Source organism: Haliotis cracherodii, unplaced genomic scaffold, assembly GCF_022045235.1.
Source record: "Haliotis cracherodii isolate W230 unplaced genomic scaffold, xgHalCrac1.p SCAF_25, whole genome shotgun sequence".
In the NCBI taxonomy this organism is placed as follows: Eukaryota; Metazoa; Mollusca; class Gastropoda; order Lepetellida; family Haliotidae; genus Haliotis; species Haliotis cracherodii.
Genome location: NW_027266281.1, coordinates 5,602,668 through 5,666,120, shown reverse-complemented (window position 1 = coordinate 5,666,120; position 63,453 = coordinate 5,602,668). Strand labels below are relative to the sequence as shown.

At 41.9% G+C, this 63,453-nt stretch overlaps 1 protein-coding gene and 1 non-coding gene across 3 annotated transcripts; both read left to right on the top strand.

The window, feature by feature from the left end:
• The first annotated feature begins 26,872 nt into the window (after positions 1–26,872).
• LOC139472797 (muscle M-line assembly protein unc-89-like) lies at positions 26,873–63,107 on the top strand. 2 transcript variants are annotated; one of them, XM_071255265.1, is made up of 16 exons: positions 26,873–27,173; positions 29,567–29,733; positions 31,098–31,239; positions 31,592–31,924; positions 36,669–36,995; positions 38,277–38,615; positions 43,061–43,369; positions 45,874–46,203; positions 48,431–48,754; positions 49,672–49,977; positions 51,144–51,419; positions 51,699–51,959; positions 52,778–53,098; positions 54,835–54,933; positions 55,689–55,704; positions 58,585–63,107. In XM_071255265.1, exons 1-16 carry the CDS (start codon positions 27,095–27,097, stop codon positions 60,833–60,835), a joined length of 5,880 nt encoding a protein of 1,959 aa, XP_071111366.1. In that variant the 5' UTR covers positions 26,873–27,094; the 3' UTR covers positions 60,836–63,107. The 2 variants fall into 2 exon arrangements, with proteins under 2 accessions (XP_071111366.1, XP_071111367.1); XM_071255266.1 differs by lacking the exon at positions 29,567–29,733 and having other exon boundaries at positions 27,061–27,173.
• Positions 41,247–41,379, top strand: LOC139472915 (U8 small nucleolar RNA). Its single transcript, XR_011653914.1, has one exon. It is a non-coding gene; the product is annotated as a U8 small nucleolar RNA (small nucleolar RNA).
• Positions 63,108–63,453: the final 346 nt, after the last annotated feature.

Sequence of the window (63,453 nt, the reverse complement as noted above, 5' to 3'; positions counted from 1 at the left end):
TTGGGAATGTAGCCGACATTATGACAAAGGAGGCATCTATGTCCGCCTCCCCCGTTTGGGAATGTAGCCGACATTATGACAAAGGAGGCATCTATGTCCACCTCCCCCGTTTGGGAATGTAGCCGACATTATGACAAAGGAGGCATCTATGTCCACCTCCCCCGTTTGGGAATGTAGCCGACATTATGACAAAGGAGGCATCTATGTCCGCCTCCCCCGTTTGGGAATGTAGCCGACATTATGACAAAGGTGGCATCTATGTCCGCCTCCCCCGTTTGGGAATGTAGCCGACATTATGACAAAGGTGGCATCTATGTCCACCTCCCCCGTTTGGGAATGTAGCCGACATTATGACAAAGGAGGCATCTATGTCCACCTCCCCCGTTTGGGAATGTAGCCGACATTATGACAAAGGTGGCATCTATGTCCACCTCCCCCGTTTGGGAATGTAGCCGACATTATGACAAAGGAGGCATCTATGTCCACCTCCCCCGTTTGGGAATGTAGCCGACATTATGACAAAGGAGGCATCTATGTCCGCCTCCCCCGTTTGGGAATGTAGCCGACATTATGACAAAGGTGGCATCTATGTCCGCCTCCCCCGTTTGGGAATGTAGCCGACATTATGACAAAGGAGGCATCTATGTCCACCTCCCCCGTTTGGGAATGTAGCCGACATTATGACAAAGGTGGCATCTATGTCCACCTCCCCCGTTTGGGAATGTAGCCGACATTATGACAAAGGAGGCATCTATGTCCGCCTCCCCCGTTTGGGAATGTAGCCGACATTATGACAAAGGAGGCATCTATGTCCGCCTCCCCCGTTTGGGAATGTAGCCGACATTATGACAAAGGAGGCATCTATGTCCGCCTCCCCCGTTTGGGAATGTAGCCGACATTATGACAAAGGAGGCATCTATGTCCGCCTCCCCCGTTTGGGAATGTAGCCGACATTATGACAAAGGAGGCATCTATGTCCGCCTCCCCCGTTTGGGAATGTAGCCGACATTATGACAAAGGAGGCATCTATGTCCGCCTCCCCCGTTTGGGAATGTAGCCGACATTATGACAAAGGAGGCATCTATGTCCACCTCCCCCGTTTGGGAATGTAGCCGACATTATGACAAAGGAGGCATCTATGTCCACCTCCCCCGTTTGGGAATGTAGCCGACATTATGACAAAGGAGGCATCTATGTCCGCCTCCCCCGTTTGGGAATGTAGCCGACATTATGACAAAGGAGGCATCTATGTCCGCCTCCCCCGTTTGGGAATGTAGCCGACATTATGACAAAGGAGGCATCTATGTCCACCTCCCCCGTTTGGGAATGTAGCCGACATTATGACAAAGGTGGCATCTATGTCCGCCTCCCCCGTTTGGGAATGTAGCCGACATTATGACAAAGGAGGCATCTATGTCCACCTCCCCCGTTTGGGAATGTAGCCGACATTATGACAAAGGAGGCATCTATGTCCGCCTCCCCCGTTTGGGAATGTAGCCGACATTATGACAAAGGAGGCATCTATGTCCACCTCCCCCGTTTGGGAATGTAGCCGACATTATGACAAAGGAGGCATCTATGTCCGCCTCCCCCGTTTGGGAATGTAGCCGACATTATGACAAAGGAGGCATCTATGTCCGCCTCCCCCGTTTGGGAATGTAGCCGACATTATGACAAAGGAGGCATCTATGTCCGCCTCCCCCGTTTGGGAATGTAGCCGACATTATGACAAAGGAGGCATCTATGTCCGCCTCCCCCGTTTGGGAATGTAGCCGACATTATGACAAAGGAGGCATCTATGTCCGCCTCCCCCGTTTGGGAATGTAGCCGACATTATGACAAAGGAGGCATCTATGTCCGCCTCCCCCGTTTGGGAATGTAGCCGACATTATGACAAAGGAGGCATCTATGTCCGCCTCCCCCGTTTGGGAATGTAGCCGACATTATGACAAAGGAGGCATCTATGTCCACCTCCCCCGTTTGGGAATGTAGCCGACATTATGACAAAGGAGGCATCTATGTCCGCCTCCCCCGTTTGGGAATGTAGCCGATATCATATGACCCAGGTGGCATCTATGTATTAACGCTAAGCAAATGATACAGTCATGGATGTGGAAGGCTAAATATTCAATTAAATAACTTTCATTCCATACATAATTATTGCGGTCACCTGTCCGATCCTATTTGACTTCTCAGTTGGACGTGTTGGCTCGATCAGTGACAGATGACGACAAAGACAGGGACCACATAACTGCCCGTATAATTGCTTTCTCAGCAATGAATAGTTGTGTGAAGGTCATCTTCTGGGGTCAACAGCTGCCATGACTCTGTCGAGTCAGGTTAGCGCTAAGCGATCCTTCACTGTAATACAGTAATTACTAATAGGACCCATCCAAGTTTCAGTCAAGTATTAACTCTCCTATCCCAGTCTCAGTCAAGTATTAACTCTCCTATCCCAGTCGCAGTCAAGTATTGACTCGCCTGTCCCGGTCTCAGTCAAGTATTAACTCTCCTGTCCCGGTCTCAGTTAAGTATTGGCTCTCCTGTCCCAGTCTCAATCAAGTATTGACTCTCCTATCCCAGTCTCAGTCAAGTATTGGCTCTCCTGTCTCAGTCTCAGTCAAGTATTGACTCTACTATCCTAGTCTCAGTGAAGTATTGACTCTCCTATCCCAGTCTCAGTCAAGTATTGACTCTCCTGTCTCAATCGTTTTAACTCTCCTGTCCCAGCCTCAGTCAAGTATTGACTCTCCTATCCCCGTCTCAGTCAAGTATTAACTCTCCTGTCCTAATCTCAGCCAAGTATTGACTCTCCTGAACTAGTCTCAATCAAGTATTGGCTCTCCAGCCCCAGTCTCAGTCAAATAATTGGCTCTCCTCTACCAGTCACAGTCAATTATTGAATCTCCGGTCCCAGTCTCAGTCAAGTATTGACTCGCCTGTCCCGGTCTCAGTCAAGTAATAACTCTCCTGTCCCGGTCTCAGTCAATTATTGACTCTCCTGTCCCAGTCTCAGTCAAGTATTGACTCTCCTGTCCCGGTCTCACTCAAGTATTGGCTCTCCTGTCTCAGTCTCAGTTAAGTATTGACTCTCTTGTCCCAGTTTCAATCAAGTATTGACTCTCCTATCCCGGTCTCAGTCAAGTATTGACTCTCCTGTCCCGGTCTCAGTCAATTATTGACTCTCCTGTCCCAGTCTCAGTCAAGTATTGACTCTCTTGTCCCGGTCTCAGTCAAGTATTGGCTCTCCTGTCCGAGTCTCAGTCAAGTATTGGCTCTCCTGTCTCAGTCTCAGTCAAGTATTTGCTCACCTGTCCCAGTCTCAATCAAGTATTGACTCTCCTATCCCAGTCTCAGTCAAGTATTGACTCTCCTGTCTCAGTCGTATCACGTATTAACACTCCTGTCCCAGCCTCAGTCAAGTATTGACTCTCCTATCCCAGTCTCAGTCAAGTATTAACTCTCCTGTCCCAATCTCAGCCAAGTATTGACTCTCCTGAACTAGTCTCAATCAAGTATTGGCTCTCCAGCCCCAGTCTCAGTCAAGTAATGGCTCTCCTCTACCAGTCACAGTCAATTATTGACTCTCCGGTCCCAGTCTCAGTCAAGTATTGACTCTCCTGCCCAGGTCTTAGTCAAGTATTGACTCTCCTGTCCCAGTCTCAGTCAAGTATTGACTCTCTTGTCCCAGTCTCAGTCAAGGAATTGGCTCTCTTGTCCCAGTCTCAGTTAAGTATTGGCTCTCCTGTCCCAGTCTCAGTCAAGTATTGACTCTCTTGTCCGAGTCTCAGTCAAGAAATTGGCTCTCTTGTCCCAGTCTGAGTCAAGGAATTGAATCGCCTGTCCCAGTCTCAGTCAAGTATTGACTCTCTTGTCCCAGTCTCAGTCAAGTATTGACTCTCCTGTCCCAGTCTCAGTTAAGTATTAATTCTCCTGTCCCAGTCTCAATCAAATATTGACTCTCTTGTCCCAGTCTCAGTCAAGGAATTGGCTCTCTTGTCCCAGTCTCAGTCAAGGAATTGGCTCTCCTGTCCCAGGCTCAGTCAAGTATTAATTCTCCTGTCCCAGTCTCAGTCAAGTATTGACTCTCCTGTCCCAGTCTCAGTTAAGTATTGGCTCTCCTGTCCCAGTCTCAGTCAAGTATTGACTCTCCTGTCCCAATCTCAGTTAAGTATTGGCTCTCCTGTCCCAGTCTCAGTCAAGTATTGGCTCTCATGTCCCAGTCTCAGTCAAGGAATTGGCTCTCTTGTCCCAGTCTCAGTCAAGAAATTGGCTCTCCTGTCCCAGTCTCAGTCAAGTATTGACTCTCCTATCCCAGTCTCAGTCAAGTATTGACTCTCTTGTCCCAGTCTCAGTCAAGTATTGACTCTCCTGTCCCAGTCTCAGTCAAGTATTAATTCTCCTGTCCTAGTCTCAATCAAGTATTGACTCTCCTCTCCCAGTCTGAGTCATGTATTGACTCTCCTGTCAAAGTCTCAGTCAAGTATTGACTCTCCTCTCCCAGTGTCAGTCAAGTATTGACTCTCCTGACCCAGTCTCAGTCAAGTATTGGCTCTCCTCTCCCAGTCTCATTCAAGTATTGATTCTCCTCTCCCAGTCTCATTCAAGTATTGACTCTCCTCTCCCCGTCTCAGTCAAGTATTGGCTCTCCTGTCCCAGTCTCATTCAAGTATTAACTCTCCTCTCCCAGTCTCAGTCAAGTATTGACTCTCCTGTCCCAGTCTCAGTCAAGGAATTGGCTCTCCTGTCCCAGTTTCAATCAAGTATTGGTGTTCATGTCACAGTCTCAGTCAAGTATTGACTCTCCTATCCCAGTCTCAGTCAAGTATTGGCTCTCTTGTCCCAGTCTCAGTCAAGTATTAATTCTCCTGTCCCAGTCTCAATCAAGTATTGACTCTCCTCTCCCGGTCTCAGTCAAGTATTGGCTCTCCTCTCCCAGTCTGAGTCATGTATTGACTCTCCTGTTAAAGTCTCAGTCAAGTATTGACTCTCCTGTCCCAGTCTCAGTCAAGTATTGACTCTCCTGACCCAGTCTCAGTCAAGTATTGACTCTCCCGTCCCAGCCTCAGTCAAGTATTGTCTCTCCTTTCCCAGCCTCAGTCAAGTATTGACTCTCCTGTCCCAGTCTCAAGCATTAACTCTCCTGTCCCAGTCTCAAGCATTAACTCTCCTGTCCCAGTCTCAGTCAAGTATTGACTCTCCTGACCCATGTCTCCCGTCAGACATGACGGGCACGTCAACATACCAGCATAAAATAACTGCGTCAAATTCGTGTGTGCTTGCGTGCGTGCGTGCGTGCGTGCGTGCGTGCGTGTGTGTGTGTGTGTGTGTGTGTGCGTGTGCGTGCGTGCGTGTGTGTGTGTGTGTGTGTGTGAATGTTAAACTTATGCGTGGTTAGATATATTGATGTACAATAAACTACGGTCATAACAATCACGCTTATAACGAACGGGCGGGTATAACGGACTGTATATAACGAACTGGCGGGTATAACGGACTGTATTTAACGAACTGGCGGGTATAACGGACTGTATATAACGAACTGGCGGGTATAACGGACTGTATATTTTGGTCCCATCCATTTGTTCTATATACGCTGTATATATGTTTATAACAAAGTGCGGTTATAACGAACTGAAAAAAGTTGTCCCTCTGACTTCGTTGTAACCCGAATTAACTGAAATAGCTAGGAAGGGGTGTGTGAGCCATGCGGATTCCGGGTAAGAATATATCCAATCTATGTGTATAATCATATTCCAATTGCGTGGAGAAGACGCCGCGATTCGTTGTGCACAGTTGCGCCAGAAACCTATGATTGTGGGTTCGAATCCCGGTTCGCCCAATTATGTTTCTAGGTTTGTCTGCACCATACCCGTGCTCGTGGGTTTCACCGAAGTTGTAAACGTCTGAGACCTGCATCGCTTCGGGCTTTCCTCCAACCTTAAGCTCACACGCCCGCGGTATTGTTTAAAGTGGCGTAAAACCCAAACCATTCACTCACTCATACTGTTATGCTGTTAAGTTTTTTTTTAAATTTTTCAGTCCATTCGCGAGATTAGAAATTAGTTAAATTATGTTGGATGTTCAATTACATGTAGAAACAGTCGTCAACTTATCATGGTAGACATTGGCGGATAGCTGCTCGTTCAATTATCTGTGTGCAATTATGTACGTCTAATCTGTTCATATGGCACAGGGCGGGGTTTCTACAGATGCGCTGTAATGTATATAGGGACGTGTATTCGTGGCTAAATCAGTTGTCTTCCACAGTGCCGAGAGTCCACACCATGGGTTTGACTGTAAGTATTGTGAATGTCACTTAAAATACTTGGAATTAATAGTAATTTCTTATACCCCGTTCACATGCACAACTTTTACTAACGTAAATAATTTTACACATGTGTAACTTTATATACGTGCGTATATGTAAATTTGCAATGCGTTCACATGAAAAGCATCTTGTGTGGGGGGGGCGGTCGGGTAGCCTAGTGGTTGAACGCGTTCGCTCGTCACGCCGAAGACCCGGGTTCGATTCCCGACATGGGTAAAATGTGTGAAGCCCATTTGTGATATTGCTGGAATATTGCTAAAAGCGGCGTAAAACCATACTCACTCACTCACTCACTCATCTTGTGTGAGGCACACATATCCGTCAGTCTGTTCACGCCTCTCAACACAAAACAGGTTGTTTTCCAATCAAAGTTGAATTAGAATAGAGCCACTTCAAAGAAACGCTTCGCGTGTTTGATTAAATTTGTACACATAGTTTTGACTCCTTGAAACCCAACGAAATCAACCCTGTATATATGCAAAAAAATTGGCAACTGCTGACAATTTGTTTGGTGTTGGCAAAAGAACAGATATTAATTAGATCATCCTTTTACGTTAACATATACGTTCACATTGCACCATATACACACAGTGCAAAATTTCCACCTGCTCCAGACATGATGCAAGTTTACTCCTGGTGTAAATATTCACACATGAGTAAACGCGTTCACATGACAAGTATGCTCACGTATATATTACTACACAAGTATGTACATATAAACACTGACATATGTTTGTTTGCTTGTTGTTTAACGCCGGACTCAGCAATATTCTAGCTATATGACGGTGGTCTGTAAGTACTCGAGGCTGGACCAGACAATACAGTGATTGATATCATGAGCATCGATCCACGCAATCGCAAGTCAGCGAATCTGTGCACCCGATCCCGTTAGTCACCAATAGTCGTCTTAAGTGCAACCTATTAACTTGAACGCTATAGTCTTTTCTTTGATCTTACGTGTTTCCTTTCATGTAGTGAGTGAGTGAGTTTGGTTTAACGCCACTTTTAACAGTATTCCAGTTATATCGCGGCGTGCCAGCTTGATGTGGGAGGAAAGCCCGAAGTGATGCAGGTCTCAGACGTTTACCACTTCGGTGAAACCCACGAGCACGGGTATGGTGCTGACAAACCTAGAAACATAATCAGGGCGAACCGGGATTCGAACCCACAATCATAGGTTTCTGGCGTGCCCAAGGGACGCAACTCTGCACAGCGAATCGCGTCGCCTTAGACAACTGGGCCACCCGTGCCCCCTCCTTTCATGTAAGGGGGAGTCTAAAATTTGTATCAACGATTATAACACACATTCCAGCTGTTGTTAAAATCTGTTCCTTGGATTCCTTTCACATATAGTATATTTACTAATCACATATAGTATATTTACTAAACACATATAGTATATTTACTAATCACATATAGCATATTTACTAAACACATATAGTATATTTACTAATCACATATAGTATATTTACTAAACACATATAGTATATTTACTAATCACATATAGTATTGTTACTAAACATATAGTATATTAACTAAACAAATATAGTATATTTACTAATCAAATATAGTATATTTACTAAACACATACAGTATATTTACTAATCACATATAGTATATTTACTAATCACATATCGTATACTCACTAAGCACATATGGTATACTTACTAAGCACATATGGTATACTTACTAATCACATGTAGTATATTTACTATTCGCATATAGTATACTTACTTATCACATATTTTACGTTACTGAATCCAGACTGCTATCCTGCTGATGTCTGTGTGGGTTGCTGTGACGTCATATCATTCTCAATATTTCCAATGTTCCTCGGGAGAATCCATTGAAGTTTGGTCAGGGGGTGTCTTCAACTCCATGAAAGACAGGGTGTACCAGTTCGGCTGTAAAACTACACCAACATTGGATTCGTGTCAATTTGACGGTAAGCTCTGTTTACAATGTTTTCTATTGTAACCGAAGGACAATTTTGCAATAGCACAAGGAGATGGTCAATATCGTGGTAAACAGTGCACACAATGTTGTAATACGATTAGGAGATTGTCAATGTCGCAGTAAGCTTTGAACACAATGGTGTAATACGATTATGAGATTGTCAATGTCACAGTAAGCTTTGAACACAATGTTGTCATACGATTAGGAGGAGATGATTATCATGGTAGACAGTGCACACAATGCTGTAATAGGACTAGGAGATTGTCAATGTCGCCGTGAACTTTACACACCATGTTGCAATAGGACATAGAGATGGCCAATGTTGTCATAGAATACGAAATGTCGAGATTAGCTTTCCAAACAAAGTTGAAATAGGAATGGGAGATGGCCAATGTCGAGGTAAGCTTTCCAAACAATGTTGCTAAAGGAATGCGAGATGGCCAATGTCGAGGTAAGTCTTCCAAACAATGTTGCAATAGGAATGGGAGATGGTCAATGTCGAGGTAAGCTTTGCAAACAATGTTGCAATAGGAATGGGAGATGGCCAATGTCGAGGTAAGCTTTCCAAACAATGTTGCAATAGGAATGGGAGATGACCAATGTCGAGGTAAGTCTTCCAAACAATGTTGCAATAGGAATGGGAGATGGCCAATGTCGAGGTAAGCTTTCCAAACAATGTTGCAATAGGAATGGGAGATGACCAATGTCGAGGTAAGTCTTCCAAACAATGTTGCAATAGGAATGGGAGATGGCCAATGTCGAGGTAAGCTTTGCAAACAATGTTGCAACAGGAATGGGAGATGGCCAATGTCGAGGTAAGCTTTGCAAACAATGTTGCAATAGGAATGGGAGATGGCCAATGTCGAGGTAAGCTTTCCAAACAATGTTGCAAAAGGAATGCAAGATGGCCAATGTCAAGGAAAGCTTTCCAAACAATGTTGCAATAGGAATGGGAGATGACCAATGTCGAGGTAAGTTTTGCAAACAATGTTGCAATAGGAATGGGAGATGGCCAATGTCGAGATTAGCTTTGCAAACAATATTGCAAAAGGAATGGGAGATGGCCAATGTCGAGGTAAGTCTTCCAAACAATGTTGCAATAGGAATGGGAGATGGCCAATGTCGAGGTAAGCTTTCCAAACAATGTTGCAATATGAATGGGAGATGGCCAATGTCGAGGTAAGCTTTCCAAACAATGTTGCAATAGGAATGGGAGATGGCCAATGTCGAGGTAAGCTTTCCAAACAATGTTGCAATAGGAATGGGATATGGCCAATGTCACGGTATGCTTTCCAAACAATGTTGCAATAGGAATGGGAGATGGCCAATGTCGAGGTAAGCTTTCCAAACAATGTTGCAAAGGGAATGGGAGATGGCCAATGCAGAGGTAAGTCTTCCAAACAATGTTGCAATAGGAATGGGAGATGGCCAATGTCGAGGTAAGCTTTCCAAACAATGTTGCAACAGGAATGGGAGATGGCCAATGCAGAGGTAAGTCTTCCAAACAATGTTGCAATAGGAATGGGAGATGGCCAATGTCGAGGTAAGCTTTCCAAACAATGTTGCAACAGAAATGGGAGATGGCCAATGTCGAGTAAAGCTTTCCAAACAATGTTGCAATAGGAATGGGAGATGGCCAATGTCGAGGTAAGTTTTGCAAACAATGTTGCAATAGGAATGGGAGATGGCCAATGTCGAGGTAAGCTTTGCAAACAATGTTGCAACAGGAGTGGGAGATGGCCAATGTCGAGGTAAGTCTTCCAAGCAATGTTGCAATAGGAATGGGAGATGGCCAATGTCGAGGTAAGATTTCCAAACAATGTTGCAATAGGAATGGGAGATGGCCAATGTCGAGGTAAGCTTTCCAAACAATGTTGCAATAGGAATGGGAGATGGCCAATGTCGAGGTAAGCTTTCCAAACAATGTTGCAATAGGAATGCGAGATGGCCAATGTCGAGGTAAGCTTTGCAAACAATGTTGCAACAGGAATTGGAGATGGCCAATGTCGAGGAAAGCTTTCCAAACAATGTTGCAATAGGAATGGGAGATGGCCAATGTCGAGGTAAGTTTTGCAAACAATGTTGCAATAGGAATGGCAGATGGCCAATGTCGAGGTAAGTTTTGCAAACAATGTTGCAATAGGAATGGGAGATGGTCAATGTCACGGTATGCTTTACACACCTTGTTGCAATAGGACCAGGAGATGGCCAATGTCGCGGAAAGCTTGCACACTATATTGCAGTAGGATTAGGAGATTGTTAATAAAAGATTACAACTTAAACCCCAACCACCCTACATCACTTCAGTATCACATAACCGTTACTTTCAGTCAATGTGAACGTGTACAATGGACCCGTGGACTTTCGATGCCCTGATGGAGCTGTTATGACTCGTGTCGCAAGCTATTTTAGCGACTCTGACATGGACAGGAGATTTTTCTTTGAGTGCTGCTCTGTGCTTGGTAAGGTTTCCTGAAGCTCCCAGAACTCATCGTTTTGTAAGTGTACATGTATGTCATAGTTTGCAATCTATTCCCATTTAACATATGTCCAACATACCGTTTTGCTGAAAATGAACTTCTTTTTACTTTTGTTATGAGCAGGGGGCGATTTAGGGTACAGCGTCCGTAAGTGCACTGTTCATTCGCGCACCTGCCTTCATCCGCGAGTTCAATATATAATCATGTCTTTACATAAAGGTTTCAGCGTCCAGTCCAGCGTCGCCTGTAACTACCCTCATACGAGCGCTGGTTAAAAACTTCCAAGTCTGACTAACTTTCAACTTTGGGTCATAACAAAGTGAATTTGTCATTGTAGTACATTGTTTGACAAGTTCATTGCAAGTGCATGTGGTCTATTGAGGCCGTTTGTACATAAGGGACGGTCGGTTGAACGCGATATGGGTCCAATTGGATCCAAAAATAGAAACGAACGAGGGCGTTTTTACCTTAGAGAAATGTACTCACCAAGTGTATGAGGATAAGAGGCCAAGCTGATCCACAGTTAAACTTTGGACAGCTATGTTTAAGGCTGGGAGAACAAGCCTTGATGATTACCCTAGGTCTGGACGTCCCTCAACCTCCATCAATAAAGGTCCAATCAAGGAGATAGAAAAACTTTAACTGTCAGACAGACGTATTACCATTTCTTTAGGAAGCCACATGTCTGAGCCATGGATCCATTGAAACTATTATTCAAGAACATTTACAGATGAATAACATATCTGCTCGTTCGGGTGCCAAAGTTTATCAATTCGGATCTGAAGTAATAAAAACCTGACATTAGCGAATTGGGGGGATTTTGTCAAATACATAAAGAGATTAGTAGCGGGTGTTGAAACATGGGTCCAGCACTGTGATCCCGAGTCAAAACGTCAATCCATGAAATGGCACCATTTCACTTCTCCGACACGAAAGAAATTCTAGTCTTCAAGATCAGTGAAGAATGTTATTTCCACTGTTTTATGAGATGCAAAAGGTGTGATCCTTGTTGATTACTTAGAAAGTCAAAAGTCGACTAGCCACTATGCTGATCTGCTTTATCGCCTGAGAGATTATAGAAATATAGCGAGGAAAGCCACTACTTCATGACAATGCCTCTTCTCACACCTCTTGACTTGCAAAGGTTGCTGTGCGACAATGTGGATTTGAAGAGCCGCCTCATCTCCATATTCACCAGACCTGGCACCAAGTGATTTCATCCTGTTTCCTTAACTGAAAGAACATCTTCGTGAAAAGCGCTATGACGGCAACGATGACCTCAAAGCTGTTGAGAATGAGTCTTTCAGGCTAGTTTCAGAAACTTCTTCCTAACTGGAATTGAAAAGCTTCAGTATCAATACGAGTAGAGTATTGAAAAGCAGTGAGATCATGTTCCAAAGTAAAGTTATAAACACTTCACAATTGCTGGTTCTGTTTGTTAGACTTAGTACTGTCTCACGGTCCCTGTTATCACTGTACTTAAGTTCCAGGAGGTGTTTTGGCAGTACATCGCAGCTTCCTAGCTAAGTTGCATATGGAATTCACCAGAATAAAATTCCCTTGTATTTGACGACTGCACGACCCCACCTCAACATTGGCAGATTACCTCATATTGTACTGACAATCAACCAAATCGCCACATAATTAAAACACGTCAACGCAATATGACAACCACTCTGGACTAGCCGCTGAAAAACCTCCTGCACTTGGTCACAGATTTATGTGAGTCTCTGATTCACTGAATGAAGGTTTAGTAGTCTTAGTCATAGTGTATGTATCTTAGGGGAAGGGAGGGACCAGGGTTTAACATCACTGATTCAGTGAATGGAGGTTAAGTGCGTCAGTCAGCTGGAGTGTATGTATCTTTGTGGGCAGGGAGGGACCAGGGTTTAACATCACTGATTCAGTGAATGGAGGTTAAGTGCGTTAGTCAGCTGGAGTGTATGTATCTTAGTGGGCAGGGAGGGACCAGTGTTAAACATCACTGATTCAGTGAATGGAGGTTAAGTGCGTTACTCAGTCGTAGTGTATGTATCTTAGTGGGCAGGGAGGGACCAGGGTTTAACATCACTGATTCAGTGAATGAAGGTTAAGTGCGTTAGTCAGCTGGAGTGTATGTATCTTAGTGGGCAGGGAGGGACCAGTGTTAAACATCACTGATTCAGTGAATGGAGGTTAAGTGCGTTACTCAGTCGTAGTGTATGTATCTTAGTGGGCAGGGAGGGACCAGGGTTTAACATCACTGATTCAGTGAATGAAGGTTAAGTGCGTTACTCAGTTGTAATGTATGTATCTTAGTAGGCAGGGCGGGACCAGGGTTTAACATCACTGATTCAGTGAATGGAGGTTAAGTGCGTTACTTAGTCATAGTATATGTATCTTTGTGGCAAGGGAGAGGCCAGGATTTAACATCACTGATTCAGTGAATGAAGGTTAAGTGCGTTACTCAGTCATAGTGTGTGTATCTTAGTGGGCGCGGGGGGCACGACCAGTGTTAAACATCACTGATTCAGTGAATGAAGGTTAAGTGCGTTACTCAATCATAGTGTGTGTACCTTAGTGGGAAGGGAGAGGCCAGGGTTTAACATCACTGATTCAGTGAATGAAGGTTAAGTGCGTTACTCAGTCATAGTGTATGTATCTTAGTGGGAAGGGAGAGACCAGGGTTTAACATCACTGATTCAGTGAATGAAGGTTAAGTGCGTTACTCAGTCGTAGTGTATGTATCTTAGTGGGCAGGGAGAGGCCAGGGTTTAAGATCCCTGCTTAGTATGTTCGGCTCACGTAGAAGAAATAAACTAAACATTTTTTTTTCAGGATACGCCCATGTGGATTGCAGCATCACAGACTATGTCAACGACTGGGAGGAAACGTTTACTTACAGTGTTCCAGAAGGAAGGTTCCTGGTGGGCGTGCAGAGCATCCACAACGACACTTTCCAGTAATGTTTGTTTCTTGGTTTTGGAGTATTCTGTTGTATCTTCTAGTACTAGATAAATAGGCTTTTAATTACTCCTATTTAAGAAACAGTGGTATGCGGGTTATATAAATATTTTCTGTTACGGATATGCTATTTCTAAGGGTAATCCTATATTTTCCTTTACAAACTGACGGCCCAAAAAGGGTATGAGGTGTGAAGTTTAAATAATAGCACAGAAACAAAAGAGATGATATGTCAGGCAAAATATCACGTTTGAACTAGAAACGAAACATGATAAGCACGCTATTCTTAATATCGTTTGTGACGGTATGGTCCTAGTTTCGTGATAGTCAGATGCTCCCATTCTTGTCCCCCCCCCTTGAAGATCCGGGTAGAATAGGTCTTCAGCAACTCATGCTTGCCGTAAGAGGAGACTAACGGGATCGGGTGTTCAGGCTCGCTGACTTGGTTGATGTCCGTCTTCGATCCCAATTGCGTGGATTGATGCCCATGATATTAATCACTGGTTTGTCTGATCAAGACTCGATCATTTACAGACCGCCGTCATATAGCTAAAATATTGCTGAGTGCAGCGTTAAACAACCAACCAACCCATGTCTGTCATACCCATGCTTCGATCTCATTGTTCTTCTGCCAGTAATGGCATCAAGTTGTGGGGTTCCACCAATGTAAATGCGTGATGACACCAATTTTTTAAACCCAAGTGCATGTGCAGTTCAAGTAGTTTAGACGTCGCTCTTCTTTCATCAACTTTGCATCACCAGTGATCAGGCTCGCACAATAGTTTGCTTGTACTGGGAATATACACTACATGAAATAGTGCATTTCAATGTGCCCCCTCATGTTTGAAATAACGTGTGGATTTGTTGGATGCTCAGCCTGCAGGCGAAATCATCTGTGGGAAATGACTTTGGCGTGTACAGCTTTGTCTTTGTATGCCAAATGTAAGGGTTGTATGTCAATAAAATGAATTATTACCCATATGGGCTCAAATATGCAGTGTAATAACTTTTTGATATTTGCACAGTGTGCAATTAGTGATTCTCGAAGCTGATTGGTGAGTGGAACAAAGAACAATTTTCATTGGACAACGGAACTATTTTTTTCTCATCCCATTCATTCACAAATCCACGCCTTTCCCTTCAGATGTTTTACGTGCTACAATCTCACTGATTCGAGATTTTTTAAGACAAGACACATAGTTTCATATTAACAACATGATTTCACATTATCATTGTTTTCATTTATTTCACATCATTTTCATTTTACAGTAAAAACCAAAACTACGTCCCCGTTTGTAAACATTTGAGACCTGTCAAAGTAAATGACCTCGTTAAAGCGGACGGAGACCTGACTGACATGAAAAGTTTTCTTATATATCAACCTCTGAAAACATTTAATGTCTTTGTTGTCAAAACTGCATATGGCCAGATTGAAGTTCCAAGATTCAGATTGTGATGTTGCCAGAAACTGTTTCTAGGGCGCCAAGATCATCACCACCAAGTCCTGGTTTTCGTCTGTGTTAGAGGGCTTGCTGTCGTGGGTTATTCTATAATTATTCCCATGCATTCTTGACGGTGCTTAAACATAACGGAATGACAGAAGATTATGTGAAGACTTTGAAATGAAAAGAAATGAATAAGACCATACCTCAACTGTTTCCATAGTGATGGCAAGACAATATTATTTACACATACAGTAAAGTACGTTTATAACGAACACGCTTATAACAAACTGACGGATATAACGAACTGATTTTTTTGTCCCGACTATTTGCTATAGTTATGTTGTATATATGATTATAACGAACTACGGTTATAACCGTGGTTTACTGTATTTCAAAGGTGATGAAATGGTATTGGGAGAGGTTTTGTGCCATACAATATATCTCTGAGTTTTAGACGTTTGAAGTATATTGGACATACTTTAGTATTGTCGATAGTGTTTGTGTACATTGTAACCCGATGTCAAACCCCAGTGCCGAGTTAGTCTTCCATTAGGCAAGTGATACGCCATGACGTGGCGTAGGCGTTATAGTGGTGAGTGTGGGTAGAGGAGGTGGCCCCGTAGAACGGGTTATATATCTCTAGGTGACAAAATAACTGACATTTTCGAAAGTGGAATGTTCTACTTTTCAGGGACAGGCGCTGGAAGTTTGAAACTTGTTCCCTTAAACTTGCATGCTGAGAATAAACTCTGCTCTAATATCAGATCGATGTGTAATGTATTTTTTCTGTCACACGTGTTTATCTTGCTGTGTTGCCCTGTGTCTGTTAGTCTGTCAGTATTTGCCGGATCTAGTCATAAAGATACACTTAAAGACAGGATTTAAAAATAGATAATGAAAACATGGTTACATGCTGCCCATCTTAAGCTGCAGTCTGCAGAATTCTGTGTATCCGTTGGCGGTATGGAGTCGAGTGAGGGTCAGGCAAACCACAAGCTGATGCATATGCCATTGATGCATATGCAATTGATGCATACGCCATTGATCCATACACCATTGATGCATACGCCATTGATCCGTACGCCATTGATGCTTACGCCATTGATCCATATACCATTGATCTATATGCCATTGATCCATATGCCATTGATGCATATGCCATTGATCTATATGCCATTGATCCATATGCCATTGATGCATATGCCATTGATCTATATGCCATTGATTTATATGCCATTGATCTATATGCCATTGATTTATATGCCATTGATGCATACGCCATTGATGCATATGCCATTGATCCATATGACATCGATGCATATACCATTGATCCATATGCAATTGATCCATATACCATTGATCCATATGCCATTTATGCATATGCCATTGATCTATATACCTTTGATGCATACGCCATTGATGCATACATTGTATACCATTGATCCATATGCCATTTATGCATATGCCATTGATCTATATACCTTTGATGCATACGCCATTGATGCATACATTGTATGCCATTGATCCATATGCCCTTGATCCATATGCCATTGATGCATACGCCATTGATCCATATGCCATTTATGCATATGCCATTGATCTATATACCTTTGATGCATATGCAGTTGATGCATACATTGTATACCATTGATCCATATGCCATTTATGCATATGCCATTGATCTATATACCTTTGATGCATACGCCATTGATGCATACATTGTATGCCATTGATCCATATGCCCTTGATCCATATGCCATTGATGCATACGCCATTGATGCATACGCCATTGATCCATATGCCATTGATGCATACGCCATTGATCCATATGCCATTGATCCATATGCCATTGATGCATATGCCATTGATCCATATGTCATTGATAAGCAATTAGCCACGTCCCACATTGTGACCACATGACCTTTCTCCAGTTTGTTTGATAATTTGTTCGTTGTTTAACGCCCCCATCAGCAATATTCCAGCTGTGTTTGTCGATTCCGGGCAAGGTAATCGCCTTTTACGGCAAGCATGGGTTGCTGAAGACCTATTCTACCCCGGATCTTCACGGGTCCCTTCTCCGGGTATGTGCTCCTGTACCACTACTAACACGTACACCATCATCTATGTCAGACCAGCAAACAATTCTACGTTGTGCCAACGTTGTGACAACGTTGACCTTTCGTTGCTAAAACGTTGTGATGTAACGTTGTCACAACGTAAATCTGTAGACTCCCAGATTGGCTGCTACAACGTTGTGCGTAAACCAAAATACAACCAAATCAAGACGTTGTCACAACGTCCATTTTTTACGTTGCTACAACGTGTAACCAGAACGTCGCGACAACGTATGTATCGCATACATATGGCGACATTACAGCCATTGCAGCACGTTGTTGCAATGTCCATGTAGATTAACGCCTGTTTTATTCCTCAATACCTCCCAGGCAGCCTGAAAAGTTTGTACCAATCTAGTTAAGACATCAGGTACCAATCTAGTTAAGACATCAGGTACCAAGCAATACATTCTGCAAACTGAATTCACTTTAACCCTATCCCTGAAACAGCAAGTCAATGAAATGCACTTTTTTTTGGCAGAGTTTGAAATACGGCCAAGATAAAAATCTAAATGTTTTAAATTACATGTACAATTTGGTTATATAATATTTATTTTCCCAAACAATTTCCAGGCTATGTGCATATTGTTCACAAATGTTTCAACACAGTTAAAAGATATTTGATATTCCAAAGAATTTGCAAATTTAAAACCATCAAACAATAAGCCCTACACAAACTGAAACAGGGGGCACGGGTGGCCCAGTCGTCTAAGGCGCCGCGATTCGATGTGCAGAATTGTGTCAGAATTGGGCACGCCAGAAACCTATTATTGTGGGTTCGAATCCCGGTTCGCCCCGATTATGTTTCTTGATTTAACAGCACCATACCCGTCCTCGTGGGTTTCACCAAAGTGGTAAACGTCGCGAGACCTGCATCACTTCGGGCTTTCCTCCCACATTAAGTTGACACGCCGCCATATATCTGGAATACTGTTAAAAGCAGCGTTAAACCCAACTCACTCACTCACCAAATTGAAACATTTAAATTTTCTTGGCCTTACCCCATACATTCAGCATTGAGAGCAACACTGTGACAAACAGAATAGTCTATGCATCTGATGTCCTCAAATCCATTTCCCAGCAACGAAATGACAGTAGAATTCTGGTTGAGGTGATCTAGATTTATTTGTTAAATGACAAGTCAGAACTTGGGCTGACTGGCTGAGGAGCCTTTTCAGTCCTCAAATGAAAAGTCACAGGGATGATCTGTATCCATAGTCTTCCCTTATGCCTTGGCAACTGAATACAAAATGACACAAATGTTATAAAATAGCAAGGCAAGGGACATATTTCTGACATAACAAAATAATGGTTGCATTCCCAAAAATAATATTTGGATGTCTGATGTCAGTCTTTAAACTGTTAAGCTGCCACAGTGGTGTAGTGGTAGAGCGTCCGCCCGGAGAGCGGAAGGTCCGGGGTTCGATCCCCAACCGCGTCATACCAAAAGACGTTAAAAGATGGTACTTGTTGTTACCCTGTCTGGAGCTCGGCATTAAGGGGCTAAAACAAGGACTGGTCGGCTCGGAGTCAGTATACTGTGTCTTAGTGGGGTATTCATGTTAAACTGCGGCATGGTATCTCAGTGAGCTAGCACTATAAATCGGCATCAGTCCGGACTAGTACAAGCAGCCACACAAACACACACACGTACATGCACGTCGCTATAGAAGTGCAATAATCTTGGACGCGACGTTAAACCCCATTTCACCTCACCTCACCTTTAAACTGTTAAAAACTGCTGAAAGTGCGAAGAAGGCGCTGACAGTAATACCATGATGTTCTTGGATCATACATAGGCAGAAAAGCTTTTAGGACTGAATTGAATAAGGCAAAAGGTTTGCACAGCTCATTGATACCCCAACCTCGACTCCATCATATTTCTAAGTTATATGAAAAAGGCAATATTTTCTCAGAAAATCCTCTTATTGAAATCACACTTTGCACTGTACCGTCCCTATTAGCATAAAAAAGGGGTCTTTAAATTTGAAAGAATCCATGCAGTAGTTCTCAAGTTATAGGTCGTACACATGTTGAATTAAAAAAATCTTCTAAGTTGAAAAACATGAAAAAAGCTATATTTTCTCAGACAATACATTAATCGAAATCAAACTTTGCACTGCCCCTTTCCTATGGGTATCGAAACTGTATCCCCAATTGAAAAAGAATATATAAAATACGGTTCAAGGTAAAGGTCGCACAAATGTTGAGATAAAAAACAACATTTGAAGTTAAAAACATGTAGAGAATCATATTTTTTTCAGAAAATACATAAATGAAAATCAAACTTTGAACTGCACTTACACAAAAAACGTCCCCAGAAGAACGGAAGGACGGACGGAAATCAACTATGTACCCCCGCCCTTTTAGATTGTGGGTATAATTAAATAAGAATCATCTAAATTTTAATTCTTGAAGATGTTTGTATACATAATTGCATCATACATACCTTTCTGTAAGTGATGTACTTTAAACAAATATGCTCCCACAATACTGTTTTCTCCACCTGAAAGAAATACAAAAACCACAAAGTATCACATTCTTAAATAAACCAGTACTGTATAGATAAATCCCATTTACTAACAGTTTGATGTAACTGGTGTTAATATTGGCAAATAGTTTTTTCAGTCAATAGATCAACTGTAGTTATTCAAAAGCAGTAACTTTACTTTTCTGCTGTACATCACAAACAAGTGATTCAAGTGAATATGTTGGCCAAGTTTCTAAAACCTTATTTGAAAAATATATATCTACATAAATGAAATATATATTTTGCCAAATAAAATAAATAGTTCCCATATTTGAAGCATGAATGTTGAATATGAATTATGAATTGACCCACCAATAAGTGATAGAAGTGTTAACACTTTGGGGTATTTATCCTAATTAAAAATATGATTATTTTTTTTAGACCCATACACAGCATTGCCACCACAACCTATGATTTCACCTGCACCTACACCAACGGTTACACCTGCACAAACACCTGCATCTACAGCTGCACCGACAAACACCTGGACTAGGAATGGAAGGGAAATTGATTAACACGTGCAAAGATGACTGCATAAAATGCGTGGATACTATCTGTAGTTTAAATATGTGCTTCTATTATAACAGAAAACCAAGTACTGTGACGCTAATTGGAAGAGTGTGGCTTGAACATCAATCTGTAAAGTGTTCGTTTGTTAACACCACGCTCAGCATTGTTCCAGCTATATGACGGCGGCCTATTGTAATCCAGTCTGAACAAGACAAACTAGTGATTGATATTATGAGCAACGACCAAAGAAGCCGGGCACGTACGAAGGCTTTCAGCCACGTCGCCGAACATAACATCTGATTTTGTACATGCAAGTCCAATATTACTATGATTACTATGATATATTCATATTCTAGCAATACTCTCTATCCATCCAGGGGCGGTCGGGTAGCCTAGTGGTTAAAGCGTTCGCTCGTCACGCCAAAGACCCGGGTTCGATTCCCGACATGGGTACAATGTGTGAAGCCCATTTCTGGTGTCCCCCGCCGTGATATTGCTGGAATATTGCTAAAAACGGCGTAAAGCCAAACTCACTCACTCACTCTATCCATCCAACGTTCTTCATATTTCAGCAGTAGTCTCCATCCACACAATGTTCTTCATATTCTAGAAGTACTCTCCATCCACCCAATGTTCTTCATATTCTAGAAGTACTCTCCATCCACCCAATGTTCTTCATGTTCTAGCTGTACTCTCCATCCATTCAATGTTCTTCATATTCTAGCTGTACTCTCCATCCACCCAATGTTCTTCATATTCTAGCTGTACTCTCCATCCACCCAATGTTCTTCATGTTCTAGCTGTACTCTCCATCCATTCAATGTTCTTCATATTCTAGAAGTACTCTCCATCCACCCAATGTTCTTCATATTCTAGAAGTACTCTCCATCCACCCAATGTTCTTCATGTTCTAGCTGTACTCTCCATCCATTCAATGTTCTTCATATTCTAGCTGTACTCTCCATCCATTCAATGTTCTTCATATTCCAGCAGTACTCTCCATCCATCCAATGTTCTTCACATTCTAGCTGTACTCTCCATCCATTCAATGTTCTTCATATTCTAGAAGTACTTTCCATCAGTTCAATGTTCTTCATATTCTAGAAGTACTTTCCATCTATCCAATGTTCTTCATATTCTAGCTGTAGTCTCCATCTATCCAATGTTCTTCATATTCTAGCTGTAGTCTCCATCCATCCAATGTTCTTCATATTCTAGCTGTAGTCTCCATCTATCCAATGTTCTTCATATTCTAGCTGTAGTCTCCATCCATCCAATGTTCTTCATATTCTAGCTGTAGTCTCCATCTATACAATGTTCTTCATATTCTAGCTGTAGTCTCCATCCATCCAATGTTCTTCATATTCTAGCTGTAGTCTCCATCTATCCAATGTTCTTCATATTCTAGCTGTACTCTCCATCCATTCAATGTTCTTCATATTCTAGAAGTACTTTCCATCAGTTCAATGTTCTTCATATTCTAGAAGTACTTTCCATCTATCCAATGTTCTTCATATTCTAGCTGTAGTCTCCATCTATCCAATGTTCTTCATATTCTAGCTGTAGTCTCCATCCATCCAATGTTCTTCATATTCTAGCTGTAGTCTCCATCTATCCAATGTTCTTCATATTCTAGCTGTAGTCTCCATCCATCCAATGTTCTTCATATTCTAGCTGTAGTCTCCATCTATACAATGTTCTTCATATTCTAGCTGTAGTCTCCATCCATCCAATGTTCTTCATATTCTAGCTGTAGTCTCCATCTATCCAATGTTCTTCATATTCTAGCTGTAGTCTCCATCCATCCAACGTTCTACATATTCTAGCTGTAGTCTCCATCCATCCAACGTTCTACATATTCTAGCTGTAGTCTCCATCCATCCAACGTTCTACATATTCTAGCTGTAGTCTCCATCCATCCAACGTTCTACATATTCTAGCTGTACTCACCATCCATCCTATGTTCTTCATATTCTAGAAGTACTCTCAATCCATTCAATGTTCTTCATATTCTAGCAATACTCTCCATCCACCCAATGTTCTTAAAATTCTAGCAGTTCCCTCAATCCATCCAACGTTCTATATAACTTTTTTTATAGGCATTTTGAAGTTGGATTACTAAGTATGGACAGTATATATGGATTAAAATACACGTGCAGAGTATAGTTGTTGTTGTTGTTGTTGTTGTTGTTTGTCGCGCATATATTAAATGTTACTTATCTAAGATTTGGGAAAGAATGGGTCTTGGGGAAACTTAACTAAATTCGTTAATCTGTCTGCACTTAGTAATATGTAGGTTATCCAGTCTTTGTTTTGAATGTTTTCGTGTATATTGTGGCGTTGTTTTATAATATTAGTACCTGTCTTCCAGGGAGAGACTAGCAACGGTGCCTTTACATTGCATTATTTGTGCATTACCTTGCATAATCGTTTGAGAGAGTAATGTTAACTTGATGAGAATCCATCTGACTCTCTGGGGAGCCGGGGGCATGGTTGGCCCAGTCGTCTGAGGCGCCGCGATTCGCTTGCAGAGTTGCGTCCCTTGGGCACGCCAGAAACCTAGGATTGTGGGTTCAAATCCCGGTTCGCCCCGATTATGTTTCTAGGTTTGTCAGCACCATACCTGTGCTCGTGGGTGTCACTGAAGTGGTAAACGTCTGACACCTGCATCACTTCGGGCTTTCCTCCCACATTAAGTGGACACGCCGTGATATAACTGGACTACTCTTAAAAGCGGCGTTAAACTCACTCACTCACTCTGGGGAGACGTTTTCTGGGCTCCCTGGTCTGTCGCCTAGACCCTAGAGAATAAATAAATAAACGAATCCAACGAGTCTAAAATGATTTGTCAAATTTAAATTTCCTCAACACTGAAATTAAGCATTGTTCTGGGCTCCATAGATGTTAACTGACGTCCATAACTTTACAACCTTGACAACGGAATTACAAAAAGGAAAAGAAACGTTCAACCACAAACAATCGGAAACACATAGCCCAAACGCAGCTAAATTGTAAAGGTGAAAAGGATACCTGATGGAATGTGTTTGTCTGAGAATCAGGAAAAGGTGAAACACGTGCGAGAAAGATTAACGAAAATGCACGTGCAACAAGTCTGATAAAGAAGGACACAACAGCCATGTCATTCCGCCACAATGGTAACAAAAACGCACTAGAAAAAAAGCACCCATGCTTGTCGTAAAAGGCGACTAACGGAATCGGGTGGTCAGACTCGGCGACTTGATTGATGCATGTCATCGATCCCAATTGAGTGGATCGATGTTCATGACGTAAATCCTTGGATTGTCTGATCCAGGCTCGATTATTTACAGACCGCCGTCATATAGCTGGAATATTGTTGAGTGCGGCGTAAAACAACAAACCAAACCCCCAAAAAACGTTAGTCGCTTCTTCCGACAAGCAAAGTCGCCTTTCTTGGGCAAGCATTTGTTGCTGAAGATCTATTCTACCCGGATCCTCACGGGTCGCAACTTGTGATGAAATTAAAACATATATTTTTGAACTCAGTTTGGTTATTTGTCAATTTGTCAATCTGTTTTCGTAAAACTACTGGTATGTGCTTTGAACCTCTATTTTAAACTTTTCAAGATGATGTGTGTTTTAATGTTGAACTTTTGTAATGTTTGTCACATTCATAACTACCCATGTCCGGAATGTTTTAAGATAGCGGACTTTTCTACCCTGTGAAGGTACGTATTGCAAGAAAGCGCTGCTTTCAAAGAGCCCTGGCGAGGTGTCTACACTACAGTGGGACTACATTAAATTTCAAAACACAATAGGTTTATCTCAAGAATGTCAGTAACAAAGGCCCGCACACGATCATTATGCAGGCTGTATTGGGTCATAGTTGGTTGGTTCGTTGTTTTACGCCGCACTCAGCAATATTCCAGCTATATGACGCCGGTCTCAAAATAATCGAGTCTGGACCAGACAATTCAGTGATTGACATCATGAGCATCGATCCACGTAATTGGGATACGATGACATGCATTAACCAAGTCAGCGAGCCTGACCACCCGATCCCGTTAGTCGCCTTTTACGTCAAGCATAGTCACCTTTTACGGCAAGCATGGGTTGCTGAAGACCCATTCTACCCCGGATCTTCACGGGTCATAGATTACCCTATGACAACTTCGTGGCTTTGGCATCATAACAACCCTACTTGATTCATTGGAAATGATGGCCTACCGAATCGAAAACATTCTTCCCCATCTATTGTGTCTTTATCCCCTAACGTGAGTGAGTGAGGTTTTACGGCGCTTTTAGCAATATTCCAGCAATATTACGGCGGGGTACACCAGAAATGGGCTTCCTTCCTAACGGGGCGGTCGGGTAGCTCAGTGGTTAAAGCGTTCGCTCGTCACGCCGTAGACCCGGGTCCGATTCCAGTCATGGGTACAATGTGTGAAGCCCATTTCTGGTGTCCCCCGCCGTGATATTGCTGGAATATTGCTAAAAGCGGCGTAAAACCATACTCACTCACTCAGTCACCCTTCCTAACAAAATGGTAATGAAATGTCTGGTTTCTCAATACATATTTGCAGGGCTCTTTAGCCTGTTACTGTGTAAGATGTTGCATTTTGTTAGTATGTTAGCACAAACATATACAAATACCCTGATACACAGAAAATATGGAGTATTATTGTTTTTAAATATTAAATAATCAAAGAATCTAATCAGATCCCCGAAAATGTAAACAAATTTAATCTCCTATTGGTAGGTCAGTTCTCAATTCATATTCAACATTCATACTTTCAACATTGGAATGCTTTCACTGAATTATTTTGCTTATTTGTCAGTTGAGTTTTCGTTTCCTGAATATATTTATATCAGCTTTTAGAAACATTTTGCAATTTGTATTACTTGATTCACTGGTTTCTTTTAACTACAGTAGAGACTATTTGTCTGAGACAAATAAATAGAGCTCTTGCCTATTGTCAAGCAAAACTGGTAACCCTCTCCAGATACCATAAAGAGCAAAATGATGTACCAGTACAAATTCGTGGCAGGTGATGAAATACGAAGAAATATTAATGTGAACCTTCAACCTAGTGTCACTACAACACTCCCTACAGCACGAGTCTCACAGCCAAGCCAGAGACAGGATGCCAAGGTTCCTGTTTTCGAGTGGTACGCCGGAGCGAGGTGCATGTATATTTCCTGTTCAACAATTATTGACACGAAGTCAGCCAGCATAGATCGAGCATCAACTGTCTACCAACATTTCAATTCTGAAAATCACTCCATCATTTGTATAGAAGTTAATTGTAATTGTAGTAATCACGGTGCGGGATCAGCATCTATATCAACGAGGAAGTTTTTTATCACGTGAAAAATAAAACACTCCACGACCAACGGTCTGCCGGCGATGATTTAGTTTGTCTGGGTGCCTGAATCTGCCGGCGTCAAGGGTGTCTTGTGGGTGATTGTAGACTGTACAACAACGCTCTGCCGGCGTCAAGGGTGTCTTGTGGGTGATTGTAAACAGTACAACAACGCTCTGCCGGCGTCAAGGGTGTCTTGTGGGTGATTGTAAACAGTACAACAACGCTCTGTCGGCGTCAAGGGTGTCTTGTGGGTGATTGTAAACAGTACAACAACGCTCTGTCGGCGTCAAGGGTGTCTTGTGGGTGATTGTAAACAGTACAACAACGCTCTGTCGGCGTCAAAGGTGTCTTGTGGGTGATTGTAGACTGTACAACAACGCTCTGCCGGCGTCAAGGGTGTCTTGTGGGTGATTGTAAACAGTACAACAACGCTCTGCCGGCGTCAAGGGTGTCTTGTGGGTGATTGTAAACAGTACAACAACGCTCTGCCGGCGTCAAGGGTGTCTTGTGGGTGATTGTAAACAGTACAACAACGCTCTGTCGGCGTCAAGGGTGTCTTGTGGGTGATTGTAAACAGTACAACAACGCTCTGTCGGCGTCAAGGGTGTCTTGTGGGTGATTGTAAACAGTACAACAACGCTCTGCCGGCGTCAAGGGTGTCTTGTGGGTGATTGTAAACAGTACAACAACGCTCTGCCGGCGTCAAGGGTGTCTTGTGGGTGATTGTAAACAGTACAACAACGCTCTGCCGGCGTCAAGGGTGTCTTGTGGGTGATTGTAAACAGTACAACAACGCTCTGTCGGCGTCAAGGGTGTCTTGTGGGTGATTGTAAACAGTACAACAACGCTCTGTCGGCGTCAAGGGTGTCTTGTGGGTGATTGTAAACAGTACAACAACGCTCTGCCGGCGTCAAGGGTGTCTTGTGGGTGATTGTAAACAGTACAACAACGCTCTGCCGGCGTCAAGGGTGTCTTGTGGGTGATTGTAAACAGTACAACAACGCTCTGCCGGCGTCAAGGGTGTCTTGTGGGTGATTGTAAACAGTACAACAACGCTCTGCCGGCGTCAAGGGTGTCTTGTGGGTGATTGTAAACAGTACAACAACGCTCTGCCGGCGTCAAGGGTGTCTTGTGGGTGATTGTAGACAGTACAACAACGCTCTGCCGGCGTCAAGGGTGTCTTGTGGGTGCTTGTAGACTGTACAACAACGCTCTGCCGGCGTCAAGGGTGTCTTGTGGGTGATTGTAAACAGTACAACAACGCTCTGTCGGCGATGATTTAGTTTATCTGGGTGCCGGCGTCAAGGGTGTCTTGTGGGTGATTGTAAACAGTACAACAACGCTCTGCCGGTGATGATTTAGTTTGTCTGGGTGCCTGAATCTGCCGGCGTCAAGGGTGTCTTGTGGGTGATTGTAGACAGTACAACAACTCGCATCAAGATGAACCCAACAAGAGGCAGGAAACTGTGTCGCTATGTTATGTGTTGGGTCCTCGTTGGAGGACTCCACAGCGCTGAAGGTAAGTTCATATGTTCAATTATAGTGATGTGCTGTAAGCGAATGGACGTTTGTGCCTCCTCACGGGTTGTTTCAGTGAGTTGGAGAGAGTTTATTTCAGTAAAGGGCCACCGGCCCATTAAACAGTACGATGAGTTAGTGAGTTGGGTTTAACGCCGCTTTTAACAGTATTCCAGTTATATCACGGCGTGTCAGCTTAATGTGGGAGGAAAGCCCGAAGTGATGCGAGTCTCAGACGTTTACCACTTCGGTGAAAGCAACGAGCACGGGTATGGTTCTGACAAACTTAGAAACATAATCGGGGCGAACGGGGATTCCAACCCACAATCATAGGTTTCTGGCGTGCCCAAGGGACGCAACTCTGCACAGCGAATCGCAGCGCCTTAGACGACTGGGCCACCCGTGCCCCCTACAGTACGATGACGTGTAATAAGAAAACAAATGCCAAATAAATGGCTTTTCATGTGAATAAAATGCAGAGGCCAAATATCGGAACCAATGACAGACCCTATCATTAAACACCATTATACTGGGCGTTCAATAATTCCGGTAAACCACCATTTCACAATGGGAGAAAACGGGGCATAATCGGCGACATTTACTTCATCAAATTTGCTAAAATAAAGATGCCAACGGAATTTCATTGATGTGGTCGTTTAATTCCAATTAAGTGTCTTCAGTTGATTAAATTTGCCACACAATGACTATTGTCACATTTTAATTTTTTTCATCCTCTGAAAAAGAGAATACACATGGGTGTGTATGCCACTGTACCAAATTAATTGAAAATAATATTATTAACATATCCTTTATTATGCCATTCACCCCCTGACATTTATACAAACACACACATAGTTACAATACACTAAATTGGAATTACTCAATTATTTTTCCAAAATTATTACATATATTTATGATTCATTTCATTGTGTAATAAGAAAACAAATGCCAAATAAATGGCTTTTCATGTGAATAAAATCCAGAGGCGAAATGTCAGAACCAATGACAGACCCTATTATTAAATACCATTACGGATCAAAAGTGTTTGTTTTTCTAGTTATTATACTCTATGGGCGCTAGCTCCGCTAAACCCACCACTTTACAGTGGGAGAAAACGGGGCTTAATCGGCGACATTTGCTTCATCAAATTTGCTAAAATAAAGATGCTAACGGTATTTCATTGACGTGGTCGTTTAATTCCATGTATTATGTATACGATTTCGTGATAACAGTGAGCTGACACGAAATATTAACGCACATATCACTGTTGAAAATGGTGTGTGTGTCATTGTTTACATTTCACCAATGTGACGACCACTTTCGAGTCTCGAAACAGTTTAAATAATGTTTTCTTCAATAAAAGTAGCAACGGGCGTTATTCTCGTGACGTATACATTGCAAGACCATTCATGAAAATGCTAAGAAAAAAAATAACCACCCGTTCTAAAGTTTTTTTTATAGTAAATACATGGCGTGTACGCCATGTTTGTTCGTCTAGTGGAGGCGGCCATTGTGCAGTCATTGCCTGGGTCAGTGTAGCCCCAGCGCAGCATACCCAGGGAACCAGGCTGTGGGACAGTGACAACAGTCAATATAGTTGAAACCTGTTTCTGATACAGTGTCGTAACTACATACAGGCAAAACAACAACTGCCCACACAAATTGTTTCTACTTCCCTTTCGCGGCAACCCAACGGCCTGTCCGCTAGAGTAGTCGCCCTTTATGACCTAGTTTATGAGTTTGCATAGTCTGTCTGGCCTGTCATAACATTACGAAGTGACGAACTTATTTTTTGTCCTGGCCATTGCTGTGTATATGCTATACATATGTTCATAACGAACTACGGTTATAACAAACTAAAATTTGTGTCCCCTTTGAGTTCGTTATAACCGTAGTTTACTGTATAAGGAAAAGCCTTTCAGCGCGAGGATCATTTTTATCTTTCAACATCAACATGTGTCCTATACTGTAAATTTACTGCCTCTGCACCTAGAATATGTTATTTTTATTAATGCCGGAATTGGCAGAGCAAGATATCTTTCTACATTTATAAGTGATTTTTGTACGTTTAAGACCAACTTTTAACCTTTTACCCATTCACACCCTACTTTCATTTGTTATTGATTTTGTGGATTTCGCTAATTTCTTGATAAGAAACTACATTATATGCACGCCACGCACACACACTTTATTGTATCTCCTTCAGGATGTTGGGGTGGTCGGGTAGCCCAGTGGTTAAAGCGTTCGCTTGTCACGCCGAAGACCCGGGTTCGAATCCCGACATGGGTACAATGTGTGAAGCCCATTCCTGGTGTCCCCCGCCGTGATATTGCTGGAATAGTGCTAAAAGCGGCGTAAAACCATACTCACTCACTCACTCACTCACTCCTTCAGGATGCAGTGGGCGCTACACGGGCTCGTCCGGCTACATCTCCTCCCCTCACTACCCTGGCGATTACGATGACAACCTGAACTGTACCTACATCATTGATGCAGGAGAGACATTGATCACTCTCGTGTTTGACGATTTCCAAACAGAGAGTCGGTACGATGTTGCCGAGGTATGTATGGTAAAAATACACCAGATTTATTTATCTTATAGAAAATGTTTTTACAGTCGGAAAAGAGGAAGTGCTACTGAAACACTACTGATACTAACGAGCCTATTCTGGAATAGAGGGACACTTGGGCCAAGTCGTCTAAGGTGCCGCAATTCGCTGAGCAGATATGCACGCCAGGAACCTATGATTGTGGGTTCGAATCCCGGTTCGTCCCGGTATTTTGGTAAAGACAGGAAAAGTTGGTCTTTTGAACGGAAATTTCTGGTAGATTTGAATTGGAGAAAGATTTCTTGAAGATAGTAAGGGCCAGTGTTATGAAGAGGCTGGTAGACAAGAAAGGACTTTAACATCAATCCTCTCGCGGATTCGCAGCCAATGTAGCGTCTTCAAGACCGTAGGTTACAGGATTTTATTCCTGACCAGTAATATGAGAACATGTGAATGCATTGTAGCTAATGCCTCCTATTTGAGCGTGCCTTTGTCAGAACAGACTGCTACTAGTCTTGCTAAAATGTGTGACAATGTATAACCCTGCTTAATCAAAAATATTTGTTAAGAATTAGGCAGATGCATGGGTCACCAAAACGTCCCGTTGGAAACGTCTTTGGTGTCTGCCAATGTGTAATCAGCAAGGAATAGAATCGATACCAGACGCGTGGATCAGCCATCAATCGACATGCAGGTGGTCCACAGCGATCCACCACACAGCGGGAAGACAGGTTTTTTCCTGATTGCAGCAACACGTTATCACTTCGTGACTGCCATCACACTCAGAAACTACCTGCAGAATATCAGTGGCGTTAACGTATCTACTGAGGCAGTGCGTAATCGTCTACGTGAGGCTGGTCTCCTGTCACGGAAGGCATGCATTCGCTTCCCCCTGACTCAACATCACAGGCAGTCACGTTGTGACCACGTCAATTGGACACACAAGGATAGGGCTCCAGAACTTTTCCCTGATTACAGGACTTTAGATCAGTCCTCTTCACAGATTATCCAAGACGTCATCGCGACACCAGTCTATAACAAAACCGATAATTTTGTAGTGTTCTTGACAACTTCAGTTTGGAAACAGTACGGACATTTATTACGTTCATTCTTCATTTAAGGATAAGTAATGACATTGTTAATTACGATTAAAATGCATTGTACATGCAATGTTCACAACTTTGATTATATCAATGACTAATCAATTTAGGTTTAGTTTTGTTTCCTTTGAAAATCCCTCTCATCGTGAAATTGAAATATCAAATTACTTTTAATACAAATAATTAGATATATCAAGAAAAATAGATAAGAAGACATAATTGCCTAGACCTACATAATAAAGATTTCCATGTAGTTACTCTGTTTGTAAACTGCAGGTTTACGATGCCTCCGACAACCTCCTAGCCCGCCTATATGGAGACAGACGGGGCTACATTGTCCAGTCAGCCGTCTACTACCGTGTTGTGTTTACCACAGATCACAGTGATGCCAGGAAAGGGTTTAAGGCTGTATGGACAGGTATGTTAACTTTGAAATGTGTCTCCTTTCACTTCTTTTCATCACTACCTTACACATGGTTGTTGTTTTTGTTGTTGTTTTTGTTGTTGTTTTTGTTGTTGATTTTGTTGTTGTGTTTGTTGATGATGATGTAGTTGCTGTTGTAGTTGTCTGTTAAAAGATGAGGCCAACTTGCAGCACACTCACCCATTCAAATTCTTGTCACCGCTATTTTGCCTGTTATGCGCAATATTTCTTTTTTTATATTTTGTTACAGTCAACAGTGTTTTAAATGTATAACAAGTACACTGCCAGAGAGTTGACCATATTTTGATGTCCTCTTTTCGCTTTTCATAAATCTTTTCTTTTGCAGTTGACAGCACTGAACATGCCAGGTTTGGCGGCTATGCCACGTTGTCGTGGACTCTCCCGAAACCTGGGACGAGGGAGTTGAGTGTGTGTAACAGTGAGACAAGGAAATGCCTTCTGCACATCACAGACTATAATAACGTCAGAGCTGCCAATGACCAGTTCACCTCTAGAGTGAGATTCATCGGAAACGTGTCATCATCTGGAACGGGCTTGTTCAGATTCACGCTCTCTGATGTAACTCTGGAGGATGAAGGTCGGTACAAGTGTTACAGAGGCTCACCAGACTCGGGTGGACCAGTCATCCCTAACTGTGGACAGAATATGGTTGTGCCGAGTAAGTAATATTCAGAAAGTCCTGTTTTCTAACTGACACATATCCGTTCAAAAAACACGCGTACCAAACCCTTGAATGTCACTGTGATATAGATACTGTTGGTCGTTTTTGAAATCTTTATTTAGCTTTCAAACCATGTATTCATTGGGTGACATTTTAGATGTCTTCTGAGTTTATTGAATACCATGACTACATATAGAGACGTCTTCTGAGTTTATTGAATACCATGATATATAAACTAGTGTCCAAAAGAAACGATACCACCTGTTTGCAACGACATAAAAGAAAAACTAAACAATGCAGAAGTTTAGGATTGGTGTTATGCTTTTGAGAAATCCTTTCACAACATCTGTACAAAAATTTCATTTCAATAAAATCTGTACAACCAATATGATAAGCCTTTAAAGATGGGTGGGGTCGAAAAATGAACATTTCGTTAGAGCACTGATCACAGAAACAACGGGAAATGTCACACCACACGTCTCAAAGTCAAGTCAGTAGCGGGTATGTCCACCGTGAGCATCAATACATGCCAGAACACACCTACGGACTGATGACGTCAAACGTCTGATGACGTTGGGAGTGATGCGTTGCCATTCCTCGAGGAGACATCGTTCCAAGTCCTGGACGTTGACTGGAGGCACACGGCGAAGTCGGATTTGCCGATCGAGGTGGTCCAATAAGTGCTCGATGGGATTCATGTCCGGTGAACATGCGGGCCATGGCTAAACCTGTACGTTGGCGTTGGCAAGGAAGTTCTGTGTCAATCTTGCTGTGTGTGGCCTTGCATTGTCATGTTGGAAAAGGAGTCCACGAGGCTGTTGCTGAATAAAGGGCACCACAACAGGCCGTAGGATGTCATCAAGATAACGCTGTGCATTCAGGTTTCCACGAATTACGACAAGCATCGTTTTGACGTCACCACATATGCCACCCCAAACAATTAACCCTCCACCTCCAAACGGCCGGACCTCTTGGATACAGATAGGCGCCAAACGTTCACCAAATCGTCGGTATACAAGCTGCCGTCCATCGTTTCTGAAGATGAGGAATCTGCTCTCATCAGAGAACATAACACGTGCCCAGTCCCGCCGTTGCCAACGTCGAACTCGCCTGGCCCAGATCAGTCTGTTGTTCCGGTGTCGACGCGTCAGGAGCGGTCCGCGGTAGGGATGACGTGGCCGGATACCATACTGCCGTAGTCTCCTGTAGACGGTCTGTCGACTGATCCTGTGTCCCAGTGCTGTAGCCGCAGTGGACGTCGCTGTTACGGTGCGGTTCCTCAGGTGTAATACCCGGATGTAACGATCTTCACGGGGCGTGGTTACTCGTGGTCTTCCACTCCTGGGCCTGTCTGACGTCTGACCTGTCTGACGTAACCGCTGCATCAACCTGGTGATAGTGATGCGTGCGCAGCCCAACCTTCTGGCGACGTCGACGTGTGACGCTCCTTGTTGGACCATTCCAACGGCTCTCTCTCTCTCGATGGCTGTCAAACGTGGCATATCTTGTGTTCTTTTTGTTGCTGTGATATCAACGTGTCTGATCAGCCGTTATATACAGTTTTTTTATGCACGTGCAGAACATGCTAGAGAGGGAAATGTCACTTTCACGAAATTTACGTTTTTTCCCGGAAGTGACCACGTGTTCCCGGTATTTTTTATCGACTATGCTGTGTTTGGGATGTGCAATACGAATTGGCATGTTTTCATACTAGACAATTCACTTAGTAAAAAACAATTTTGAAAATAAGTTGGTATCGTTTCTTTTGGACACTAGTTTATATGGATGTCTTCCAGGTATATTGAATACCATGACTACATATATGGATGTCTTCTGAGTTTATTGAATACCATGATTTCATATATGGATGTCTTCCAGGTATATTGAATACCATGACTATATATATGGATGTCTTCTGAGTTTATTGAATACCATGATATACATTTTTGTACATATGGATGTCTTCCAGGTATATTGAATACCATGACTATATATATGGATGTCTTCCAGGTATATTGAATACCATGACTATATAAATGGATGTTTTCTAATTTTATTGAATACCACGACTATATATATGGAAGTCTTCCAGGTATATTGAATACCATGACTATATAAATGGATGTTTTCTGATTTTATTGAATACCATGACTATATATATGGATGTCTTCCAGGTATATTGAATACCATGACTATATATATGGATGTCATCCACCGCTTGCTGCTCTACAGCGATGAAATCAGTCATGTGATGAGGATTTTAACAAAAGCCATAATCATCCACAATCATGACATGATCTTGAATTTGCGTGTAATACTGACACGTCTCTTGTCATGTTCAAAATATTTGACTCATTGCATTTATCGTGTTCTATATGTACCGATTTCTAGGTTCACCTTCGAGTTTCAATTAGGGAATCAACGCGTGACAATGTTTGCTCTTCATTTCAATATTTCAAACAAGCTCTACCAACCCAGAGTACTGATAAGGTTTAGTGTGCAGGCATGGTATGGGATGCATACTGGAAGTAATGCGGCTCTATGCCTACATTTTGTACAATGTATTAATACACACTTGGCTCCCATCACAACGACACGTATAAATGGCCTAATATAGCTGAAAATTAATTAAAAATCGTTGTTTGCATACATATGATAAAAACCAAATAGCATTTCATATCAAGTATAATATCCCTTGTGAAAAGATCTTTATTGCTGGAGCTTGGATAGAAACTATTCCCCTCAAGGCATAAACGTATTATGAAATAGGAAGCTTGTCAGCTACTCTTTGATAATGTCAACCACGGTTCTTTATGTGTGCTTCTTATTTTATGTCAAATAATTATTTCGGTTTATCCTTATTAACCATCCGAGAAATGTTTGTGAAGGGCAAGGCACATGAGAACATCCAGCCGCAATTTCATTTGTGTACGGTGTATAGGGCTCATAATATTTGTAATTATGAACACGAACTATAAACAACAATCTGGAGATCACAAACAGCAACGTTGTAACAACTGCCAATGTTGTAATATGGTTCCTACAAAAAGGCCAGCATAAGAAATGGCCCAGAAAAGAAAAGAAAACAGTCAATCGATCTTTGTTTGAATCAAGGATTGTCAATCGACCCAAGTTCTAGTGTAGAATAAAACAAGATCAAGACACGAATACATTATAATGTATCACCTACATAGCTAGTTTATTATCCTATAATTGTTATACAACATTTCTACACTGGTACTTTGAAGTTATTTAAAACACCAGTCTTAGAATCTTCAAAAGTGTGGATTTACTTGTCACGTGATGATTAAATTACAGTTCACTTGTACCACAGCAGGCTTATGTGAGCCGGTTTTTATTGCATATACATGTATTTTAAAACTGCTTTTAACATTACCCGATGCTTAACTAATGTATAGGTTGGTAAGATTTACATATATATCAAATATTGTAATCGGGCATACCTCACTAGGAATGGCTGTCCTATCAATCAATATCCTCTCTCTGATCATTTGACGACCGCCAGCGTGGTCTAGTGGTAGAGCGTCCGCCCGAAGGTCCGGGGTTCGATCCCCAGTCGCGTCATACCAAACGACGTTAAAAGTTGGTATTTGTTGTTACCATGTCTGGCGCTCGGCATTAAGGGGCTAAAACAAGGACTGGTCGGCTCGGAGTAAGTATAATGTCTGAGTGGGGTATTCATGTGAAACTGCGACAGGATATCTCAGTGTGCTAGCACTATAAATCGGCATCAGTCCGGACTAGTACAAGCAGCCGCACACACACACACACACGTACATGCACGTCGCTATATAAGTGCAATAATATTGGACGCGACGTTAAACCTCATTTCACCTCACCTGATCATTTGACACAAACTATTATGTCTGTCAATTTCACAATTTCTAATTCTTCTACGTCTACCTTCTTCCTGGGACCTTCTGGTTCGGCCATCAGCAGGTCCATCAGTTCGTGTGGCATGAGATCATTCCTCCTCAACTCCCATTTTACCATGGTCAGGTCCATCACAAATATTTACTTCATATTTCAATATTGACACTTTGTCACTTTTTTCTCCAAGTACTGAGAAGTAGTGAAATAGAGAATCTCACCCGAGTGTCTTTTGATATCAAATATATCAACACGAGTTGATAAAAGTGGGAAAACTCCGAGGCTTGCCGAGTGTTGATATATTTGATATCAAAAGACATGAGGGTGAGATTTTATTCATCATCCAACATCATTCTTCCAACTATTTCAGTTTGTAGAAAGTAATAAACAGTGTCTTAAACGAAAAAGTACTAACAACTTTAGTAGCAGAGCCATTAGTGATGTCATTTGATTGTGACGCCATGGTAACCAACAATGGTCTGCAAATCATTGTGATACAATTACATTGCAGCGATATCTACAGTATAGATATCGCTTGGTCTCACCCAAACGATATCTCCTGTTGGAGCCAGTTTTGGATGATAATATACCTTCTCATGAAGAAACTGTCATTGTTGAGAGAGGGGGCAAAATTGTTTGTGTCTGACTATGGAAAATAGTATTGGACAATTTGAGTTAGTTCTTAGTTATTACGCTAGCTCTGGCTCTATACAGTATACTAAACGTGTTTAGGTTAAAATAACACACAATATTCTCCACAGTGTGACATCTGATCCCCACGAGATGATCCAAACATCCATCCTGATTTTCAGTCACTTCCAAACTGTACAGACGGCTTGTTGTGTTTCAGCTGCTGCAAACGTCTATGCTCGTCTTGGTAGTACCGCCTTATTGTCCTGGAAACTAACTCCCCCTGGAACCAGAGAGTTCACAGTGAGACGTAATTCATCATCAAGTCTGTTACATGTGACCAACTATAACAAGGTGGGCGTCACCAGTAGATACAGGACGAGGGCAGTGTTTACTGGGAACATCGACTCGTCAGGATCTGGTGTGTTCAGTTTCCTGCTGCATGATGTTGTGTGGTCTGACGGTGATGGCTACATATGCTACAGAGGTTCACCTGGCTCTAGGGGGGATCAGATGTCTGACTGTGGACAGCGGCTTGTTGTCATACGTGAGTATGTTGGTTGGTTGGTTGGTTGTTTATCGCCGCACTCAGCAATATTCCAGCTATATGACGGCGGTCTGTAAATAATCGAGTCTGGACCAGACAATCCAGTGATTGACATCATGAGCAACATTGGTTGCTGAAGACCTATTCACTTATATTTGACTTCATGTACTGATGTGAAACTGACATTCTTCACGACGACCGTGATACAGCTGTCACAAGAACATAAAGTGAAAGAAAAATTATCTGGTCGGTCTGGACACTATTATATGTTGGACAAATCCATCGATGTGATGCATGAAAATATGAAATAATAACATTTTGAATAATGCAATCATTAGATTACATATATACCGTATTCGCCATATTAAGCGCCATGATGCAATATACGTCTTCTGACCAATGTGTAAGTAATGTTGACACCCACTACAAAAAACGAACAATTAGATGACAGTCATTGTTTTTAGATTACAGATTTCTTTCAGAAAACAAAGCCGCAGAAAGAATATCTAATTGTCAATTAATTAGTTAATTTCATAGTTGTTTAGTTACATCGACGTTACACCATATTTGTTCACTACCGCTCGATCCTTGAAAACAAATGTAACTCCTTGTGAAGAGGTTTAAAAAACGGCACCCTTTGTCAATTTTATGACCGCCCTTAAGGTGACTGCAGTTTGTCCTTGTGAAAGATCTGTACGGTGGCCCATAAGGGACATGTAGTCTGTTTTTCAATATTTTGATGTTTTTCACTTACTTTTATCGTAACCGTTTGCAAATTAAAACAAATTCTCATACAAATATGTGATAAATCATGTATAAAAACAACCGAAAACATGGAAATGTACTTTCAAGTAGCTATTGAGTCGCAGATGTGAAGCGAAAATGTCAAAAACTAAAATGGAAATGTCAAAAACCGAAACGAAAAGGTCAAAAACTAAAATGAAACCACAGAAAACTATTTCCACCGCGGTGGAAATAGTTTCCATTTTAGTTTTTGACATTTTCGCTTCACATTTCACGATTCAATATATTCTGTACACATGATTAATCACATATTTGTAAAACAAATCGTGTTAATTTGCAAAAGATTACGATAAAAGTAAGTGAAATATCAAAATATTGAAAAACAGACTCCATGTCCCTTATGGGCCACCGTAGATCTGTGTGTAAGAGAAGCTCTTCTTGGTTAGGCATTTAGAAGTTGTAGCTCTGTTGACTACCTGCAGTACTGATACTGTCTATCTGATTACGGAAACCTGGCGTTGTTTTCATGGCTGACAGATATTCAAGACCCGTACATCGTTGCCCCGGACACTGTTGCTTATGACAGCAGTGTGACGCTGGCATGTACATCCACCATACGCACCTTACACCACCGCTACATCACTGACGTCATTGTCACCTGGAGGAAGAATGGCGCCCAACTGGAGACAGGAGGCAGGAATACCCTGAAGGACGACAGCGGGTGGCGATGGTGGTACTCCTACCTCTATTTCTACCGCAGCAGGCTCACCATCCATGATGTGATGGAAGAGGAGGAGGGGGACCGCTACACATGCCATGTTGACGTAGACCACAGATGGCAGACTGATTGGAGTGCGGAATACATCCTGTGTAGAAGTAAGTAGAGGTTTTATGCCGCTTTTAGCAAAAGTCCATAGACGTAAGTACATATGTCTTAATTGTTGCGGGGGCACGGGTGGCCCAGTCGTCTATAGCGCCGCGATTCGATGTGCAGAGTTGCGTCCCTTGGGCACGCCAGAAACCTATGATTGTGGGTTCGAATCCCGGCTCGCCCCGATTATGTTTCTAGGTTTGTCAGCAACATACCCGTGCTCGTGGGTTTCACCGAAGTGGTAAACGTCTGAGACCTGCATCACTTCGGGCTTTCCTCCCACATTAAGCTGACACGCCGTGATATAACTGAATACTGTTAAAAGCGGCGTTAAACCAAACTCACTCACTCTTAATTGTTGCTTTTTTTGTATTGTAGCAGGACGTGGAGTCATCCCACAAATGACATCCTTACCTTGTCAGCTTGCAGACGGGGTTAATCTCGTTGGTCATGTGGACAAGGCGTCCGACCTCTGATCAGAAGGTCCGTGGTTCGAATCCCATCAAGTTACATTGGCACCAAACGTGGGGCTTAGCGCGTTCATATTAAATTTAAGCAAAATTAGTCTCAGTATCCTACTATGCAGCCCGGGACGTGCCTCCAGTTGACGGGGGAGTTTGTAACAGGGCGTTGAGTCATCCCACAGATGACATCCCTACCTTGTCAGCATGATTACGGGGTCAACTTCTTTGGTCATGTGGACAAGGCGTCCGACCTTTGATCAGAAGGTCCCTGGTTCGAATCCCATCACGGGACTAGGAAATTTTATAGCCGCTACAGTATCATTTCAATATTTTTTTTATATCCACAACTGAAATGTATTAAAGATGTTTCAAATATGGAATATCCTATTTATTACATAGTTTTTGTGTAGGGGTCTACCAGAAACTTCAAGTATTTCATTTCCAATTTAAAACCTTAAAACGTAAATTCTCCCTACCTAACACACAGGGACGGTTCACCACTCCTTGTAATGGCGACTTAAAAAGTACTTTCGTGTTGGCAAAATCGTAAATAATATTAACAAAATGGTAAGAATTATTAGAAAAATTCATACAGAGATCACAAGGCCGAGATGTCTTCTAACACGGAATTTACTTTTCCAGGGTTCTGAAAATTACAGAATGATACAATGTAATTGAATGTATCCATCATTCCCTGTCATTACAATACATGTAATTAAGTGAGTGAGTGAGTGAGTTTGGTTTTACGCCGCTTTTAGCAAAATTCCAGCAGTATCACGGCGGGGGACACCAGAAATGGGCTTCACACATTGTACCCATGTCGGACATGTCATTAAACATGCTGAAGTGATGTGACTATGCTTGTCGTAAGAGGCGACTAACGGGATCGGGTGGTCAGGCTCGCTGACTTCGTTGATGCATGTCATTTGCGTTGTTCGATGCTCATGATATCAATCACTGGATTGTCTTGTCAAGACTTGATTATTTACAGACTTCCATCACACAGCTGAAATATTGCTGAGTGTGGCAATAAACAACAAACAAACAAACGAAGTATGAACTGATATGTCAAGGTATTATTGAAATAATGTTGAACCTCACTCACACATACCATTTTAAGCAAATATAGTATTATTTTCTGGTATTTCCTTTGGCGGCCAGATTCCAATGAGTGAGTGAGTATGATTTTACGCCGCTTTTAGCAATAATCCAGAAATATCTTGGCGGGGGACACCAGAAATGGGTTTCACACATTGTACCCATGTCGTGAATCGAACCCGGGTCTTCGGCGTGACGAGCGAACGCTTTAAACACTAGGCTACCCCACTGCCCCCAACTACCAGATATCAACCTTTCCGTAAAGCTGTATGACATAATCTTTAACATTGAGATTGAACTGTCCTTTTTTCCCAGGATTGTCAGCAGTCTTTGTAGAGTAAACTACGTTTATAACGAACACGCTTATAACGAACTGACGGATATAACGAAATGTGCTTTTATCTCGTTCATTAGCTCTATATTTGCTGTATATATATATATGCTTATAACGAACTACGGTTATAACGAACTAAAATTAGTGGTCCCTTTGAGTTCGTTATAACCGTAGTATACTGTATTTTGCGTCTGATCAGACTGTTCTTGTTTAATCAACTTCAGTTCGAACTTGATGAAACACACACTTGTCAACATATTCCGAGTCTTTGTAACATCGGGTTGGTTGTAAACGCGGCTGTCAGGCGTATTGAGTGCGTTCAGTGTAACAGTGAGTGAGTTGGGTTTAACGCCGCTTTTAACAGTATTCCAGCCATATCGCGGCGTGTCAGCTTAATGTTGGAGGAAAGCCCCAAGTGATGCAGGTCTCAGACGTTTACCACTTCGGTGAAACCCACGAGCATGGTGTGACAAACCTAGAAACATAATCGGGGCGAACCGGGATTCGAACCCACAATCATAGGTTTCTGGCGTGCCAAGGGACGCAACTCTGCACAGCGAATCGCGGCGCCTCAGACGACTTGGCCACCCGTGCCCCCTCATATATATGTGATGCAGACCAATGTCACAATGAGAATCCCAGGCATGGCATGTATGCTTAAATGTCTTACCTTCCCCACCCCGTCAAGCATTAGATTTCTCAATAGATTTCAGATGACGTTTCCTTATCTCTGGTCACCACGTTTAGTTATTGTAACATCTTACCTGTGGGCCTCCGGGCCCCAGAACATGATGACATCCGGAGAATGATGGTGATGAGTTAAACTCCGGGAGTGGGGAGGGAGCGCAACACCCTCTGATACTCGCGTCTGATTGAAAAAGAAAAAAAGAAGATTTTTTAAATTTTTTTTTAAATGTTGAGCAATATCCCAGCAGTTCTAGTTTTTGGTGTTCACATTTCACAACTTGTGAGGTACAACCAAGCATTCCCTTTCTAACAAGATTTAAAGAGATTCGACTCTTGCTCAGAAGTTGTTTGATCAAGGTTACAACATTCAAGGCATCAGTAAAACTTTCAAAATGTTTTATGGTAGACGCATCAGTGACAAAAATGATATCCGATGCATTTCCTAATGTGACTGGTTTTTCAGGTGAATAATTGACTTGTATTTGCATGTGTTTGTGACGGGTGCCATCGGTGGGGCAGGATACGCTCACCTTTTCACGAACAATTGGTATCATCACTATTTTTATGGGGTCGGTGGGGAAGCCGAGTGGTTAAACTGTCCGCAAGTCCTGGGTTCGATTCCCGACATGGGTACAATGTGAGAAGCCCATTCCTGGTGTCCCCAACCGTGATGTTGCTGGAATGTTGCTAAAAGCGGCGTAAAACACTAATCCCTCACTCACAATAGTTTTACAGTGATCCATAAACACAAGCTCATGCTATAGTCGGAATCATATAATCGATTCTGCTTTGAGCATACGGATTGAAATTGGAAAGTTCGCTTTAATTTAAAACCTGTTCTCATCAGTTTTAATGTTAATTGTACCTGCTTCAGCTATTGTCAAAGAACCCTTTTGTTTAACTTTGAGCGTACGGATTGAAATTGGAAAGTTCGCTTTAATTTAAAACCTGTTCTCATCCGTTTAAATGTCAATTGTACCTGTTTCAGCTATAGCCAAAGAACCCTTTTGTTTAGTATACATTAAAAACTTAGAAACCGTTTAATGTTTAGTTATATGCAATAAACCAGAAGTTGTTATCCATAAAGTTGTACGTTTTCTTACTTCTAGAATGCCAATCAAACAGTCAGTTGAGGGAGGTCTTGCGTTTTTAGAGCATTTGACAACTTCGCATTGATGTGTGACTGAAACACATATTATGCACCTTATATGCCGGCTGATGTTGGTTGGTTGGTTTGTTGTTTAACGCCGCACTCATCAATATTCCAGCTATATCACGGCGCTCTGTAAATAATCGAGTCTTGACCAGACAATCCAGTGGTTGATATCATTAGCATCGATCCACGCAATTGGGATACGATGACATGCATCAACAAAGTCAGCGAGCCTGACCACCCGATCCCGTTAGTCGCCTCTTACGACAAGCACAGTCGCCTTTTACGACAAGCATAGTCGCCTTTTACGACAAGCATAGTCGCCTTTTACGACAAGCATAGTCGCCTTTTACGACAAGCATAGTCAACTTTTACGACAAGCATAGTCGCCTTTTACGACAAGCATAGTCGCCTTTTACGACAAGCATAGTCGCGTTTTACGACAAGCATAGTCACCTTTTACGACAAGCATAGTCGCCTTTTACGACAAGCATAGTCGCCTTTTACGACAAGCATAGTCGCCTTTTACGACAAGCATAGTCGCGTTTTAAGACAAGCATAGTCGCGTTTTACGACAAACATAGTCGCGTTTTACGACAAGCATAGTCGCCTTTTACAACAAGCATAGTCACCTTTTACGACAAGCATAGTCGCCTTTTACGACAAGCATAGTCACCTCCGGCTGATGCAGAATCTACGATGTATATGTTACAGCCGGGAACGAGCGGTACGCAGATTACACCATTGTGCGGGATGGAGACAACGCCACTGTCGTCTGGAAGATGCCCAAATCTGAAGGGGAGTTCTATGGCAGACATCCTGCTGGTCGAGTGCTACTGTTTGTGAAATCTACTGACATCTACATCTGGGATAGCTACAGGACGAGAGTGAAGATCACAGGAGTCACAACGTTGTCTGCAGCCATGGCGGTGGGGCTTTCAGTAGACAGTGTCACTCCTGCTGATGCTGGCACGTACTACTGTAGGGGGAACATCAGCTGTGACCACTTCCTGGTTGTCTCCAGTAAGTACGCAACATTATACAGTTATATAATTTAGTAAATATATATAGAATCTCACCCGAGTGTCTTTTGATATATTTTTATTATTATTATTATTTTATTTTAAAAAAAATTTATTTATGTATTTTTTTTTTATTTAGTTTTTATTTATTTATTTATTTTATTTATTTATTTGTTTATTTATGATTCATCTCAGCAGGTACAGCATTTATCTTTTGATTTATTTGATTTCAAAAGACACAAGGGTGAGATTCTAATTATCATCCAACATCATTCTTCCAACTTTTTCAGATTTTAGACAGTAATAAGCAGTGTCTTAAGTGTAAAAAGTACTGCAAACAGCTTCAGTAGCAGAGCCATTAGTGATGTCATTTGATTGTGACGTCATGGTAACCAATGACATCACAATGGTCTGCAAAGCATTGTGATGCAATTTCATTGCATCGATATCTACAATGTAAATATCGCTTGATCTCACCAGAGCGATATCTTGGGTATTTTTATGAACCCGAAAAAAGCAATATTGACCGAGGGGACTGAAGTCTATAATTGTTTTACATATAATGACTATGTAAAAGCAGAATCAATACATAAAACAATGTTAGCAATAGGAGGTCCTAACAAACGAGGACATCTGATTGGCTTAGATTTGGGGAATACCACTTCTGGGAAATTCCCATTCTTTTTTTAGTAACTCATGTCAATATCGTAAATTATGAGACCTTACAGTCGAATGACATATGACCGCTTCTCAGCCAATGTATATGGCAGAAATCTCCGCCATCTTTGCATAATATAATTATACATATTATCATCTGAAACAGCTTGCAAATCAACAGAATGTATGCATACGTTCACCTTCCCCTGATGATATATGCAAAAATATGATTAGATTAGATAGCCTCCGTCCGTATTAGCAACACCAATTCCGTGATGTATAACCGAAAAGTCTTGATCAAAGATGGTGCATTCACGTGCTTCCAATAGAGAGCAAGGACTAGAAATAAACACTACCTTCTGAAAAGATCCGGGGTAGAACAGGTCTTCGGCAACCCATGTTTGCCGTAAAAGGCGACTATGCATGTAAGAATCGACTAACGGGATCGGGTGGTCAGGCTCGCTGACTTAGTTGATGCATGTCATCGTATCCCAATTGCGTGGATCGATTTTTTGGAAAAAGATCTCAACATATTCATCTTTTTGCGGTATTTAAAGGTTTGCTGCTTCTCATAGTCCCTTACCTTGTTCAACAAATTGCAATATATGAAAACAGAGTAAGTTAGCATCCATATTTAACCCAATATTTAATTCCAAGGACCCAGATAAGTATATAAGTATGTTAGATGATGAAAGGTTAGGGTATTAGGGTATTATGTAAATTCAGAATGTCATTACACACATTCAGTGTAAATTTTAGACGTAGATGTGAAAAAAGGGACGTTGAAATGGGTAACTGTAAAAACTGCAAATTAGGAGAACTTGAGGATGAATTTCATGTTTTATTAATACAGCAAACTACCGTTATAACGAACTCAAAGGGACTACTAATTTTAGTTCGTTATAACCGTAGTTCGTTATAAGTACATATACAGCATGACTACAGCAAGTAGTTGGGACCAAAAAGTAAGTTCGTTATATCTGTCAGTTCGTTATAAGCGTGTTCGTTATAACCGTATTTACTGTATGTGATAAGTATGGACATCTGAGAGAAAAGTATATTCCGATGTTTAACAATAGGCATAAAAACAAGATGTTAATGATCAGTCTTATAAAATCCAACAACTCTGCTGTTATACGTTCATAAACCATATTGTAGAAACATATATTCTCTGTCAGGTCGTTTTTATATATCATTTGATTAAACAAATGAAACTGACATGTTAAATGCCAAGTGCACAATGGGCCATGTGGCCTTAAATACCAAATAGAATATCTATCCAAATGTCAAGTGTACAATGGGCCATGTGGCCTTAAATACTGAATAGAATATCTATCCAAATGTCAAGTGTACAATGGGCCATGTGGCCTTAAATACTGAATAGAATATCTATCCAAATGCCAAGTGTACAATGGGCCATGTGGCCTTAAATACCGAATAGAATATCTATCCAAATGTCACCCTGTATTTTTTATCAGGAGCTGATTGAACTTAGCTTTGATAACTTAGCCTCATGTCATTTCTTTCTTTTGCCAAATTAACCTACTCTTGTCATTGTCTGAATGTTGGTTTGTTGTTTAACGCCATTTTCCATCTATATGACGGCGGTCTGTAAATAATCGAGTCTGGACCAGACAATCCAGTGATTAATGTCATGAGCATCGATCCATGCAATTGGGATCGATGACATGCATCAACCAAGTCAGCGAGCCTGACCACCCGATCCCGTTAGTCGCCTTTTACGACGAGGATAGTCACCCTTTACGGCAAGTATGGGTTCCTGAAGACCTATTCTACCCCGGAATCTTCACGGGTCTCCACTGAATGAAATACACTTTCTTTCTTAAGGATTTCAAGATCCCTACATTGTGGCTTCAAACATATCTGGCGACAGCAGGATAGCCACGCTGACCTGTTTCACGTTCTTCCGGTACTGGCCTGCGCGCCATGACCTGACCATGGAGGTCATCTGGAGGAGGAATCACACGGAGTTGAAGAGTGGAGGGAAATACCAGATGTCAGCAGCAGTTGTGAAGCATGCAGACTGGTACTGGACACACAGCTTGACCGCCAGGGACTTGGAGAGGAAGGATGACGGAGACGAGTACACCTGTCGCATGATGGACAGACACGTCTTTACAACCAGGTGGAGCCAGGAGTATGCAGTCGTCATGAATAGTGCGTATTGCTGAAAATAGTTTTCTTGGGTTTGTTGTCAACTCTAGCAAGGTACAATGCCAACCAAATCCATCACATTCCCTGAGTTAAATAACAATGACTAAAACGGAACATGACCTCTGGTTGGTTTGTTGTTTTAAGCCGCACTCAGCAATATTCCAGCTTTATGACGGCGGTCTGTAAATAATCGAGTCTGGACCAGACAATCCAATCATTGATATAATGAGCATTGATCCACGTACTTGGGATCGATGACATGTTTCAACCAAGTCAGCGAGCCTGACCACCGATTTAGCCCCGAATCTTCACAAGTAATTTGAAATGTAAATAGGTTTAAATAGGGTTTAACGTCGCGTCCACGATTATTACACTTATATAGCGACGTGCATGCACGTGTGTGTGTGTGTGTGGCTGCTTGTACTAGTCCGGACTGATGCCGATTTATAGCGCCAGCACACCGAGATACCATGCCGCAGTTAAACATGAATACCCCACTCAGACACAGTATACTGACTCCGAGCCGACCAGTCCTTGTTTTAGCCCCTTAATGCCGAGCGCCAGACAGGGTAACAACAAGTACCAACTTTTAACGTCGTTTGGTATGACGCGGCCGGGGATCGAACCCCGGACCTTTGGGCGGACGCTCTACCACTAGACCACGGAGGCGGTCCGAAACGTAAATAACCACGCGGTACGTATACTACCGGTTAGCTTTTCTTGTATGAAACACATTCGTAACCAACTCGTGCCGCTCTCGTGGCCATTTTTGCGACTGGGTTCCGTCTAAGCGCAAACGGGCATACCTAAAAACATTGTCAACTCGTTGCGTAATGATTCACGCAAATTTCCCATACGTCATACAATTCCAGATGCTATTTAAGACACATCGGGACTTAAGGTATTATACAGTATGATTAAACACATTTAACTGTGTCTTGGGTATATTTTTAGGTGCAAGACATATGTAAAATCAAAAGTTATATCTGAGGGATTCTTTGACGAAGAACTTGAAATCATACGCGCATTCTGGTTGGTTTGTCGTATACATTCATCTATAGGGGGGCGGGTCTTCTTGCAGCTTACGGAAAGGGACGAGTGATGACGAATGGTATGAAACAGTTAGACGAGTTAGAGATCACCCAATCAGCGATCGCGACATTACGGCATTTTACATTCTATTTGGAGCATGAAAACGATCAGTAGCGGAATTCTCATCGCGGTTGCTGTAACAAAACGGCGAAGTTCACGAACGATATGATGTAGCCGAAAGTTATGTTAAAATGTTAAAATGTGAAATAAAAGAAACTTAACGCATTTATTAAGAACACTGAACACGTTTCATAACCGGATAGTGTAACGCTGAAAAAAACATGCGTTCTTGACCACAGACGAGTAGTGACAGCATAATCCGATTACCTGAATTAAAGTTTACTTGCCGCGGGCATCTGGCAAGGGCTCATTTAACATAAATATTCAAAATAGTTTTTTAACAGGTACATAATACCTTTCATAGAAATAAAACATAGAGAAGCACCACTTTTTACCCAAAATTATATTGTAACATTCTGTATTCTCCCTGATATCAATGTGGTTTTGATGAGAAATTTAACATAGAATCTTGTTCATCTCATCAATGTGTTGAAGGGTCACCATTCGTCTTACACATTCATGATTGAGACTTTTTGTCATTTCTTGAAGCTAATTAGTTTTCTTTGGTGGTGATGATTATACATCTTGGATAAGGGAGTGTAATGTCTTTTGCTATTTCAAAATTTTACAAATATTTATTTTTTACGTTTCCACGCCAACAACATGGTTCTGTGAGGGTAGGGTTCGTGTCCGGAGCATAACTCATAAACCGTTCAATATTTTTTCATGAAACTTTGCAGGTTTGTCAGGTACATGCTGAACTGGTGCCTTTTGCTATTTAGATTTTTATATTTTTTACGATTCCATGGCAACAAGATGGACTAAGGTTCCAAACTCTTATTTTTTTACAATTTCCATGACAAGTTCCACCTCGGTTAAAAAAGGTTAGGTTTTGTTTAGATTTAATTATGTCATACATTCTGCAGCTGGGGCGGGGGATATAGCCACGTTAGTGGCAAACTCTTGTTATCATTGAAAGGATGTATGGTGTAGCTTGAAACATACAAGTTGTGACATGGTTATCATTCTTGAGAAACGTCGCATTCTGAACGTGTTTGTAAATATGTATATGTTGCAGCCAAACTCGGAGGTTACACAAACTACTCTGTCACCCGTGAAGAAGACAAAGCCAGGGTTGTCTGGGAGATCCCTAACCTTACATATAAATTTCAAATATGGTCCCCCACAAGTATACGTCTACTGTCCATGGTGTATACAAGAGTCTACCTCCACCATGACTTCATCTCCAGGATGACGCTCACAGTCATCACCTCAACTGAAGCTTCTGTCTTGTGGCTACAGTTCTACAATGTTACGCCAGCTGACGCTGGCATTTACTACTGTATGAGAACGAGTGACAATGACATAATACCAGACTGTACACACGTCCTTGTTGTCTCACGTGAGTACTGTAAGTCTTGCTGCCATCTCTGATATGTCATATAATACCAGACTGCACACACGTCCTTGTTGTCTCTCGTGAGTACTGTAAGTCTTGCTGTCATCTCTGACATGTCATATAATACCAGACTGTACACACGTCCTTGTTGTCTCACGTGAGTACTGTAAGTCTTGCTGTCATCTCTGACATGTCATATAATACCAGACTGCACACACAGCCTTGTTGTCTCACGTGAGTACTGTAGGTCTTGCTGTCATCTCTGATATGTCATATAATACCAGACTGTACATACGTCCTTGTTGTCTCACGTGAGTACTGTAAGTCTTGCTGTCTTCTCTGATATGTCATATAATACCAGACTCCACACACGTCCTTGTTGTCTCACGTGAGTACTGTAAGTCTTGCTGCCATCTCTGACATGTCATATAATACCAGACTGTACACACGTCCTTGTTGTCTCACATGAGCATAATATGCCTTGCTGTCATCTCTAACATCATAGATATATCAGTGCGATTACATATTGCATTTGTACTATTTGCAGAGTGGGATGAGAAGTGTTAATGTGACAGTGCTTCCCAAGTGGACCATGTTTGTAGACCGTAGTTTGACCTCAATGTGCACGTTGCTCTGCACTAAAGCCATATGCATATCCATCAATGAATGTTTTTCCTAAATGGTATTTACTTGTATTTGAATTTTAAAATGTATATGTTCTTGTAATCAAAGTAGTGTTTTCATCTGAAAATGGCAGTGCAACCAGACAAGAATAAGTCTCAGTTTTACAGTGTTAAAAAAATACACTGACACGAGGTCGTTAAGCAATCAAGTTTAATGATTGTCTATCAGCAGTAGTTGCAAAAAGAACTTCATTAGAAAAATCTTTCTTTTTTACAAACTCTTACTTGTATTGACAGGAAGCCCAGAAAAACCAAGCATGACTAGTTTGACAGTGAAGCCAGAATCAAACATGACTTCAGTTAACCCCGAACCTGCATCAATGCTCTCATGTTGGTCTGCTACAAGGAGTCTCCCTGAACATCATCCCCTCAACATGACCTTCAACTGGAGGAGGAATGGTGTTCGGGTACATAGTGGTGGGAGCTATCGGATGACAGATGCCTCTCTGGAGTTCAATATAAAGGAAGAGAATGACACCACCTATTCCTGTCAGGCTGAGGAGGCTGGCCTCACGTCAGACTGGAGCAATAGCCTTCGCCTGTGTACGTACTGATGATTTGGTTTGGGTTATTTATCTTGGTAACCAGTCGTTTGAATGAATACATGCCTGAAACACTCGCGTATAACTATGTTGCCAGCATACTCATTATGCTGAATTCCACATGCCGTAGTCGACGTAAGCAGCGCCCCGCTCTAATAAGCGCCCACGGTGACATTTGCTGATATATTGGCTAGTGAACAATCCCAATTAGCACCCCTTCCGACTCCTAATTGCATATAATACGCACCGCTTCCTTCCCCTATTATAAGGGTAACGCTATTTTTAGGGCATTATCATTTGCAGAAGCCCGAGGTCTTCCATTAACGGCCCGACGAAGGAGGGCAGTTGAAAAGACCGAGGGCTTAGGCAAATGATAATGCCCTGAAAAATAGCGTTACCGTTATTATAGCTAAAATGGATGGAATTTGTTATCAAATAAAAAGAAACAACAATATCGATTTTAAAACATTTACTGCAATCAACACGAATGTCACTGACCCACTTTTACAAATATGGAAACGTCATAGAACAAACCAGATGACGTCACTATTGAACGTTACGTCACCTACCCCTATCCTATGACGTCACCTAACAACGGGCGTGAAAATGACCCGTCGTCAAGTAATATGAGGGCATTATCAAGTTACAGTGGCCTGCTCATTTCTGATAACATGCGGGCGTTTTAATGATAATTCTTTCCATTTTAGCACGGAGAGCGGAAGGTTCGGGGTTCGATCCCCAACCGCGTCATACTAAAAGACGTTAAAAGATGGTACTTGTTGTTACCCTGTCTGGCGCTCAGCATCAAGGGGCTAAAACAAGGACTGGTCGGCTCGGAGCCTGTATACTGTGTCTGAGTTGGGTAGTCATGTTAAACTGCGGCATGGTATCTCAGTGAGCTAGCACTATAAATCGGCATCAGTCCGGACTAGCACAAGCAGCCACACAAACACACACACGTACATGCACATCGCTATATAACTGCAATAATCTTGGACGCGACGTTTAACCCCATTTCACCTCACCTCACCTCTTCTACTTTATTACTTCAGGATATATCATCAAAACTATAAACTTAATATTGTTCACATGTGAATATGCCTAAGCTATATATCTATATTTTGTTACCATACAGAACATATTAAAACAAATCAGTTTATATTTCAGTCAATCCGACCATTGAAACGTTCTCAGTGAATGGCACCTTCAACTTGACGGCGATGGAGAACGACACAGTCGTATTCCAGTGTTGTGTAGGGGGCAGTCCAACTCCTTGGGTGTCGGTTATCAATACAGATAACGGTGGGGAATATGCAATGTTTGACCAGCACCTCACGATCAGGAACACACAGTGGAACCATACCGGGGAATATATTTGCCAAGCATCAAATGCAGTTGATGTTACACAAGAAAACAGATCAACTGTTCAACTCACAGTTCGATGTAGGTGTTCTTATAGGATGGGGCCTGTTCTGACCGTTGTTTTTGCAATATATGTTTTGTTTGGTATATAATAAACTACGTTTATATCGAACACGCTTATAACGAAGTGACGGATATAACGAACTGTTGCCATGGTCCATATATGCGGTATGTTTTAGTTTAAACGCTTATGACGAACTCCGGTTATAACGAACAAACATATTGGTCCCTTTGAGTTTGTTATAACCGTAGTTTACTGTAACAAACTGTGTGTGTGTCATGTGTATTTTTATATTACAGCGGGACCGGTCATTACCGGCGTGATGGTGAATGGGGCGAGAAATGTAACTGTGAATGAAGGTGAGACTGTGAGTTTCCAGTGCGACGTCCACGGCGTGCCACCGCCTTCCGTCCATGTTCAGCAGAAGGAGACCGACAGCACACATGACGTGGTTCTCAGGGACGTCAACTGCACTCACACTGGGACGTATGTGTGTGTAGCCAGCAACGAAATCGGCGTCACCGTGGGGAAGGAAACTGTCGTCATCAACAACGTCATATGTAAGGAATACAGAAAACTATGTGTATAACGAACACGCTTGTAACGAAGTGACGGATATAACGAAGTGTTGTTTTGGGTCCCGGACATTTGCAGTATGCTTTAGTTGAAACGCTTATTACGAAATCCGTTTATAACGAACAAAACATATTGGTCCCTTTGAGTTCGTTATAACCGTAGTTTACTGTATTTTAAATTATGAATGTTTCACAAGAGCTGTTATTATACTCAATTATTCCCAACAATACATTTTACATTTTTAATTTTGTTTATTTTTGACAGATTTATTTAGGTTATTTTGTATAGGAATATCCCCACGCACGCTTAGAAGACAACATTGTTTATCTCTCCACTGTCGACATGAAATTGTTGATATGTATTCCAAACCAGCAACTCCACTATGTAGTTAGAAATTGAGTTAATGCAGTAACATCAATCCACTGAACGCTTCTGGTTGGCATGTCAGTAGGAATGAGTGAGTGAGTGAGTTGGGTTTAACGCCGCTTTTAACAGTATTCCAGTTTTATCACGGCGTGTAAGGTAAATGTGGGAGGAAAGCCCGAAGTGATGCAGGTCTTGGACGTTTACCACTTCGGTGAAACCCACGAGCACGGGTATGGTGCTGACAAACCTAGAAACATAATGGGGGCGAATCGGGATTCGAACCCACAATCATAGGTTTCTGGCGTGCCAAAGGGACGCAACTCTGCACAGCGAATCGTGGCGCCTTAGACGACTGGGCCACCCATGCCCCCTGTCAGTAGGAGAGTCTTGCAAACTATACTGATGCTAGCTCTTGATAATATTCATGAACTTTCAGCACAACCAAGAAGGTGGGATTCCTCCAACGACTTTCTTCAGATGATATACAACCCACAACTTGCCCGTGGGACCTTTTCTATCTGCAGTTTCCCAGAACTGGTGACTGTTCTGGTGGAATACATGGACGAAGGCTCCCATGCCATAGATATGTCAGCCAGCCCTAGACACAAGCTATCCGTGCAGGAGCTCTCCAGAGAAGGTTTCTATGATTTCAACTTTTCCATCTCAAGAATACAAAACAGCGACTTAGGAACGTATCGACTCTCCTTTATCAATGAGAAGGGAAGACTGGAGCTCTTTGTTGAACTTTTTCACCAAGGTCAGTGCACAACTGTAAGTGACCCGTGAAGATCCGGGGTAGAATAGGTCTTCAGCAACCCATGCTTGCCGTAAAAGGCGACTTTGTTTGTCGTAGGAGGTGACTAACGGGATCGAGTGGTCAGACTCGCTGACTTGGTTGATGCAGGTCATCGTATACCAATTGAGTGAATCGATGCTCATGATGTCAGTCACTGGAGTGTCTGGTCCAGCTTCGATTATTTACAGACAACCCTCATATAGCTGAAATATTGCTGAGTGCGGCGTTAAACAAACAAACTAGGTTTGGTGCTGACAAACCTAGAAACACAATCAGGGCAGATCTGGGATTCAAACCCTTGATCATAAGTTCCTGGCACACCTAAGGGAGACCACTTTCATATAGCTGAAATAATGTTGAATGTGTCGTTAAACATATGACAAACAAACCTTCAACACTTTGTCAAAAGTAAGATTGTTGGATTTATGCATATTTCATTTTCTGATAAGGAAATATCAAATTAAGGACCTACTTTAATCCTTACCCGCTGTTGCTTTGGTCATAAATGGTAGTCTACCTTTGTCATTATTATAGCCACAAGTATACATATCCTCCCGCAGGGATTTACCTAGGTATATATGTATTCAAGCCTCGGGAACTCTCTGTAATGATTATGTTGGAATCCCAGGCCAGCGTCATGTGCCACTTGATTTCCAAGATAGTTCGTGATGTCATTTACTTGCCCTTGCTCAGGGGCCGTTGATTGTATTACACACCGAACAGAAATGTTAGTCAAACACACAAATGTAAAATTTGTAACATATGTATGTCAAACACACAAATGTAACATATGTAAGTCAAACACACAAATGTAACATTTGTAACATATGTAAGTCAAACACACAAACTGAAAATATGTAAGTCAAACACACACATGTAACATATGTAAGTCAAACACACACATGTAACATATGTAAGTCAAACACACAAATGTAACATATGTAAGTCAAACACACATATGTAACATATGTAAGTCAAACACACAAATGTAACATGTAAGTCAAACACACAAATGTAACATTTGTAACATATGTAAGTGAAACACCCAAATGTAACATTTGTAACATATGTAAGTGAAACACACAAAAGTAACATTTGTAACATATGTAAGTGAAACACACAAATGTAACATTTGTAACATATGTAAGTGAAACTCACAAATGTAACATTTGTAACATATGTAAGTGAAACACACAAATGTAACATATGTAAGTGAAACACCCAAATGTAACATATGTTAGTCAAACTCACAAATGTAACATATGTTAGTCAAACACACAAATGTAACATATGTAACATATGTAACGTCCAATCTACAATTTTGATAAATTACTGGATTAAAGATTATGATTCAAACAAACATACATTTTTCATCAATTCTCAATTTGTGTTTGGATATGATATACTATGCTCCATCTGGTAAAACCCTGCACAATTAATACTCAGTTTGGTTGTCATACTCAACATTTGTAGGTGGTGATGATATGGCAGTATTGTTCCACGTGTGTATTATATTATACCAAGTGTTGATTGCTTGTCTGGTCCTCAAACCAGGTGAGCAGAGATGGTCATCACACTGCTATCCCAATGTTACCTGGGAACATCATCGACCATCTGTATGATGGTCAGTGTCAAATATTAGTATAAAAAAGTGACAAAACCATTTCCATAGTCACATGCATATTCTATTCATGCAGGTACAACGAATTCCACCACATACATCGCCATCGTGGCATGCGTTATAATTCTATGCGTTGCAGTTGCCATGATGATTGTGACCTTCAACAAATTGAAAAGTGAGTGTGAACACTGTCTTATGAAACAATGTGAAAATGTATTGATCATATATGTAGTTAATCCCTGCCCAGGAAATGGCAAGTACACAAAACCTTTAATTTGTCCCCCAGTGTAAACACTGTCTTATGAAACAATGTGAACATTTCTTGATCATATATGTAGTTAATCCCTGCCCAGGAAACGGCAAGTACACAAAACCTTTATTTGGCCCCAACACACACACACACACACACACACACACACACACACACACACACACACACACACACACACACACACACACACACACACACACACACACACACACACACACACACACACACACCTACATCCCCACCCAACCACCCATCCCCACCCACACCTAAACCCGTGTCACTAACCACACAATGTCCGTTCCTGAGAGCGCATGACCGTTTCTGACCATTTGCCACATGTGATACATCTTGGTTCTATATTTATCACATATGCTTTAAGATGTTTTACAATTGTTTTAAACGCTGGATAGTTTGCTTTTCGCCACTGCTAGTATCTCATAACAAAGTCGTAGCTCTCTTGAAGACCAAGTAAGGAACATTTGATGTCAGCCACAATACTTTGTATGATTTATGAAAGGAAATTGAGTGTTTATGCTGCTTATTTGTATTAGGGCATAACTTTCTCTTGTCTGTATGTTAAGATATACAACATTTGACCTTTGGTCTTGAGTGTAATCAATTACCATACTGATGACAACCCAATTTTCATTTTTTTGCAGAATTCCATGAACGAAGGTGAGAACACTCAGATATATATACTGAGTCAAATTAAAAACTTTTCATTTTAAACAGTAATCCCATATATGATATACAACGGACAAATGTATCAGAGACGGTAATTTTTGATAGTTTAAAAATACCTCAGAGTCCAGATATGTGTTCTTGTGTTCTTGTCAAAAGTCCTTTCGGAATACAAGCTCAAACGAGCAGTGACTCTTCGGGTGTACTGAAACCTTTAACGTAGTCCTAGGCGACGTACAACGGCAGTATGTATGTCGTCATAATGCCTAACAGTTAGTGACAAGCGAGGTAAGCTGGTTCCCGGCTCCCTATGCGCGTCGTCAACTTGCACCAAGCCTTATTGTGATATTGGAGACGGAGCCCAGCTTACAGTAGAGGGAGACATAACATGTAGTCATAGGCGACATCCTACCATCATTGTGACGTCATAATTCCTTTTACGTCATAGTGACGTCATAGTGACAATAGGCGAGGCGTAAATACAGTCATGGTGTGAGTGGGAAAATATACATTGAGCTACATAGGGAAGTTTGGAAAATTATACTTTTGAATTGAGTTTAAGTTTCAGCCAAATGAACATCTGTTCTTGTTCCATTCGTTAACAAAGTTAACATCTAAAAAACAACTTTGCTGCACAAAGTGACACCCTGGCAGAAGGCCTTCTGTGTTTAGCAATATCTATCATTGAGCATATTATGAAATATGTGATTCAAGGAACAAAAACAGAAATTCAGTGTCATAGTGTAGCGTGCAATGCATGTCTTTTAAATAGGTGTGCAAATGTGTCAATAATTGTAAATATTTAATGAGCACCCTGTATTGACTATTTGTTTTTTAGCATTCCAATTTTGTTATTATTTTTTTGGCGAAAATAGATTTCACTGAGCTTTTGTTATAATGCCCTAACCCTAACCCTAACCCTAACCCTTACCCTAACCCTTACCCTTACCCTAACCCTTACCCTTACCCTTACCCTTACCCTTACCCTAACCCTTACCCTAACCCTAACCCTTACCCTAACCCTTACCCTTACCCTAACCCTTACCCTTACCCTAACCCTTACCCTAACCCTAACCCTAACCCAAACCCTAACTCTTACCCTAACCCTTACCCTTACCCTTACCCTAACCCTTACCCTAACCCTAACCCTTACCCTAACCCTTACCCTTACCCTTACCCTAACCCTTACCCTTACCCTTACCCTAACCCTTACCCTAACCCTTACCCTTACCCTAACCCTAACCCTTACCCTAACCCTTACCCTTACCCTAACCCTTACCCTTACCCTAACCCTAACTCTTACCCTAACCCTTTCCCTAACCCTAACCCTAACCCAAACCCTAACTCTTACCCTAACTCTTACCCTTACCCTAACCCTAACCCAAACCCTAACTCTTACCCTAACCCTTACCCTAACTCTTACCCTTACCCTAACCCTAACCCTTACCCTAACTCTTACCCTTACCCTAACCCTTACCCTTACCCTAACCCTAACCATTACCCTAACTCTTACCCTTACCCTAACCCTAACCCTAACCCTAACTCTAACCCTTACCCTAACTCTTACCTTAACCCTAACCCTAACTCTAACCCTTACCCTAACTCTTACCTTAACCCTAACCCTAACTCTTACCCTTACCCTAACCCTAACCCTAACTCTAACCCTAACCCTAACTCTTACCCTTACCCTTACCCTAACCCTAACCCTAACTCTTACCCTAACCCTAACCCTATCCCTAACTCTAACCCTAACCCTAACTCTTACCCTTACCCTAACCCTAACTCTTACCCTAACCCTAACCCTTACCCTAACTCTAACCCTAACCCTAACTCTTACCCTTACCCTAACCCTTACCCTAACCCTAACTCTTACCCTAACCCTAACCCTTACCCTAACTCTTACCCTTACCCTAACCCTAACCCTTACCCTAACCCTTACCCTAACCCTAACACTTACCCTAACCCTAACCATTACCCTAACTCTTACCCTTACCCTTACCCTAACCCTAACCCTAACCCTAACTCTAACCCTTACCCTAACCCTAACTCTAACCCTTACCCTAACCCTAACCCTAACCCTTTCCCTAACCCTAACCCTTTCCCTAACTCTTACCCTAACCCTAACCCTTACCCTAACTCTTACCCTTACCCTAACCCTTACCCTAACTCTTACCCTTACCCTAACCCTAACCCTTTCCCTAACTCTTACCCTTACCCTTACCCTTACCCTAACCCTAACTCTTACCCTAACCCTAACCCTAACCCTTACCCTAACCCTTACCCTTACCCTAACCCTAACCCTAACCCTTACCCTAACCCTAACACTTACCCTAACCCTAACACTTACCCTAACTCTTACCCTAACCCTAACCCTAACCCTAACCCTAACTCTAACCCTTACCCTAACCCTAACCCTAACCCTAACCCTAACCCTAACCCTTACCCTAACCCTAACACTTACCCTAACCCTAACCCTTACCCTAACTCTTACCCTTACCCTAACCCTAACCCTAACCCTAACTCTAACCCTTACCCTAACTCTTACCTTAACCCTAACCCTAACCCTAACCCTAACCCTAACTCTAACCCTAACTCTAACTCTTACCTTAACCCTAACCCGAACCCTTCTTATTACTGCAACTGAGCAGTCAACTTTGAAAATTGCTAGTATGAAGCCCATTTCTGGTGTCCCCCGCCGTGATATTGCTGGAATATTGCTAAAAGCGGCGTAAGGCCATACTCACTCGCTCACTCACTGTTTCATTCGCAATGCATTAACATTCTCAACTTAGTTTTTTTATGCGAAAAATAACTAGTTTTCTTTTCTTATTAAAGTATATGTAAAATGCAGATGACAACAAACTTTGTTTTCAGAGTTGCCTCCTCCTACATCTCCCCAATACAAGGCACACAAGCATCAACTGAAAGAGTATCATATGACGGTTACCATGTCTATGCAGATATAGATGATGCTGGGCTACAAGACAACCATCCAGGCCTCAGGATGGCCTCCAATTCCAGTAGGTCTGATGATGGTTATCAAGAAGTGGGCCAAGACATCAGTGCCGTTCATTCTCAACCAGTGAATCAACAACCTGTCCCAGTTGCTGATAACCAAATGCAAAAAATTGACGTACTTGAACCATATTACACCACTGAAGATCAACCCAGTCCTCAAGCCTCGTCTAACAAGAAGCCAGATACTGCCAGGGACACATCAACAACGCCATACTACCTGACTGCTACAGTAGACAAATCAAGTCCCCAAACCTCGTTTACCAAGAAGCCAGATACTGCATCAACAACGCCATACTACCTGACTGCCACGGTAGACAAATCAAGTCCTCAAGCCTCGTCAGATAAGAACCTAGATACTGCCAGGGAGACATTAACAACGCCATACTACCTGACTGCTACAGTAGACAAATCAAGTCCTCAAGCCACGTCTAGCGAGAAGCCAGATACTACGATGGAAACATCAACAACACCATACTACCTGACTGCTACAGTAGACAAATCAAGTCCTCAAGCCTCATCTAGCGAGAAGCCAGATACTGCCAGGGAGACATCAACAACGCCATACTACCTGACTGCTACAGTAGACAAATCAAGTCCCCAAACCTCGTTTACCAAGAAGCCAGATACTGCGAGGGAAACATCAACAACGCCATACTACCTGACTGCTACAGTAGACAAATCAAGTCCTCAAGCCTCATCTAGCGAGAAGCCAGATACTGCCAGGGAGACGTCAACAACGCCATACTACCTGACTGCTACAGTAGACAAATCAAGTCCTCAAGCATCGTCTGGCGAGAAACCAGATACTGCCAGGGAGACATCAACAACGCCATACTACCTGACTGCTACAGTAGACAAATCAAGTCCTCAAGCCACATCTAGTAAGAAGCCAGATACTGCGAGGGAAACATCAACAACGCCATACTACCTGACTGCTACAGTAGACAAATCAAGTCCTCAAGCCTCATCTAGCGAGAAGCCAGATACTGCCAGGGAGACATCAACAACGCCATACTACCTGACTGCTACAGTAGACAAATCATGTCCTCAAACCTTATCTAGCGAGAAGCCAGATACTGCCAGGGAGACATCAACAACGCCATACTACCTGACTGCTACAGTAGACAAAGCAAGTCCTCAAGCATCGTCTGGTGAGAAACCAGATACTGCCACGGAGACATCAACAACGCCATACTACCTGACTGCTACAGTAGACAAATCAAGTCCTCAAGCATCGTCTGGCGAGAAACCAGATACTGCCAGGGAGACATCAACAACGCCATACTACCTGACTGCTACAGTAGACAAATCAAGTCCTCAAGCCTCATCTCGCGGGAAGCCAGATACTGCGAGGGAGACATCAACAACGCCATACTACCTGACTGCTACAGTAGACAAATCAAGTCCCCAAACCTCGTTTACCAAGAAGCCAGATACTGCGAGGGAAACATCAACAACGCCATACTACCTGACTTCTACAGTAGGCAAATCAGGTCCTCAAGCCTCGTCAAGTAAGAACCTAGATACTGCCAGGGAGACATCAACAACTCCATACTACCTGACTGCTACAGTAGACAAATCAAGTCCTCAAGCATCGTCTGGCGAGAAACCAGATACTGCCAGGGAGACATCAACAACGCCATACTACCTGACTGCTACAGTAGACAAATCAAGTCCTCAAGCCTCGTCTAGCGAGAAGCCAGATACTGCCAGGGAGACATCAACAACGCCATACTACCTGACTGCTACAGTAGACAAATCAAGTCCTCAAGCCACGTCTAGTAAGAAGACAGATACTGCCAGGGAAACATCAACAACGCCATACTACCTGACTGCTACAGTAGACAAATCAAGTCCTCAAGCCTCATCTAGCGAGAAGCCAGATACTGCGAGGGAAACATCAACAACGCCATACTACCTGACTGCTACAGTAGACAAATCAAGTCCTCAAACCTTATCTAGCGAGAAGCCAGATACTGCCAGGGAGACATCAACAACGCCATACTACCTGACTGCTACAGTAGACAAATCAAGTCCTCAAGCCTCATCTAGCAAGAAGCCAGATACAGCGGGGGAAACTCATATCGAGTGTCAAACATATAACTAGTACTTCATTACTCACAACATCCCCATGGAAGTGTAAGAAGCTGTTGTATGTCCTTGGATCATAGGTTTTCGGACGGCCACGATTATCGCGACTAACCGCACAATAGTATGTAGTATCACCCAGACATTGTAAATACTCAGATGATGGCTTGTTTTTAAGAGAAAGTTGTCTATTATAAGTGAATGAGATGTTTCACAGCTGTTCGTGTGATTAGGGAGAAAACTGTGAATGTTTGTTAAGCGCTTAAAACCCATAACACGGGGATAATTGATAGCATATTTGGGTCATATTTTATATGTAATTTGATGAGTGTATATATTTGATTTGATGAAGATTTTTCTTAAACTAATCAGTTTATTAGCTCACCTGACTGAAAGTGAGCTGACACCATGATCTCTTTGTCCACCAGCCAATGAGGCTGAAACTTGCTTTGTCCCACCGATGACAGCTGAATTGGGTCAAGAGGTTGGAATCTGACATGGCGAAAACTACAATTGTGACCATAGCTCAGCTATGTAACGAAATTTGGTGCATGTGTACTTAGAAGGTGGGCACGACATATATGTTCCGTTTTTCATTATAGTTTAACTTCCGCCCTTGATTTGACCTTTCTACTTCGACCATACATGAAACTTCTTGTGTAGTAAGTAGGGGGTTCACCACATGTATTCCGTTTTTCACGATAATTAAAATGTTGACCTCTATTTGACCTTTGCGCTTTGACGATGCAAATAAACATTATGAAGCATGTAGAACAGTGTGATGTTGAAACTGTCCAATAGATCATGTTGTTTGGTTATGTTCAAGTCACCCACTCACTCACTCACTCCATATGTTGAAACTGTCCATTAGGTCATGGTGTTTTGGTTATATTGAAGTCACCAACTCGCTCACTCACTCCAAATGTTGAAACTGTCCAATAGGTCATGGTGTTTTGGTTATGTTCAAGTCACCCACTCACTCACTCACTCCATATGTTGAAACTGTCCAAAGCGTATTTGTGAATGGGGAAATATCCAAACCAAGATACATGAAGGCTGGCGTGCCACAGGGGTCCGTGCTTGGTCCTTTACTCTTTATTGTTTATGTAAATGACATTGCTGATAAATTAGATTATGTTTGCCGACGATACATCGACTGGCATGTCATCCAATGATAACAGTGTACTGGAACGTTTCTTAAGCACAAATTTAGCAATCTTAAGTGAATGGGCGAAACTTTGGCTCATAACGTACAATCCCGAAAAGACCAAATCGGTTCTATTCTCTCGCAAAGACAACAATGGAGGTCTAAAACTATATTTCAACGGAAAAGAAATCAGCTCTGTAAACAGTCATAAGCACTTGGGTGTTATACTTGAAGCCAGTGGCAAATGGTCTTGTCATATAGATACCATAATAAAAACAACTTCCAAGATGATTTACTCAATGATAAAACTCAAACATCTACTTCACAGAAATACTATTAACAATATATATAAAATGTTAATAAGACCACACTTTGAATACGCATGTGAGGTTTGGGAAGGACAAAGTGAGAAATTAGAACAATTACAATTAGAAGCTGCACGCATTGTAACTGGTCTACCTAAATATGCCCTCAGGCATTCATTATATTACGAAACCGGTTAGGAACCCTTAGTTGAACGTAGAAAGAAACGTAAACTTTGTCTTTTCTTCAAAATTAATCATAACATGGCCCCTTCCTATCTAACAGATATTCTACCCAAAATCGTTGCTGCAAAAAACTCATACAGTCTCAGAAACTCTGAAAACATCAGTGTTCCTCTCACAAGACTAAGACATTCGTATGAATCCTTTTACCCATCGTCTATCCGATTGTGGAACTCTATTCCGTTATCAGATCGATATTCTACGATTTCTTGTTTTAAAAATTCGCTACAAAAGCACCACCCCACGTCACCTGCGTACTTCGCTTATGGAAAAAGAAAATATAATATCTTACACACAATACTGAGATACATGTGCAGTCAATTGGATTATGATTTATATAGAATTGGTATAAAAGATCACCCGAACTGTACATGTTCGAATACATGGGAAAATGCATATCATTATCTCATGGAATGTCCATTGTTTAGTCATCAGCGTGAAATTATGTTAAACAGCCTTAAAAATATTGTTCATAACATACCTGTTGCCGACACTAACTGTTATACGGCAATACAGATCACGTTGTTACAGAAAATGAAGCTATATTTAAGGCAGTACAACATTATATATGTACAACTAAAAGATTTGTGTAAAGAACTGTTCATTCAACAATGTATCTCTCTATCTCTCTCTCATCTATAGTGTTTTATGTTTTATGCATATATATTGAATTTGAAATTGTGAATTTTTTGTTAATACCAGGGAGAGGACATTTTATGTTGGAAGAACTTGTCCCCCAATCCCGTTCACTCCTTGTGAATAAAAATATGTTTAAATCAAAATCAACTGTCCAATAGGTCATGGTGTTTTGGTTATGTTCAAGTCATCCACTCACTCAGTCACTCCATGTGTTGAAACGGTCCAATAGGTCATGGTGTTTTGGTTATGTTCCAGTCACCCACTCACTCACTCCATATGTTGAAACTGCCCAATAGGTCATCATGT

Bases quoted from the DNA above. Each gene is read 5' to 3' on its own strand.
- LOC139472797 (XM_071255265.1), top strand. From the start codon at position 27,095: ATGAACCCAACAAGAGGCAGGAAACTGTGTCGCTATGTTATGTGTTGG. The intron at 46,204-48,430 runs GTGCGTATTGCT...TATATGTTGCAG, and splicing joins GTATGCAGTCGTCATGAATA to CCAAACTCGGAGGTTACACA. The intron at 51,420-51,698 runs GTAGGTGTTCTT...TTTATATTACAG, and splicing joins TGTTCAACTCACAGTTCGAT to CGGGACCGGTCATTACCGGC.